Here is a 72,089-nt window from a genome sequence, read left to right on the forward strand (position 1 = left end):
CCCTCAAATTAATTTATATCACATATAAATTTATTAATTAATTAATCTCCATTAATTGATTTCACCTTTAATTTATATTATACATCCAACAACCTAGATTTGGTTTCAAGTCATGCTAGGGACTTTGCAATATTATTGCAAACCAAACTTAATTAATTAATTAATTAATTAAACTCTTTAATTAATCAATTAAATCATAGTTTACTTGCTGAATAACTTGTGAAGGTGTGTGACTTACTAGGCTCATTACTAATTGGTAATGAGAAATGATATTAACTCTTAATATCATTAGAGCTTTTTCTTACCGTAAATAATTTCTTTAAATCACTTTAGGAATCTCATAGACCATGGTTGACACTTAGCATAGCATGCTATGGCTACCCAATCAGTAATAAGGAATACTTTAAATGAACCTTTAATCATATGTTACCATGCACTAAGATCTCTCCATTACAAAATCCCAATTCTAGCTAGAGTCATGGTTAATGTCAAACTCCAATTGCTATGATTCTTATGTTCTCTTTTAATTTCAATTCTTGATTAATCAGACTTTCTTGTCAGAAACTCATTTCTAGCTACGTCATCTGTCCTGGCCAGAAACTTAAATCATCAAGAACAATTAAATGAACATAGAATTTTATCCCTATTTACTTAGAGTAACGGATCCCATCTTGATCAACACCTATCTCCATATATAACTAATAGGAGCCAACACATGCTCATATACCCATACACAGTATGAGCATGAAAGTAGTATCAAACTCAAACCACTTATATACAAGATAACTGTGTTATCTCAGGTCTAAAAATTATATGCACTGATATGATATATGACAATGCATTGACAAGAGTAAACTCCACATGCTTATCATAAGCGTCTCTGGTTCGGCCTACTTATCGTATATAAGTGCCTATCATGTTTGTCATGTGGAATGAGACTCACCACTCTAACTTATTAATATCTCATATTAATACTTTGGGAATAAACATGATTACAATCTTTCTAGATAAGTCATGTCCTTTGTGAAGTATCATCGATTGTGAACTAATTTATGATACTTTGTGCTAGAAATATTATCACTCATATTCTTAACAACTTAAGAATAGAATTTCTAACAAAATATCAATGGACCTTTTTCAATTACACATAAACAAATTATGCAAAAAGAAAAATGTAATTGCCTTTTATTAATAAAATTATATACAAGATACATACAAAATGATATGCTCTAGGGCATACTACTAACACCAACCACTAGAGGAATTATCCGCTTTGGCCCACCTCATTCTGAGCCTCACGGTTTTGTCCCATAGATGGAATGGAGAACTTCCCAGGAGGTCACTCATCCTAGCATTTCTCCCAAGCGAGCACGCTTAACTTCGGAGTTCTTCCAACTCTCTAGGCCATTCTACCAAAAGGCGCCTCTAGTGATTAGTTTCCCCCATTTCAATGTATGATTCAATTCATTCCTGTGCCCTGCATTCCACTACCCTAGGTAGCCTCACCATCTTAGAAGCTTGCTGGGAGTTCACTCTTTTATGCCACTCCTAGCGCTCATTAGACCACTTTTCCAAGTTAGGTCGTCACAGGCCCACCAACTTTTGCCTGGTTCATCCTCGAACCATACATCTATTAGAGGGGGTCTATCTCTGATACGATCTGTAATGCCCCTGCTCTAACCACTAGAGGAATTGTTTGCTTTGGCCCACCCCATCCTAAGCCTCACGGTTTTGTCCTATAGGTAGAATGGAGAACATCCCAGGAGGTCACCCATCTTAGCATTTTTCTTAAGCAAGCACGCTTAACCCCAGAGTTCTTCCAACTCTCCAAGCTATTTCACCAATAGGCGCCTCTAGTGATTAGTTTTCTCCATTTTAATGTATAATTCGATTCATTCCTGCGCCTCGCATTCTACTACCCTAGGTAGCCTTACCATCCTAGAAGCTTATCGAGAGTTTACTCTCTTATGCCACTCCCCATTAGACTGCTTTCCCAGGTTGAGTCTTCACAAGGTGCAAAATGACCTCATGAAAGAAATTATTGTGTATGCTGATGAGGGAGAATTGTTATCCTTGGATTCCATTATGCAAGATGATGAACATGAGGAATTAATATCTTTATCACTAACAATTCCTAATAAAGTTTTATTGTCTTTGTCAAATTGCAGGTTTGAAGAGGTACAAGTCAAGGTACGAGAAGTGTTTGACACTTTTGTTCCTCTGCCCCAAAGAGACCATGTTGTATCCAAATAAATGATGAACTGAGAAGTAAGAAGAGTGAACATTTCATATTTTATTCTTAATGTCCTTGGTGAGGATTTGAGGACAAATCCTTTTCAAGAAGGGGGTATGATGTGCCTACAATGAGATCAAGAATTTTCATTAATTTTAGAACCTAGATGCATGTTCATCACAAGCATGTAAAGTGAAAAGAGCAAAAACTCTTTCATTATAGTTGCATGGACTTAGTGGAAGCAAAAGAATTATGCCTTTTTGGAGTTAAGAAAATTAGGCTCAAATGGAGCATACTAATGGGGCATGTAGTGGGTTGCCTTATGGTGGGCTTTTATTCTTCAAAATTCGTGGGTCCATAATATGCTATTATTTATTCACTTTTGAAAGCTCATACGAAAGAGATTTTAGTATTTTTGATGTCTTTTATGTTCCTATATGGGTTGGGATTCAATTTGGTATATTTGATCATCAAATATTCTTCAAGATCTTCAAATATTATGCCTAGCCAAAAAATGGACGAATTTGACTTATCAACTCAGAATACAATCTTGAGAGATTTATTACTATTTTGGAAGATCTTGGCTAGCACTTTATTAATTAGGAATCTTTTACCTTTCTTTTCTTATTTTTATTAGGATTTATTCTAGTACTGTATTTCTTTATTACCGAATTAGTGTCTTATTTTTGCCTATAAATAGGCTTACCTATGTAATGCTTCAAAGACATTTAAGAGATTTTGGACACTTCAGAGAATGAAGAGAAAATTTTAGCATAAGTGCTATCAAATTTCAATTCTTATCAATTTTGTTTGATTGTGGTGAATTACTTGACTTATCATAAGGTTTATTGTGTGACGTTTATCTTTAAAGATTGGGTTCTTTGTGGCGTTCTAAACTTATCAAAGAATCTCTCTTCTACTTATTATTTTATCTTTCTTGTTTTGTTCTTAGTTTTAGTCTATAAATATCAAAACTACAAAAATATTTTCTTTTATCATTTCTTTTTTACTTTGCTGCAAGTTAAGCTAGAAAATACCAAAAGAGTTAAAATCTGACAGAATTCAATTATTGTGTTTTGAGTGTTCTTGCTTGATTTTTATTTATTTTCTATTTTTTTAATGTTATTTTTTTTGTTTCTTTCTCTTAATTCGAATTCCCTTTTTGTTAAATCTGATTGAGTTATTTCTTCCCTCACCAAGGTACATCAGTTATTTTGGTGAGTAAGTTTAGTTTGGTTTGCTTTTCAGTTAGTAATTATAACAATTTGTTGTTTTTGGTTACTGATTTGGTTATCTTTAATTTGATAACCAAATTAATTGAAATAACTAAATTTCTATTATTATAATTTTATTATTTATAATTATTATTTTATAATTTTATAATAATATTTAATTTATAATTACTTTATTATTAATATTAATTCGTATTTATTATTTTTTATAAATAAAAAAGATTATAAATATATTTTTATTAATAATTAATTAATTAATAATAATTAAAATATATATTTCTTTTTTTTTAATTCGGTTATAACTAATAATAGGTAGAATATTTTCGATTCCGATTAAATTAGGCTTTCCCTCAATTTCAACTGGGTTTGATTAATAATTTTATAATCAATTAATAATTTGGCTAATTAAAAATTTATTTTAATTTAGTTCAATTAAACAAATGCTCATCCCTAATTACCTTTTACATTTTGTAAATGAAATATCATTGTTATTTGAAAATATTATTTTAGTGGAGAGGTTAAAATATTTTAAAGGTAAACTATAATTTAGTCAAAGTTTAATAAAAACTATAACTTAATTTTTATATTTTCAAAACTAAACAATTTAGTCTATAAAATTTGTTAAAACTTAACCGAATTAATTGAAATAACTAAATTTCTATTATTATAATTTTATTAATATTTTATTATTTATAATTATTATTTTATAAATTTATAATAATATTTAATTTATAATTACTTTGTTATTTATATTAAATCATATTTATTATTTTTTATAAATAAAAAAGATTATAAATATATTTTTTATTAATAATTAATTAATTAATTAATAATAATTTAAAATACATATTTCTTTTTTTTTTTTAATTCGGTTATAACTAATAATTGGTAGAATATTTTCGATTTCGATTAAATTTGGCTTTCCCTCAATTTCAACAGGGTTTGGTTAATAATTTTATAATCAATTAATAATTTAGCTAATTAAAAATTTATTTTAATTTAGTTCAATTAATCAAATGATCATCCCTAATTACCTTTTACATTTTATAAATGAAATATCATTTTTATTTGAAAATATTATTTTAGTGGAGAGGTTAAAATATTTTCAAGGTAAACTATAATTTAGTACAAGTTTAATAAAAACTATAATTTAGTTTCTATATTTTCAAAACTAAATAATTTAGTTTATAAAATTTGTTAAAACTTATAATTTAGTCCATACTTTTAAAATTTTAATTCAATTACCATTAATTCTAATAAAAATGATCAAAATATCTTTAACTCTATTTTCAACTTGAAGACAAGTTAGTTTCTAAAGTTTTATTTTATTGATAATTTAGCTTCTAAGAAAATAAAATAAAATAAAGTTTCGGGAAGTAAATTATTTTCATATTGCAAATAGAGTTAATGAAATTTTGATTATTTTTTAGAATTAATAGTAACTTATGTTCTATTTGTTTCATGATAAATATTTTCCTGCATATTTTCTGGTATTTGGAATACTCAAAAAAATTGGTAAACTAGTCAAAGTAAAAACTAAATCATTTTTAAGGAAACTGACTTAATATTTTATCTTTTAAATTTTAATAATCATATTAAAATATGAACACACTTATATATACATGAAATAAATACATATAATTAATTTAACATTACAATCAAATAACGAAAAATATTTTTTACATTTTTCGTATATAATTTATTTTTTGTGAAACAAAAAGAACCTTAATTAAAATTTTAATGATATGGACTAAGTTATAAATTTTTGACAAATCTTAAAAACTAAATTACTAAATTTTGAAAGTATAGAAACTAAATCATAAATTTTATCAAACCTCACCCACTAAACTATTGTTTACCTTCTTTGAAAATAAAAAAAAATAAAGACCATTTATTTTTGAAAAATTGAGGACTCACTGACAAAGTATGTCAAGTGTTAGGAGCATTTTGTAAGTTACCCTTTTGAAACTACCTTTCCACTTCTGCTTGTCTGGCTTCACCAAACTGGAGAAGGTGCAAGAGTTCTCGTGGATTTCGTGGATTTTCTGTGCGCAAAAAATTTAAGACCGCAACCGAAATTTCTGGTACGCATCATGCTTCTTCGATCCTTACTTAGTAATTAGAAAAAACTAAGCACTAATTTCATTTTAGTTCCGTTTAATCATCCATTACTCTAAGACGTTTTGATTCACTCTTTTTCATGGTTTTATTTTTCTTTTTGTATTGCATTATTTTGGCATAAAATTCAGGTATAACCAGGATGGAATCCTGACATTGTACAGATTGCTGGGTAAAAGGCTTCTTTTTAATAAAATCTTTTAACGATATTATAATTTGGGATTAAAATTCAACGGGGTTAATGATATTGATGTATAATTGTGATTTTCAGCGCAGATCCACTCATTTCACTTCAAAAAGCTTTTTTTTTTTTAGTTCTTAATTTTTTTTTCCGCTGATTTCATTTTCTAGCAATTTGGTATAATTTTAGTGCATCACCAATTTGGCTTCTAATTTAGCCGTTACTGATAAATGGAATTTTCTGTGTTTATGCTTTGAAACTTCTACCAGTTCTCTTGGTTCTGGGCTAATTTGTTGCTCGTAAACCTTCCAGTTTCTGAAACATTGTCAAAGCAGTGAAGTTGAATGAGTTTTATTGTCTAATAGGTAATTATCAAAGACAAACAAGATATCACATTAGTGAGTGGGATTTGTCAGTGAGATATGAAGTTTGTTTTGGATGGGTTGTAATGCACTTTTTCCGTCGTTCACTCATAATTTTTTTTGTTTAAATTTATTATTCTTGTTATAGTTCATGTCAGAACTCCTAGAATATTATTTGTTGATTACCCTTTCTTGTATTTGGTTATGTTGTGTTCTTTAAACAAGGCTTTCATAACTAGTATGTCAGAGATGATTGATGTGTGGCTTGAGTAGTGTTGTAGATCTGCATTACTTGGAGACAAAGAAATTGCGGATATAATTTGCTTGTTGACAAGAATAAACCAAATTTTGTTTTAGTTAGACTTGTTCTTTCTTTCCTTTTTTTTTTTTTTTTTTTTTTTTGTGGACTTGAAATAAGTTAATCACTTCATCTGGAATGTGAAATTCCTGTTTACTTAGTTTGATCAATGCCATTTTCACTTCCTTTGTGGTTTCATCTATTAAAAAGTTGTCATCAACCAACTAGTTTTACCATGGACACCCACATCCTCTGTATACTGGCGCTGCATTCTTCTTCTTCTTTTTCTTCTTCTTCTTTTATTATTATTATTATTATTATTATTATTATTATTATTATTATTATTATTATTATTATTAATGCTTCTTTAAGTGAAATATTCAAATGAATAATGTAGCTAGACCTCTTACATTCTTAAATATTCTCTGATTTGTTTATGTTGGAGGAATCGGTCTGATTTGCATAATGCTCTCTTCCTTTCTACCTCAATGATTTGTTTCTGGTGTAATTATAGTCTCACCTTCATTTCAGTTGTTTCCATACATGAGGTGAAGCGAATTGGGTGATGGCAGATTTACCAGGTTATGTTCGTTCCTGTTTGCATACTGGGAAGCTTGCTTTCTTGGCTATCTTGGTATCTGGTGGAATTGTATTACAAATTTTGGTGTGTAGTGTTTATTACTACTACTTTCCATTAAATTATTTGCATGCAACAGTCTAATGGGTATCAGTTATAATTTCTTATGCACCATGATTTATATGGCAGGCATGTGCACTGTACAACAATTGGTGGCCTATGCTAAGTGGTAAGTGACTCAGGTTTCCAACACAAGATCGTTATAGTTTGTTTATTTATTTTATAATTTTTGTGGTTGAGGAGTATCTTCTTCTTCACTGTTTTTTATAAGTTTGATTCTTTAGAATTATGATATTTGTTGAATGACTTGCTGCATGATGGCCATGTAATGCAATTAACTAATTACTAATGCGAATATAAGGTTTGTGGTTATTTGGGATCCAAATGTCCTTTCCCCTTCCCTTGAACCATGATCTGGATCTTGCTGTCTGATTCATGGAGCTCTGATGCACTAACTCACCAAAGATGTTGATCCCAAGCATTTTTTTTTTGGGTTTAAAATGCTCCTAATCATGTAAAATGGGATATTTTAGAAAACTTCATCTTTGACTGACTGACTGCCTGTGGTTGTTACATGTTACGTATTATAGGAAGAAGTATAGGAAAGGGAAAAGAAGTATTGGTAGGAAGGTGAGTTAGGGAGTTGGGCTATTGTAACAGATTTTGTTTAAGGATTTGTGAGTGTAAGTGTGTAACTGATTCTGTTGTAAGTCAGTTGTTGACTTTAGAGAAGCAGTTGTCGGGATAGATCTATAAAAAGATCTCAGCTAGCTATCTTGTAATCCATTCCAAGAATTATCAAGAAATACAATCTCTCTTCTCTCAACTCTATTTCTCTTCTGCCTATTTTGTTTCTCTCTCTCTCTTATCTCTATTTCTTCCCTATTTCTTTGTTAGGGTTTCCAAAACCCTAACAATTGGTATCAGAGCTCTACGCATCTGGGCTTTGTTTCCATTTCACTCTAGGGGTGTCGCAACATGGTGAGAAGTGTGGTAGTGGGACAGGATGATGTTAGGATGGCAGTTCTTGAGGAGCAATTCAAGAATTTGCAAGAATTGACTCAGAGGAATGCTGAGGAACTGAAGGAAGTTGGGAAGAATTTTGAGAAGAACCAGGCTCAGTATGAGAAGAAAAATGCAATGTTAGAGCAATTGTTAATGTTGCACTAGAAGGGGAACAGAATTAAGGAAGCACCAGTTCTGAGATAGGGAAAAATAGAGACGAAAACAGCAGAGCTCAATCTACTTCAGTGATTTAGTCAATTCCTGCTCCTGGGGTTCAATCAATTTCTGTAGGAGCGCAACCTATATTATTCGTGGCCCAAACAATTGCTATTCCTGATATTCTTCCTAACACTAATCTTAGGCAATTCTTTGGGTATGATGGGAATGACTCAATTACTTCCTAAAATTGAGTTAGTAACTTGTGATGGGAAGGAGCCTAGGGCTTGGTTAAGGTAGTGTGTCAAGTATTTTGAAGTTTATAGGGTGCCAAATTGTAGAAAGAGATGATTCTCCTTAATTTCAATTAATCTGTACATGGGTGTATATATATACAATTGATTCCTATAATTGTGTTCTACTAATTAGGAAGAAATCCTAAATAAGAAATCCTAAATAGGAATACAGAATACAGAATATACAGAGAAATAATATAGTGATTGACTTTCCATAACATTTCCTCTCAAGTTGGAGCATAGATGTTAATCATGCCCAACTTATTACAAATGTAGTCAATCCTAGTTTCATTCAGAGTTTTTATGAAAATATCTCCTAATTGCTCTCCAGTTTTGATGTGTCCTGTTGAGATGATCTGTTGTTGAATCTTTTCACGAACAAAGTGACAATCAATCTCAATATGTTTGGTCCGCTTATGAAACACCGGATTATAAGCAATATGAAGAGTAGCTTGATTATCACACCACAATTTCGCAGGCAGAGAGGTCTTAAAACCTGTCTCATCTAGTAATTGAAGCATCCATATTACCTCACATACTGATTGTGCCATGGCTTTGTCTTCGGATTCAGCACTAGATCGAGAAACTACACTCTGCTTCTTGCTTCTCCAAGACACCAAATTTCCTCCAACAAAAATGCAATATCCAGTAGTTGACCTCCTGTCAACCTTAGATCCAGCTCAGTCAGCATCTGAAAAACATTCAACATTCAAATGCCCATGATTACCATATAACAAACCTCTTCCTGGAGTGCCCTTCAAATAATACAAGATTTGTCCCAAGGCTTCCCAATGAGCAACAGTTAGGGAAGACATAAATTGACTTACTACACTAACGGCATAAGCAATATCGGGACGAGTGACTGTAAGGTAGTTCAATTTTCCTACCAATCTCCTGTATCTCTCTGGATTTTCAAACAACTCACTATCCCCTGCTAACAGTTGTAAATTTGGAGTCATTGGTGCACTACAAGGCTTAGCACCTAATTTTTCCGTCTTTGTCAATAAATCGAGGACATATTTTCTTTGAGACAAGAAAATACCCTTCTTACTTCACATAACTTCAATACCCAAGAAATACTTTAACAATCCCAAGTCTTTGGTCTGAAACTGAGTTTGGAGGAAGGTTTTAAGAGATGAAATACCTATAGAGTCACTCCCAGTGATGACAATGTCATTCACATAGACTACCAGGAGAATTAGACCAGCCTCAGATTGCCTATAAAATACTGAGTGATCACACTTACTCTTTTGCATACCAAATTCTTGTACTGCTTTACTAAATCTCCGAAACCAGGCCCTAGGACTTTGTTTCAAGCCATAAAGAAACTTCCGAAGCCTACAAATTTTACCCAACTCCCCTTGAGCAACAAACCTAGGTGGTTGCTCCATATACACCTCCTTCTGAAGATCACCGTGAAGGAAAGCATTCTTGATATCCAATTGGTGCAGGGGCCAATCATATGTAGCTGCTAAAGAGATAAACAAGCGAACAGAAGTAAGTTTAGCTACAGGAGAAAAAGTGTCAGAGTAATCAACCCCATATGTCTGAGCATATCCTTTTGCTACAAGACGTGCTTTTAACTTAGCCATAGAACCATCAGGATTTACCTTTACTGTAAATATCCATTTGCAACTAATAGCTTTCTTACCAATGGGCAAAGGCAACAGTTCCCATGTACCATTAGCATCTAAAGCCTCCATTTCCTCTTTCATAGCAGCACACCAGTCAGGATGAGACAGTGCCTCACCAACAGTGTTAGAGATAGGAACAGAGTCTAAAGAAGTAACAAAACACCGAGAACAAGAAGACAATTGATTATAAGAAACAAAAGAAGAGATAGGGTAAGTACATGAACGTTTACCTTTACGAAGAGCAATGGGTAAGTCTATATCAGAATCATGATCAGTATAAGGTACAGGATCTCCCAACGAAGTAGCTGGTGGAGGATCTGAGTCAGAAATCTCCAATCTCCTAGAATAAATATGAACAACGGGAGGTCGAGTAGGTCTAAAGACAGAAGGAACAGGCTGTGGAGAGGACTAGACATTGGTTGGACAATATATATTAAGAGATCATCCTCCTCCCCCTGACTCTCATACATAGATGATTGAGGAAAAAATGGAGTGGACTAAAAAAATGTGACATCTGCAGAAACAAGATAACGATTAAGAGTAGAAGAGAAATAGCGGTACCCTTTTTGCAGCCGGGAGTACCCAAGGAAGACACATTTGAGAGACTTTGGATCCAATTTAGTAACCTGTAGACGAACATCACGCACAAAACAGGTACAACAAAAAATATGGGGTTCAACAGGGAACAAAGATTTTGTAGGAAACAAAGCAGTATAAGGAATATCCTCATTAAGAACAGAAGACGGCATACAATTGATAAAAAAATATGCCGTAGAAACTGCATCCGCCCAAAAGTGTTTAAGAACTTTTATCTAAAAAAGAAGAGCACGAGTTACCTCAAGAAGATGCCGATTTTTTCTTTTGGTCACGCCATTTTGGGATGGGGTATCCACACAGGATGACTGAAGAAGAATGCCATTTTGTGTCATATAAGACTGAAATTGTGCTGAAAAGTATTCTTTGGTATTGTCACTTCTTAATATGCGCACAGAAATATGAAATTGAGTTTTGATTTCATTACAAAAGGCACAAAAGATAGAAAACAACTCATAACGATTCTTCATTAAATATAACTAGGTAACACGAGAGTAATCATCAACAAAAGTAACAAAATAACGAAATCCAGTTTTAGAAGTAACAGAACAAGGACCCCAAGCATCATAATGAACTAACTCAAAAGGGGATGAAGCCTGTTTATTGACTCTAGACACAGAAGGCAAACGATGATGTTTTGCAAACTGACACGACTCACATTCTAAGACTGATAAAGACTGAAACTGAGGACATAGCTTCTTCATGGTAGACAAAGAAGGATGACCCAATCTACAATGAGTTTCAAGAGGTGTTAAGGTACTGGAGCAAATAAGCGACCGCGGTACATGATTTTCTAGAATGTAGAGACCACCTGACTCACGTCCTTTACCAATAATCTGCTTCGTTGTAAGATCCTGAAACAAACACTGGTCAGTAAAAAAGGAAATAGAACAATTTAAGGTACGAGTAAGTTTACTAACAGAAAGCAGATTAAAAGGGAATTTTGGTAGACACAAAACAGATGACAAAGAAATTGACAAAGTTAGGTTCGCAGTTCCAGAATCCATGACACAAGAAGTAGAACCATCAGCTAAAGTAACAGTAGAGAAGGAAGTGAGATTAGACTGAATAGCAGATAGAAGACTAGAATTACCTGTCATGTGATCTGTCGCACCAGAATCAATAACCCATTTGGATGAGGAAGACACAAGGCATGTAGTGGATTTACCTGACTCAGCGATCACAGTGATAGGGAAACTGGTAGGCTTTAGAGATGCCTGATACTGGGAAAACTGTGCAAAATCCTCTGCAGATACCAAAGTAGTTTTCTCAGAGGAAGATACTGTAGAATCCTCTGCTGCCATATTTGCCATCTGTGATTGTTGATTTTTCCCCTGAAGTTGCGGACAATTATATTTTGTATGGCCAAGCTCATGGCAATAATAACAAATGACTCCTCTTGAGTCCTGATTATAACTAGCCTCTCCATTACGCTGATTACTTCTGTTGCCTGTAATTCCTCCTTTACTTCCTCTTCTATTACCCTATTGTCCATTTGGATTATGGCTAATAAGAGCACTACTGGCAGGCTTTAAAGATTGGGTACTCTCTGTACGAAGGACCCGTGTGAACGTTTCATGCAAAGAGGAAATCTCAGAACTGGAGAGAATATGAGATTTAGCAGTCTCATACTCTGAAGGAAGGCCTGTAAGAAAACTCATAACAGCCAGTTGCTCCCGTTGGGTCTGCTGAACTTTCACATCAGGATTAAAAGGAAACAGTACATTAAGTTCCTCATATACCCGTTTAAAATCCATAAAATAAGCCGTGAGAGACTTATCTTCTTTCTCAGCACGGTAGAATGCCTTACAAACATCATAAATACGGGAGATATTCCCTTTACCAGAATACAGAAAATCTAAATAATCCATCAATTCCTTAAAAAATTCACAGTGATTAATTAAACTAATTACCTCACCGTGAATCGAGTTCCGAAATTGCAAAAACAACCGAGCATTCTCCTTTAGCCAAGTTTGTCGTGTATCATCCGTAGGTGGATCTTTAGTAAGGTGATCATCTTTATAAATGCTACGCAAATAGACCCTAACAGTCTTATTTCACTCCAGGTAATTCGAACCATTAAGTTTGTGTTCTGTGATCTTAGTCATCACCGAAATCACATCAGAAATAACATTCTTATTGTCTGCCATTTGTTGAGACAAAGAAAACTAACCGAAATGCTAATCCAAAGTGCTTACAGCAGCAAAATAACCCAAAGTCACAAATCAAGCAAATACTCAAATAGGATCTGAGAGCCAAACCTTAGAAGTCCTTTAATGGTATACTGGATCAGGCAACAGTACATAGTGGTGGAATGAGGGGGTTGATGCGACGCCAGCGATGTTGATTGGAGTCGAAACGGCCGGTCGGCGGCCAAGGTCTCTCCTGAGCTGGGTGGTGAGAACAAATAGTCACCCTAGATAGATGACCTGCTCTGATACCATGTAGAAAGAGATGATTCTCCTTAATTTCAATTAATCTGTACATGGGTATATATATACAATTGATTCCTATAATTGTGTTCTACTAATTAGGAAGAAATCCTAAATAAGAAATCCTAAATAGGAATACAAAATTCAGAATATACAGAGAAATAATATAGTGATTGACTTTCCATAACACAAATAAACAAAAAGTGCAAATTGTAAGTCTGTTTCTTTTGGATAGGGCAGATGCTTGGTTCCACAATTGGAGCCAAGGGGAAGCGAAGTCTTGGGAGGTGTTTGACAAAGGGTTATGCAGTAGATTTGGGTATGAGGGGTTGGAAGATGTAGTAGAGAAGTTTATGAAACTTAGACAAGAAGGAATTGTGGAGGAATATCAAGATGCGTTTGAGGATTTAACGATTAGAATGAAAAGAATTATGCCAGATCTTGGAGAAGCATATTTCCTTTCAGGGTTTGTGGGAGGATTAAAGGATGAAATTAGGTTAATGGTGAGGATGATGAAGCCTGCATCCCTTTCTCAGGCTGTAGAAGTAGCTAGATTGCAAGACAGGTTATTGGACGCTACCAAGAACCAAGAACCTTTACCAATTCTTTCAAACCCTATAAGAACCAAACTAATACCTTTTCTTCAAGCACTACTAATTCTTCAAACTCTTCATTTCAGTCTTCCAAACCTTACTAGTCATATCAGTACCCGCCTAGACCTCCTAATTCTGACCAGCCATCTAAAACCATCTTTACTATTTCCAAATCACAAGCTGTAGGCAGTAGTGGTTCTATTAATCAAACTCCTAGCAACACCAACATTCCTCAGCACCTAATCTAGTTCCAGTGTATCTCAATCAATCAGAAATTTGCCCAAATCCTATTTTAGATGTGGAGATAAATATTTCCTTGGCCACCAATGCAAGCCTAAGACAGTAAATGCAATGTATATGGAGGGCAAGGAATATGATGGCAGTGAGGAAGAATGGCATGAAGCGAGAAATGAGATGGTGGATTTGGGAGCATTGGAGGATACTGCTTTGTCCATTCATGCTCTAGAAGGTTGTCATGGGGCTGATACTGTTTGGATGTTGGGAATCCATAAGAATAGGCAATTGGTAGTATTAATTGATAGTGGTAGTGCCACTAGTTTCTTGGATAAGAAAGTGGCTCAAGAGTTAAAATTGGAGTTGATGCAGGCACCTTATATTGCTATTGCAGTAGCTGATGGAAGAAAATTGGGGTGTGATGTCAACAGTTTAAGTGGAAAATGCAGTCACATGAATTTAATTTTGACTTAAAGATTCTAGAGCTGGTTGGATTTGATATGATTTTAGGAGTGGGTTGGTTGAAAAATCACAATCCTGTGTTGTTTGATTTTGAGGCATCATCTATTACCATTACATTGGAAGGGAATCCAGTTGTTTTGAAGGGCATTGGGGAAGGAGAATTACAGTCAGGTCTATGGCATTCCAATAATCTTCGAGGTAGGAAAGGGAAGGATTTTCAAATTCCATCATTCTGTATTATGGAATCTGAATTACTGGAGCATTCTGTTATGGCTGCTACTGGAACTTCTGTTGTGGATGAAAGATTGGAGTAGTTTCTGCAAAAGTATCACAACATTTTTGAGGAACCTTAGGGATTGCCTCCTTTTAGAAGCCACAATCATGCTATTCCATTGCGGGCTGATGCTTAACTTGTTAACATCAGACCTTATAGGTATCCTCATTATCAGAAAGTTGAGATTCAGAAATTGGTGGCTAATATGCTTTTTTCTTCCATTATACAACCTAGCACTAGTCCTTATTCTTCATGTGTTCTTTTAGTCAAGAAAAAAGATGGTACATGGAGGTTTTGCATTGATTATAGGAGGTTAAATGATTTGACAGTGAAGGATAAATTTCCTATTTTTGTTATAGAGGATTTATTGGATGAGTTAAATGGGGCTGTCATATTTTCTAAAATAGACCAAAGGGCTGTGAGCAAATGGAGACACTATTTGGAGCAAGGTCAGTTCTTCATTAAAATTGACCATGAGAGTATCAAGTGTCTCCTGGAGCAGAGGTTGCATGCAAACCTTCAAAAGAGGGGAATTTCTAAGCTAATTGGTATGGATTATAAGATTTTATATAGTAAGGGCAGTGAAAATAAAGTGGTAGATGCCTTATCGAGGAGACCTGATGAATCTTATTCTCCTGTTTTATAGTTAGTGGTGGTGCCTACTTGGATGCAACAATTAATTGCTAGCTATGAAGGAGATGATAAAGCAAAGAAATTAGTTCAGCAACTTTACTTGGATGGTAATGCTTCTGTTACATATAAGCTACATAATTGGGTGTTATTTTATAAAGATAAGATGTATTTGGGGACTGCAACTTCCTAATGGGAAACATTGTTACAATCTTATCACAATTATGTTGTAGGGGGTTATTCAGGAGCATAGTTGCCAGATTCTCCTAGCCCTCCTAGGTTCTGCCACCCAGATCGCGCGTTAAAAAATGTGAGACATTTGCATTCCAAATCGCTTGAGAATGTGTTCTGGGTCTCTATCAAGTGATCCCATTTCACTATACACAAAATCAAAGAGAAGAAGAAGAAGAAGAAGATCCTATTCATTTCTTCTTATTTTTTCTTATCTTTCTTTTTAATAAAATAAAGGTACGATGTTAGTACACAAAGAAGAAAAAAACGAGGAAGAGAAGAAGTAAGAACAAAGAACGATGAGCAGCAACAGTTGCGAAGCCTTGAGAAAAGGAAGAAAGAGAAACTTTTTAGACGAAGCCTCATATCTCTCATTCGCTCTTTGCATTACTGTTTTAATCTTTGTTGACTTAGGTGATAGTGAATATGGGTTGCTGGTTTCACATACTATTAAGTCTAATATGACCCATTAAGTAATTAAAATGTGTTATACATACCATTGAGTGCTAAATTATAAGGCCCATTAAATGTCAATTAAAAGCTCATTCTATTTAAAATACTATTATTTTTTAGAATTTAATTGATAAAAAAATTTAATAGTATATCATAAAAAAATTAGATTTTTGAAAATTTCTTTTACTAATATTAATCTTGTAAAATATATACATCATAAAAAATTTACAAATTATGAAAAAAAGAAATTATTTTATTGGTTGTTTGTAGAATAGCGACTATATTAATTAATTGTAATTTCTGTATTGCGAATTGAATTGATATAATCCATGTATCGCGTTCTAAATTAACGTACCAACTAAGTTTACCCCCTGCGTACCATATATTTAGCTAAGCGGTGAATCGCGTACCCGTATTACGATCCAAGACGTTCCGCGTTCAAAGTAACTATGTTCAGGAGTCAATGCTACTTATTTAAGATTAAAGCAGTATTTTTTTTTCTTGGCCAAGAATGCTCAAAGACGTTATGATATGGGTGAAGGGCTGTGATACTTGTGCGAGGTGTAACCGTGTAAGGGAGAGACTTGTGCATATCTAGGATTATTGCAGCCTCTTCCAATTCCAACACAGGCATGGCAAGAGATGTCCATGGATTTTATTGAAGGACTTCCTAAGTCCAAGGGGAAGGATACAATCTTGGTGGTTGTGTGTAGATTGACTAAAGTGGGTAATTTTCTTCCTCTGTCTCATCCTTATTCAGCTGCTGCAGTAGATACTGTCCTTAAGCTTCATGGTATTCCTCAAGTAATAGTTTTTATTAGCCTATTTTGGTAGGACCTGTTCAAGTGTGTTGGAATTAAATTGGCTTTCAGTTCTGCATACCTTTCACAGTCAAATGGGCAGACTGAGAGAGTCAATCAATGCATTGAAGCTTATTTGAGGTGTATGGTGCATTTGAAGCCTTCCACATGGACTACTTGGTTGCCTCTAGCTGAATGGTGGTATAATTCTTCTTTTCACAGTGCTATTAAAATGTCTCCTTTTGAGGCACTTTATGGATATGCTCCACAATTTTTACCCATGGGATCTTTAGGAGATTTGAAGGTGGGGGCAGTAGTAGAATTTCTGCAGGATAGAAAGCAATTTACTACTTTGTTGAAAGAAAATCTGCTTCAAGCTCAGAATAGAATGAAGCAACAGGCTGACAAGGGAAGGTCTGAAAGAGAATTTTCTGTTGGAGTTTGGGTTACTCGAGTCTGCAACCCTACAGACAAGCATCTGTGGCTTTGAGGCAGAATTTAACACTATCTGCCAAATATTATGGTCTCTTCGAGATTGTTGCTAGAATTGGTTATGTTGCTTACAAGCTGGACTTACCCTCTTTTTCTGCCATTCACCTGTTTTTCATGTTTCTCTCTTAAAGAAGAAACTTGGAGCAGCAATAACTCCAATTACAGACTCTCCTACTTGTATAGACGATCAGCTCGAAGTTTATCCTGAGAAACTCTTGCATACAAGAGTCATCTTCCGGGGTGACCAGCAAGTGGGACAAGGCCTTATCAAGTGGATGCATTTACCTGAAGAGGATGCCACTTGGGAAGATAGAAGTTTTATCAATCCTCAGTTTCCAGATTATTCACTTTCTTGGGGACAAGAAAGTGCTCATGGAGGGGGTATTGTTACGTATTATAGGAAGAAGTATAGGAAAGGGAAAGGAAGTATTGGCAGGAAGGTGAGTTAGGGAGTTGGGCTGTTGTAACAGATTCTGTTTAGGGAGTTGTGAGTGTAACTGATTCTGTTGTAAGTCAGTTGTTGACTTCAGAGAAGTAGTTGCTGGGATAGATCTATAAAAAGATCTCATCTAGCTATCTTGTAATCCATTCCAAGAATTATCAAGAAATACAATCTCTCTTCTCTCAACTCTATTTTTCTTCTCCGTAATCTGTTTCTCTCTCTTACCTCTATTTCTTCCCTATTTCTCTGTTAGGGTTTCCAAAACCTTAACAGTACAATAGGAAAAATGGATTGAAATGAATTTGTTACTTTCAGCCTAAAAAAAAAAAAAGAGAGGAAAAGAATAATGTCAATTATGCAAGGATTTGTGATCATTGGTTTTATATATGATTCAGAATTTAGGAGAAATAGATAAGAGCCCCTGTATGATTATGATAATGCATGGATGTGAATAAGAGAACTTGTCCATCTGAGTACGATAGATTTAGGAATGCAGAATATTGGAATGTTACTAGGAGTTAACAGAGTTGCTGGACGTGATTGGTAGGAGGAAGTTACTGTGCTTCAATTTATTAGACAAAATAGATGCAAGGGAAATTGAAGGAAATTGGGATTGCACGCTATAAACTTTGGTACCTGAGGGTTGGTAAGAGCAAAAAATAGAGTGGAATAGATAAGAGTTCAAAAGATGCAATAGTTCGGTGAATATAATTAAGAGAAAATAATCTTGGTCTAGCTAGTTCTTGGAGGAGAGATGAATGATGTTAGTAGTGCATATGCCCTGCTAGTCAAATTGGAGGAGGTAAATTAGCAATATTATTTGGAGAACATGTACCACATCATTCAAGGCATATCTAGTAACAAGATCTTCTTTGTTGGAGGAGATCTCAGTAGGATACCAGCAAGTATAATGAAGAAATAGGATGATCCTAGAAGCTATGATTTTAGAAGATGAATGAAAAGCTATTTTGGATCTTACCTAGTATATGATCTATTTTAAATAAACAACTGATGTCAAAAGAGGGAAGCTCATTTTATTACTATGAAAAACAAATGTCAATCAAATAAAATTCTTTCTCATAGAAGTTGCCCTAGTGATTTTGCTTATGAACAAGGAAATCAAGAATTGTATCTTTTACCATTACTAATTTAGGCTATTGTATATTTTTTGCAATTTTAAAAATATTTATTCTAACAATAACACATTGGGCTATCAAGGAGTTTATTTTCTTCCTACACAGTAATTAGGATCATTTATGGTGCGCTCGGTAAGTTTGTTATCTTCTGGTTTTTGGTTTCACTAAAACGAAAAAATGATTTTCAAATTTTCTTTTTACTATTTTAGAACTCACTTTTCTCTTAACGTTACTACTTTTTTTCCCCCTCTCTCCTTACTTGGTCTATTCCCTCACGTGGAAACATGGTTGTTCTTCCTCCCTACCACCAACAGCAGTCAGAATTTCTTTTAATACACCTCCATCTTAGCACAGCACAACACATGTATGCGTGTCCAAAAACCACCAAAGACTAGCAGTTAGGAAGGGAGGAGAGTGGGGGTGAGCAAACAGTCAGTTTAGTTCAAAACCGAACCGAACCGAACCGAAAAACATCGAAAACTGAATTTTTAAGAAAAATGAAAACTAAACTGAACCGATTATATCATATACACTGAATCGAAATAAACAGAAATAATTCGGTTCGGAAAATTGGTTTTCTCAGTATACAATTTCATATTCACCATCACAAACACAAATACAATAATTTATTGATTTCTTCTCAAATTTACAATTTCACAATGCAATCAACAAACAAATTAAATCTAAACAACTGTACACATTTTTAATTTCACAAATTTCAACAAATGACACAACTGTACAGATTTAGATTTACACTTTCACAATTCAATCAACAAGCAAATTGAATCTAAACAATAAAGTACAAATCAAATATCAAATTCAAGTCAACAAACCTTAACAAGCATCACTGCTATGGAGGACTGCCTGCTATTAGGGCTTGGATTTGACACCTATGGGGCAAGGTCACGATGGAGGCATGCAGGCTGTTAAGGGCGGCATGGCTGCATGTGAGGGGCAAGCGAAGTAGACATGGGCAAGATAGGCAGATGAGGTCAACGGTCGCGTGGAAGAAGAAGAAGAGGAAGAAGAAGAAAGAGAAGAAAACGGTGAAGAAAGAAGAACCAGAAGAGATGAAGAGAAGAAGATGAAGAAGAAAGGGCAAACAGTAAGCAGAGGACAAGAAAACTGAAGTGAAGAAACAGAGGAAGAGGAATGGCTGAGGGAGAAAAATAACATTTATATAATGGTAAGGTGTAGTAACCTGTAACCCTATAGCAAAACAGTGAGTTTTATAGAAGTTTGGTTCAGTTCAGTTTTTTCGATTTTTTAAATATAAAAATGAACCAAAAAAACCAAAAATTATATTTTTTGAAACCAAAACGAAATGAATTTTATACAAAACCGAACCGAATTTCTGAATTAAATCATTTCAGTCAGTTTATTTAGTTCAAACCGAATTATGCTCACCCCTTGAGGAGAGGGGGGATTTAAATTGCTTGCAACGGCCATTGTAATTACTGAGGCAAGCTAGGATTTAACCTAGAAATGGAAAAATTTGAAAGAAAAGAACAGAGTGAAGTTGCAAAGAAAAGATGAGAGAAATTGAAATTGTAGGAAGCTAGGAAAAATAGAAGGCAGAAGTTGAAGATGGCAATTGAAAGAGATTAAAGCAACAGCACGTCTGCAATTATATTTGGGAGATAGGAGAACTCTTATCTTTTACAACTGATTGATTAGGCTTCATTCCTCTATCAAGAAATGATTAAGAAGAGAAAATTAAAAGTAATAGGAAAAGGGAAAGATAAGAGATATGGGAAGAAAATTTCCAAAAGTGCTGTTAATTAAAATTGGTAAATTGTTGGTTAAGTGAGAGAAGAGGGAGAGAAGGCATGTTAGAAGACAATAGAAACTCTGAATGACTGGAAAAAATAAAAAAAAAGATTTGGTTTCGTTATTTTCATTGCATGTTTTAGAAGTATTTATTGAAAAAGTATATAGAAAAAAAAAAAACAACTTCTAGATGAATGTGTTTTTATTTATTTTTATTTTTTTTAGAGCAAAAAAAACAAAAAAAAATTAATGATACTGAATGATACCTTAGTAATTGTAAATTTTAATTTCTTTATGTAAATGATGTGGGGTTATGGCATATTTGGGCTTTAGTTGGTTATGAAGGTAAAGTTTGCTTTAGATGTGAGAAAACAAAGCTTCAGTGTTGGTGTGAAAAGCAGCATTAGTCACTGTTATCGGGATGTTGTTTCCACAAATTTGTAGCTTGATAACCTTGATTAACTGTCATACACATTTGAAAAACCTTGTGACTACCGAGCCCCTCCACACCAGGATGAAATGGAAACCTCTAAGTTAGGTGCTGCTAGATTATATAACAGCAACCCCAAAAACCTAATATCACTTCAAGGAGCCACCCTTTTGCAACGTGATCTTTGTGTAATTGAGATTGATTCCTTGACCAGGGCTTAGTCAAGATTGTGGTAGTCTTTCTTTTCACTTGCTATTTTCCCAATTAAAACATCTACTTTCTTTTCCTTTTCATGAGTGTCGTTTATGGAAAAGGAAAAGTAGAAAACTAATTCCAACATAGAATTAAATCCTCGAATTTGGACATTTGGTAGATGCAGGACAGTGCTAAACAGAATCTTCTACAACTGCCCAACTCCCTAACTCACCTTCCTACATATACTTCCTTTCCTATTGTTGTAACATACAGGCTGCAGGTCTTAGAATTATTGTTGAAATTTGATGCTTTGTGAAGACTAAAATGAGCAGGAATTTAGTTGGGAAATTAGGGTTTATTATGGTTTATGTTTAGGAAGTAAAATTAAACTTGAAGTAGGGGTTTGTGGGCTGTTTGCATGGGTGAAGCGGGCACAATGAAAAAAAAAAAAAAAATAGTCTAGGCTTCACACAAGCAGTCTGAGGCATCACAGTTAAGAGTAGAGTTGCATCACACAACTCAAAGGTAGAAATTACAGGAATTCTCATTAATAAAAAATGGAGGATAAACATTACAAATATGGGTATTTATAGACTCAAAAAGTAATTCTTATCCTTCAATGATTTGGATTCAAAAAAAGTAAACCTTTAGTAATCCAAAAAGTAATCGCAAAAAAGTAATCCGTAAGGAACAAGAACCCAAGTAAAGACTCCCATAGAAAAATCTAGATCTGTCTAGAAAATCTGAAATTACAAAAATTCCGTGTCTTCTACAAAGTGAAAATTCTAAAAATTTTATAGGCAATCAAAACAATACTAGTTAAGCTTGTATTTAAGTTCCCAACAATGCTTTTCGCCATCAAAGTGCCAAATAAGTTTTGAATTAGCTTGGGCATGTCTTTTCTACATATGTTTCCATCATACTCCATCATTTGTTTACGAACCATAAGTGAATAAAAAATATATAAGAAAAAGGAAAAACCACAATCATGGATTTCCAATCCCAAATTTACAAGGGGATGGAAAATGGAGTAACTATGGTAAATAAATGGATGTGGAGGTGGTTGCACAATTAACAAAGTCCTGCAAGAGCTGAAGGTAGTAGCCCATCTTTGAGTGAAGTTTAATGGTGGAATGAAGGAGTGCAATGAGCTAGATGTTGTAGAATTCGACCTAAATGCTAAAGAGGAGATATTGTTGATTAGTGTATGCTATTCAAAAAAGAGGTTGGGATATGATTAGTGACACTAGAATCAAATTTCTGAAAAAGCTTTGGACAGTAGAAGAGGGGAAGAATGACTACAGATTAGTGTGGATAAAGGGAAGGAAATGTTGAGATTTTAATCAACTCAATGTTAAAAAAATAAAGATCTTAAAATTGTGATTGTGGGGGAAGAAATTAAGGAAAGGTGAAGTTATTTTGATAAGCTCTTTTATGGAAGCCACAAGGATAATCTTGTTGAATTTAAATGTCAAATCTATTTGGGGTATTAATGAGTTTGGAAACTTTAAGAAAAATGAAGATAGGAAAACACATGGCCTTCATGGGATTATTACAAATGTGACCTCTAATATATAGTTAGTTTTTGTTATTTTCCCAATGTTTAAAATCAATTTGAGGCCTCAGCAATTTAAGAATTTCAATCAATGCTAATGGTCCCAAATTAACTGAAAATGATGTATACAAATTGTGAGCAACGAAGTGATTTGTTCATCTAAGAAGTAAACAGATACAAGGATGCTAAAACTTATGTGTGAAAGTACAAGAAATGTCCAGATAAATAGTACAATTGTATGATTATGGAAACAGGATCCATTTGAGGAATAGTGAGGGATGGATGATTGAGATGTTTAGATCAGCTCTTGTGATGTATCATTAGATGTGCTAGTACAGAAGATTTGACACATACAAATTACAAGGTTGACGAAAACAAAAGGTGATACAATGTCAAGTTAACCATAAGGATTTAGCATCACTAGAATTTTTAGAATGTGCTGAATGGGGAAAAAGAGATCTATACAGTACTTCAACCAGATTGAGATTGAGGTGCTGAGTTGATTGCTATTATTGTCATGCAGTCTGTGTGTGTTTTCTTAAAACTATTTTCTGAATCCTTATAATATCTTCTCTTCTTCTAATCTTCTTTCCTTCTCAAACCAAACACCCCCTCCCCTTGCTTTTTACTACATTGTGTTGACAAATTAAGTATATGTTTGTCAAACCATGTACAAATAGGGCACGGTTCCACATTCCTTGTTTGACGCATTCAAATACCTTTGCCATAGAAGCATATTGCATTTTAAGCAACCTATCGTGGTGGTATCATCTTGTGGTTCTATATTAGTTTTAATTTTTGGAACTAAAATTGATGTGTTTTTCCGTTAGGGTTCTTGTGGTTCTGTTTACATTTTGTCATATTGGACGAAAGCATTACATTTAATTATCTTGTATCCTTTGGAATGTATATTTTCTCTTTTCAGAATAGTTGTCTTCTTCTATTCATCTTTATCTTGCATATGACAAGTCTTACCATAGTTTATAAATTTTATATGCATTGAAATGGAGAAGGAAGTTGCTGTTAGGGTTTGAGAACTCTAACAGAAAAGAATTGAAGAGTAGAGAGGAGAGAGAGAGAGAGAAGAGAATAGAGAGTAGTTATTGTATTTCTTGTAAATTCAGGAATGAATACAAGAAAGATATAGCTGAGTTATTCATACAACAACTATCTCATAACTGCCATAGCTATCTCATCTTGCCAACTGTAGAACAGCTCACTTGCCAACTACAGAACAACTGGCTCCCTAACAACTCATTCACATTTTTCGCTAATTCCTTACTTCCCCAACTTCTAGAATATCTAATCATATTCTCTTATATTTCTTTCTATAATACGTAACAATACCCCCTCCTTTAGCACTTTCTTGTCCCCAAGAAAGGGAGACTTCAGGAAATTGCCCTTCAGTAAAGCTTCTATCTTCCCAAGTGGCATCCTCTGTTGACAGATTAAGCCATTTAATAAGTCCCTGTTCCACTCTCTGGTCTCCTCTTTCAATTATCTTGGTCTGCAAAACCTGGTCAAGAACAACTTTAATCTGGTCATCTTGCATAACAGGTAAATCAGTAGCAACCACCACACCATCCCCAATCTTCTTCTTAAGCATGGATACATGGAAATCAGGGTGAATGGTAGCTATTGGAGGTAAGTCTAATTGATAAGCAACTTTCCCAATCTTAGCAAGAATTCTGAATGGCCCATAAAACTTAGCAGAAAGTTTAAGGGTTTGTCTGACAGATACTGAAGTCTGCCTATAAGGCTAAAGTTTCAGATACACCCAATCCCCAACAACAAATTCCCTCTCAGTTCTCATCTTGTCAGCTTGCTGCTTTATCCTATGCTGGGCCACTTGTAAATTCTCCTTTAAGACATTATTAAGATGCTATCTCTCTTGTAACAATCTCCCTACAGCCCCAACTGATGAATCAAGAGTAAAATTTTCATGAAACAGAGGTGGAGCATACCCATACAGTGCTTCAAATGGAGTTATCTGAATAGCACTTTGATAAGAGAAATTGTACCACCATTTTGCCACAGGTAACCAAGAGCTCCAATTAGTAGGCCTCAAATGAACCATGCGCCTCAAATGAACCATGCACCTCAAATAATTCTCCACACATTGATTAACGCTTTCAGTCTGCCCATCAGACTGAGGGTGATAGGCAGAACTAAAATTAAGTTTAATTCCCATACTTCGAAACAATTCTTGCCAAATTAAGCTAGTAAACACCTTAAAATGGATAAATGAAAAGTTTGGCTACAGAAACAGCAGAAAATGGATGTGCTAGTGAAATAAAATGGCCAAATTTAGTAAATCTGCAAACAACTACCAAAATAGTGTCTTTCCCCTTTGACTTGGGCAATCTTTCAATAAAATCCATAGACACCTGCTGCCAAGCTTGAGTAGGAATTGGTAGAGGTTGTAATAATCCTGGAGAAGCACAGTGCTCTCCCTTACATCTAGCACAAGTATCACAGGTACGAACCCACTGCATGACATCATTAAGCATTGCAGGCCAAAAAAAAATTTTCTTTAATTTCAAGTAAGTAGCATGAACACCTGAATGGCCTCCCACTGCTGAACTATGATAAGATTTCAACATCTGTCTCAAATTGGTAGTAGTCTCCACATACATTCTATCTTTATAATACAAAATACCATTCTTCAATTGATACCCAAAAACTGCATCCTTATCCAACTAACAACTGCTGGATTAAGTTAGAGGCTTTCCCATCATTTTCATAACTAGCAATTAGCTTTTGCATCCAAAACCATTGAATGCATAGCATAAGAATGAGAATCCACATCAACACACCTTCTGGATAAAGCATCTGCCAGCTTATTTTCAATGCTCTTTCTATACAAAATTTTGTAATCCAGACTTACTCAACTCAACTCAACTAAGCCTTTATCCCAAAAATTTGGGGTCGGCTATATGGATTCGCTTTTTCCACTCTGAACGATTTTGGGTTAAATCCTCAGAAATATGTAATGCTTCTAAGTCATGTTGTACTACTCTTCTCCAAGTCAATTTAGGTCTACCCCTTTTTTTCTTTATATCCTCTAATCTAATGTGCTCTACTTGTCTAACTGGAGCCTCGTAATCCAGACTTAGCAACTTTGAAATACCCTTCTGCTGCAAATTGTTATGTAACCTTTGCTCCAAAAGATACTTGATGCTTTCATGATTAGTCTTAATAAAGAACTGCCCTTGCTCCAAATAATGTCTCCATTTGCTGACTGCAAAAGTAATAGCCAATAATTATTTTTCATATACTGACATAGCCCGACTCCTAGGACCAAAAGCCTTAGAAATATAGGCAATTGGATGCCCTTGCTGCTATAAAACTGCACCCATTCCCTAATTGCTTGCATCAGTTTCCACAATAAATGGCTTAGAAAAATTAGGAAGAGCAAGGACTGGTGCTTCAGACATCTATCTTCTCAAAGCATCAAATGTTGTTTGGGCTGCCTTGTTCCAATGAAAAGAATCCTTCTTTAATAATTCAGTAAGAGGCCTATAGATAATGCCATAGTGCTTAACAAATTTCCTATAATACCCTGTGAGGCCTAAAAAACTTCTGAGTTCTTTAACAGACGAATGCACAGGCCAATCAACCATTGCAGCCACCTTCTTAGGATCTGTAGGTACCCCTGCCCTTGAAATTATATGCCCCAAGTATTAGTAGCTGTAGCAGTACTGCCTACTGATTGTTGTTAGGTTTTGAGGCTGCTGTGGAAGTATTAGTAGCTGTAGCAGTACTGCCTACTGATTGTTGCTTGGTTACAATGGGGTTGAGTTTATTTTGGGAATCAAAATTTGGTGGTTTAGGAGGGTATTGATAGGTTTGATAAGGTCTGGAATACTGGAAAGAAGAAATGGAATGAGTTGTTGGACTATTAGTTATGGCTTTGAATTTGGAAGAATTAGTTGCAGATCCAAGTTTCTTGGTGTTTTCTAACAACTGTTCTTGCAATCTAGCTATTTCCACAACTTGGGAAAGAGTGATAGGTTTCATCATCTTTACCATTAATCTGATTTCATCTTTTGAACCTTCTATAAATCCTGACAAAAAGTAAGATTCCCCCAAATTAGGTAATAGCCTCTCCATCCTTATTCTTAAATCCTCAAACTCATCTTGATACTACTCCCCACTGTCCCTTGCTGTCTCAGTTTCATAAATTCCTCCACTATATCTTCTAATCCATCCTCCCCAAACCTACTACAAATTTCCTTCTCAAATTCCTCCCAAGAATGTCTCTTTTTTCCCAATTGTGAAACCAAGCATCATCCCTATCAAGCAAGAAAAGACTTGCTGATTGCACTCTTTGATCATGAGGGACTCTATATACCTCAAAATGCTTAACACATTTTCTCAACCAAGCCCTAGGTTCTTTACCTTCAAAAGTAACTAATTCAATTTTAGGCAATAATGGAGACATACCACCCATGTCAGGAATAGGTAATAATCCCCTATTATCTGCAGGAATTGACTGGATTACAGGAACTGAATGTACCACAGGAACTGGCTGCACTACAGCGTTAGATTGCATTCCCCTGTTTTGGACTCTGCTTCCACCCTCATTTGAATTGATGCTGCCTTCATTCCTTTCCACCACATGATGATCATCATTTGTCGCAAGTCCTCTAGAATGGCATTATTTGTTAAAGAAGTCTTGTTTAATTCCTCTTTCATCTCCTTCTTGAAATCATTCAGTTCCTCAGCATTCCTCTGAGTTACTTCCTGCAAATTTCTCATTTGCTCCTCCAATTCTGCAATCCGTACCATCTCTGGGCCAACCACAACAGACCTAGTCATGGCTGCGACCCTTCAGAAAGAATTCCCCACTAGTTTCTTGGATGCAAAGCTCTGATACCAATGTTAGGGTTTGAGAACTCTAACAGAAAAGAATAGAAGAGAGAGAGAGAGAGAGAAGAGAAAGAGAGTAGTTATTGTATTTCTCGTAAATTCTGGAATGAATACGAGAAAGATATAGCTGAGTTATTTATACAACAACTATCTCATAACTGCCTCAGCTGTCTCATCTTGCCAACTGTAGAACAGCTCACTTGCCAACTACAGAACAGCTGGCTCCCTAACAACTCATCCACATTTTTCCTCAATTCCTTACTTCCCCAACTTCTAGAATATCTAATCATATTCTCTTATATTTCTTTCTGTAGTACGTAACAGTTGCCTACCTTGCTTGTGTGATTGTTGCTGCCCTTTGGATTAAAATGTTTTTAGCCAAATTCATTGGTCCCTAAACATATGGGCTAAAGTTATCTTATTTTATATATGTTCCCATAAAATCTGGTTATTTTATTCTCATTTTATTCTATTTTTTCATTCTTTTCCAAATGGTGGGTGGAGATTTATTATGTGGTTTAGAGTCAACTGATTTGCGGCATGGAAACAGTTTCGATATAAACTTTTCCTACTGAATCCTGTAATGCATTTTCGGTTGTTGCTACAGCCGGCCAATAGTTCCTGTTATGCTGGTGGGGAGGCTTCACGTTTCTTTCTGGTGTCTTGAGTAATTGGACTAATGGAATGGAAAAGAAAATATATGAATCCTTTTTATATATGTGATGGATTACAGGCTTGAAATTATGCATGTTGACAGCAATATTTTCCTTTTTCTCTTGCAGTGATAATGTATGTGCTTCTTCCTATGCCTTTGCTGTTCTTTGCTGGCTCTGATAGTTCTTCCCTTTTTTCAGAATCTGATAACAGGTTAGACTCTATTGCTCAAGTGATTCCAGATTAAGATTTGACTTTTTCTTTGTAAAAAAGTGAAAAAAAAAGAGTGCTTTAGAAAAAAACAATGCATGAATGACTATTTTCAATAATTATTCGCACTTATCAATGATTGATGAAACAGCTGGGTCAATGCGACTAAGTTCTTGACTGGTGCCTCAGTAGTTGGAAGCATTGCAATACCAGCGATTTTAAAGCATGCTGGTGTCATTGGCTGGGGAGCACTAGCAATGGAGCTTTCTTCGTTTTTTGTCTTTGTGATAGCCATAATGTGCTACATAGGCATGAATGATGATGGTTACAGCATGCTCTAAAAATGTCTCTTTGTTTGTAAACAGGTGCTACTTTTTTAGTGCCATTTCATGATTTCATATGTTGTTTTTACATGGTAAGCAAATTCGATGCTCTTATTCTAGTTGGATGACATTCTTTGTGCATAATTGTTGCCTTTGAGTTAAAGGTTTTCAAAATTGTTTGTCTTGTAGAAAAACTTGTCAGAAATGAACAGGCAAACCATATTCTGTGATCTCTGTAAGAAATGATACTGCTCGAGATTGAATGAGTGAATCTAAATTGATAAAAGCTTACTGTTACGCTGAATTCACAGGATTTGGAATGTGTTTTAGGATCATTCAAACATGTTGTAGGGTTAATTTTAACTTTTTTTTTTCCTGGTTTTTTTTTTTGAAATAAATCACACGCAATAAAAGAATTGAATTAAATTTTTACAATCGTGCAGTTTTTTGCTTTTTTTTTTTTTAAATAAATTAATTTTTTAAATTAAAATAATTAAATCCTTTCACTTATTATGTAACCAAACATGAAATGTAACATAAAAAAATAAATTAATTAAACTGGATGCTTGCAAATTTTAAATTTTCAAATAGGTTGTTACATGGATTTTAAAGTTAGTTTTTTTTAATCACTGTTTAACAAATGTACTTATATAAGCCAATTGGATAAAAAATGTCACATCTTTGTGTCAATTTATGCTTATATCTATACCTTTTAATTTTGTGTTAAAAATTCGCGTCTACGACATTTGCTACAATTCTAATTAATTTTGTCAAAAAGTGAAATCTGCCACATAAGCTAATATGCGACATTTTTCTCTGTTTTTTATAATTAAAAATGCCACATAAGTTAAATCAAATCATTGGTTCATTTGACCCAAACTCAACCTAACCCAAATCAATTACTTTGAATCCCTGAACACATAATCAATTTCTTTAAACCCATTGGAACGTGAGATTCAAATTCCCTAAGTCAGAGTTAACTTCTCTAAAGCCATTCAATCAACATTTGAAATGGCATCAAATTATACTTATTCATCAATCGAAAGTGCTGTTAGTCGAGTTTGCTGCCTTGTTCATCATCTGCATGCATAACTATTAATTGCATATACAAGGAAAAATCCAGGAAGAATGTTTTATTCTTGTCCTTTGATGAAGGTAATAGATTTAAATTTGCTGGGTTTGAGCGGATGATTGATGCTTGAAGTTATGGTGTTATCCAATTTTTATGAGAAATTAATCAATATTTTGCATTCTTTGTAATTCGGGTTGAGCTCAAGTTACCTAGATTGAATTCGTGTTATATTATGATGCGGGTGAATAATTGCAATTTGTTTATGTGGTTTGATGATGAGATTAGGTAAGGGTTGCAGATAGAGGATTGTGTTTGATGTCCTGTTTGACAAGATAGAGGCTTTAGAAGCAGTTGTTGTATATGAAGATGATAATGATACTGTTGCATAAGAGAATGTTATGAAGAGAGAGAAAAAAAAAAAATGAGCTCAAGGATGAAAAAACATTACTCCCTCAGAGAAGTCAAAAAACTTCAATATGGAAAGTGTGATAGGGAAGCATTTAATGGGAAAGTTACATTGATATGTGCAATCATAATGTGTGTTGTGTGTGTGTGGTGTTTTGTTTAGGGAAGGAAAAGAACAATAGGCCTATGTATTTGAACTAATATCTGCGAAGTGAATAAATCATGAACATGTTGTATTGGTGGATATGATACGTGTAAATTATTTGGGAGAATCACATGTTGCAGCAAAAGGATTTATGTTATTGAGTGGCTTAATCTGTCATGAAGTGTTTATCATTGCAAGAGTAATAGTACATAGAATTTTGAGTTTTGATATAAATTATGCAGTTTGAACCCTAGTTGACTTGCATTGCAAATAAAATATGGTGATTCTGCATATTATAAGGTATGAGGGAAAAACTTGGATTGGGCAGAGTGCTAACTTGAATTATGATATAATGACAATATTAACATCAAAAAGCCTTTTTTTTTTTAATACAAGAACAAGATGATAAAATAGAAACATCTTTGACAAAATACTAAAATAGTGGCTACTATAACAAATCTGAACATAATTTTGAGTTAATATAAAATTATAATTTCAATCATTTTGACAGCCATAAAATCCTAGTTTTACACAACAACTAGTTCATAAATAAAAAGAAAATGGCCTATACCACATTTACAACCACATCTTCAGCAAAAAGAGCTAGCCTATATATTGGACATCTAATCATCACTTGTCAAAATGAACTGGACTGTATCACATCTACACTCAACCAAACAATGTGGAATACATAAGGTTTCCTGTATGGCCTATACCACTTGTACACCCAACCAATATTTTAAGACCAAAACAAATCTATGCCTTAATTGGTAACTTTTTCCTTGAAGTTGATGCATTATAAACTTCTTCATTTTCATTAGTAAGTGGTGGTGCCTGGGAATTAATTGGTGTGAAGATTGGCATTCCTTTTGGACTACTTGAGTTGTTGTTGCAATAGAGGCAGAACCATATACAAACTCAGCAGACTATTCTCCTGGCATCCATAATTTCAAACATAAAATGAAATAATTTTTGGACTTAAACAAATTAATAACATTATAATCAAATTTAATCCATTCACACATATCTTAAAATATGTATATCCATTGTCAACAGAAACTAGACAACCAAAACTTTAGTTTACCTAAAATGATTCCAATAATAAATTGTGAAAATTAATTAGTGTACTGCATAAAATTATTAACAACTAAATATACTCAAAGATACCATTCTCCTATTTTTGGCAACTTGCTTTCTTAAATATTGCTCTTGTTAATTACTGGTATCTTGAACAGGAGGTGCAACTTCCTTCTTGTTTTTCCTTGTAGATTTGGAAGTTGATGTTGAAGTTGATAAATCCTTCTTTAGTCTTCCTCTCTTACCCTCTCTTACCCTGTAAAGAAGGATTAATAAGTTACAAATCTAACATTAGTACATTATAATCAAATAATCAATAACCATTTAGACTTTGACCTTAGAGGGCTTTTTTGCTTGTGTTTTATTTGCATTAGGACATGCTCTCTTATTGTGTCCTAGTTGGAAGCAGTGACTGCAATGAATCTCCATTCTCCTATTGCTCAATTTGCCTGATACCTCACTTTTGGCTTTTCAGTAACATCTCGTTTCCTATTCCTTTTAGGTCTTCCTAGCAATTTTTTAAACTCAAGAGGCAATATACTTGGACCATCTACATTTGGCCAAAGCATTCTCATACACTGCTATTTACTGAGTCTTACTGTAATATGGATTCACATACTCCAATAAGTCATGTTTCAAGAAGTTATTACTTGCAATCCCATGTGTACAAGGGATACCACACAAATCCCATGCTCTACATGAACAAGACTTTTGAATTATACTTATAACAAATACTTGCTCACCATTAGACACTTGAAACTTATTCCCCACAGCAGGTGTCACAGACCAATTCTTGGTATCCAACTTAGATTCTTCAATTATTTTTCTTATCCTTGGTCATATAGAAACTTAACAACTTCTCATACCATTTAGTTTTGTGTAGATCCTCTCCATTAGGCTTGTTCTGATATTCTCCAGCATGGAAATGATTGGTATTGTTCTTGCCTTGCATATGTAGGACTTAAAAGTCTTCACTAAGTTGTATGTCACTGCATCACACTTAAGCCAAGTGTTGATGAAAGCCTTAACAAAAATAGTTGGATCCTGCTTTATGAAATCATCATAAGCCATTGAATTTATGTCCTTGATTGCATTACTATGCTTTTTCCATTGAGCCTCATTTGTAGCATATGCACCTTCCTAAAATAGTTTCCTGTATTCTTCCCCTTTGTGCATTTTCTTCCAATTAGCATACATATATGTCACAAGGGTTTTGCAGTCGCCGGACGGTTCTCACTGAAGTGAAAAAGTGAGTAGTTGCTATTTTAATTTTAAGGAAAATTAAAGAAAACCACTTATTGTTTTTTAAAAAAATTTAGAATGCCACTTCTAAAACTAAGATTCTAGGTTTGGGGGGTTTGGGGTCCGTATATATATGGGGAAGGTGTTAGGCACCCCACATCATCCCTCAATAAGGGCAAGTAGACTTAAGAGTGTGCTCTTTATAACTTAAGACCAATAATATTATTATGGTTTAAGTTACTATGTTGGTTTCCATATTCATTATAGGAACGCTTGATACTGGGGATTGTCCCAAGAACATAAGTGAATGAGACAATCCTAAAGTGAATTAGTATTGTGTTTATTGAATTCATTATACATAAATTTATTTTATTAAATTCTTCCCTTCCCGAAATTAGGACTCTAATCCCAAAGAGGTATTATTTGGCCCTTAGAGATTCACAATGAGTGAGGAGGACTCTCGGCTTGCTCATCATTAGCATCCAAATAACTGAGGGTGTGGTGTGTGTAGTGAATATACATGAACCAATACGAGCATAGATTTTCATTCCTCTTAATTAGGACTCTAATTCAAAAGGGATGTGTTAATTAAAACCTAGAGAGTTCCCTTCATTAATAAGGACTCTCAGTTAATGAAGAAAAGTTCCATCATCGGCATAATTACCCATAAAACCTTTACCCATATCATTTCGTCTTAAACTATTTAATATTTTTGCGACTATGGTATTTTATTTGATTAAGCCGAACTGAAGGAAGAACTCTCTCTTAATAATATGAGCATGAGGACTCTAAGAAGGACTCTCCATTGGGTCCCAATATAAAATTCGGGGTTCTTGGGAGGACTCTCCCGTGAATCGAACATTGAAATGTGTTTTGATAAATTTTGTTAAAAAATAAAAGTTTGTAGAATTTCTGTGAAAATAAATAAACACCAGGGATTTCAAGGAAAAGACTCTCTCTCGATCTCCCATATTTTGTAAAGAATGAGCCTCCTTTTTAAAAAAAAAAAAATAAACTGCACAAAATTATGGGAGTTCAAGGAAAGAACTCTTTCCCGAACTCTCGTATTTATAAAGAATGAGCTTTATAATAAAAACGTAAAATTGAGAGGGTTCAAGGAAAGGACTCTCTCCCGAACTCCTGTATTTATAAAGAATGAGCTTTATAATAAAAACGTAAAATTGAGAGGGTTCAAGGAAAGGACTCTCTCCCGAACTCCTGTATTTATAAAGAATGAGCTTTATAATAAAAACGTAAAACTGAGGGGGTTTAAGGAAAGGACTCTATTCTGAACTCCTGTATTTATAAAGAGATTGACTTGTTCTCCATACGTTTTAAGAAAACTATGTCACTCCCAAACTCTCATTATTTTCTGAACTACGAAATGACAACGCTACAAATGATAAAAGACATTATTCCCTAATTTCTTGTTACACCTAAACACATGCATATGAATGACAACTGTATGTGTGTTATTTTCGATCTCCCAGATTTACTAAATGCACTATATTCGATCTTATCCTATCATTTCGCCCTTGTCATTTCTGATCTCTTGCAATCATATCCGAACTCTCTTCACTTTTTATTATATTTGGACTCTGACTATAACCACTAATTTTCATCCAAACTCAAACTATGATTATTAAACTACAAAATGAGAAAATTGCCTTTAATATGACCTATTTTCTTATCCAAACCCCCAAAATAATTCCTACATTACTTTAAGGCAAAGAAAAGGCTTTCAATATAAAGTAAAAGGACAAAAATGACGGTATCACAACATAATGATATGCATAGAAAAGATAAATCAAACTTAACCTTATTTCCCTAAGAGTTCGATATGGCTGAGTATTTATGGAGCTTGGATTCTATCTAATGTAACATTACGGATATGACGAACTACTCCCTTTAAAAGAAACACATAGATGTCAGGGGTTTTACTTGGAAAGGGGCTCTGACAATGACGAGGTAAGTGAACCTTGGTGTGTGGAGTTCAGAAATGGGGCCGAAGCACTATCAGGTTGATTCTTGGAGGTGACGAGTTAGAGTATTTTTGGAGGAAGCAAGCTATTTGATGTTGACACCACTATAAGGATTCTTTAGAAAACTAACGTTTCTAAAGCCTCCTACCCATATTCTTTCAATTCTTTCTGTTAGAAAAAGGACCCCCCCCCCCCCCACAGTGGAAATTTTGGGTATTTATAGAGAATGGGGGCCTTAAAATGGAGGGTCAGGATTCAAGAGGGAAAAGATGAAGGGTTTGGATTTAGAAGGACAAAATCCAAAGGTCGAGAATTAAAGGAGATCAAAATTGAGGGCTGAGATTTAGCACAGGATTCTTTTTTCCTTTCCTCTCTAATCCAACGGCTGGAAATTTTCCTTACAGAACAGATCATAGGGCTGGGAATGAAAGGTTCTGAATCTATTTGTTACTTTTAATCGAACAGCCCGAAACTAATCCTTACAAATGAGGTCAAAGGTGCGAATTGGGGCATACCAAAATGCTTTAACTACCTCAGATCCAGCGGTTCAGATCCTTCTTTATAAATGGGGCAGATGGTGGAGATTAAATCATACCTCAAATGCTTTAACAAACTCAAATATGACAGTTGGGAAGTTGATCTCACGAATCAAAGGGTCATGATTCGAAGTAATTTTCCCAACCTTCCGATCTTTTCTCTATCTATCCGATCTCTTAATCTTGTTCCCCTATCCGCTCTCTCATTATGGTTAGCAACTTGAAACTTTCTCGCTCTATCTCTCTTATACCAACCCTTTCTATATCTGACCTCTTCTTACCTTCCCAATCTCTTTTTTATCCATTCTCTATATTTGGTCTATGTCAGTGTGTATCGAATGTTGGGAAAGCATTAAATTCTCCGCTAACCGATGAGCTGCTTCGAGTTCTGCGAGCATTAAATGCCTAGGCATATATATACTAGGGGGGTAGGCCGTCATTCTCACATTTCCACTTTTCTTCTTCGGTCAATCTTTGATGTGTTCTTTCTCCATTCCTTATATTTCTGGCGCTGATTTTCATCATGACAACCATTTTGATCTTTTTTCAACGACTTCCTTTGCCTATCACCTAAAAATGGATGGCATCAATGGTCAGAGAGTTACAAAAGCGTCATTCAATAAAGGCGAGGAAACTAGACTAAATAGCCAATCTGGGACTGAAATAACCATAATTCTGATCTTTAGTCGGCCTGTTGGCCTGAGTTAAAGATCGATCTCAAGTAAGAGGACTGCAAATTTCAATCTTAATATCAGTGACTACCTCTTGAAGTTCATTTGGCTCCTAACCATCTCAGGGGTTCCGATTAGAGCTCGATTCTAGTCGATGACATCGATGATGACAATAAGCTTTCCATAGTCTTTACCATAGTTAATAAGAGCTACCTTCCCGATCTCCAAGTATCTCTTAAATGGCATCTTGAGATCGGGAGGAGTTTGAACTGTGGGAGCCAGATGGGTAGAATGTAGAGTAGAATGTAGGTACTCCTGTAATTAATGATCGGGTTGGGGACAACCGCCCAATGATGTAATCTGATCTTTTGGAAATGAAATGGACTTTTATTTGAGCTCAATTATTTTATTTATTTATTCATTTTGTTTTTATTTATTTATTATATTCTTTATTATTTGCATTGCTCTGATCATCCTTTCGATCTTTCTATCTAATACCTTCTTCAGTCGATCTCTTTCATCTGGACCTTTTCCTATCCGACCTCTAGTCATAACCTTTTCAACCGATCTCGTCCATCCAGCACATCGAAAATTGGGATGTAATTAAATTTTTTGCTAACCAAAGTGCCGCTTAGGGTCTTGTGAGCATTTAATGCCCGGACCTATATAAATAGGGGAGGGGCTCAGTCATTTTTTCACTCTTGCATTCTCCATTCCTCTTAAGCCTCTTGAAAGCTCTCTCAATTTCCTAGCTTTTTAGGTGCCAATTTGAGATTAGGTAATAGTTTTGATCTTTTTCTAACCACTTTTACCTTCACAGTCTAAAAATGAGAGGCATTGACGGTCAGAGAGTTGTAAGCCCACCTTCCATTCACATTTCTTGGAGCTCTAATGAAGGTGATGAGGCCGGACCAAGTGGGCAACCTACAACTATTACAGCTATTGTCTTGACCACTAGTTAGCCCACCGAGTCGAGCCGACAGTAGGCTCTGGTCATAAGGAAAGAGCCTCTATTTGTGGATAAGTTCCCTTCAATCCTTGGGATGTCTGATCTCAAACTAATAAGCTAGGAGTTCAATTTTCCAACCGACTCCTTCGAGCTCATTCGGTGTCACGAGGATTTTCAAGTCGATCACTTCTTTGAGGAAGTAGATCTGATTATAGTGTACGAAGAACAATTGAAGGCCAGGCTATGATTTCCTCTAGAGCAATTTTACAAGGACGTCTTGAGGTACCGCCAAGTTTGCATCGCCCAAGTGCACCCGAATTCCTAGTGAACTCTAGTGTCCTTCAGAGGATTATGCCGAGCTAAAAGACTCGAGCCCACAGTGAAGGTTTTTATCGAACTACATAGGCTTGCTAAGCGAAAAGACGATGAATTTTGGTTCTTCCAAGCGGAGCCGAATTGTGAGCTCTTTACCAACCTCCCTTCCTCGTTAAAAATTGGAAAGATCGATTCTTCATCTTGTGGAGTAAAGATCCTCATGGCTTCAAGGGGATCCTACAAAGTTGGAATTATTTGGTCGAAAGGCCCGAGGAGAAGATCATCCTAAACGATGTCGAGGGTGCCATGGTGAAGGAGCTTAAGAGCTAGGCGATCTCTTGCAGATATTTGTGCTTAGACGTGATCATGGTCGAACTAAAGTGATGGATGATGAATGTGATCGCCCATGAGAACATCCAGCTGCAACTTTCGGATCTCGGTCCTGGGATGAGTAAAACCTGGATCTTTGGTCTTTTAATCATAGCGATCCCACTAACTTGTTTTTCTGTACAGGTATTGTAGAAGGTGAAACTGTGAAAGAAACTTGAAAACAAAAGAAGGAGCTCGCTAGGAAGGTATTGGAAATGAAGGAAGCTACCACCGCTGCTGAGGCCCAAAGACAGGCTCAGGTAGAAATGCCGAGCTCCCCAGTCCAAACTCAAGAGCAACCGATCCTGGAAGTGCAGATCCTCACTGCGAAGCCTCCCACTCAACCTGCCGAGCCTCCTCCCCAACCTCCAGTATCTTCGGCTGCAGAGATCAGATCCGTAACTCAGGGAGTCTCGGTCGGGCGACCACTCTCCCGAGGTGCCCAAGTCTTGCTTCAATCACTAGAGAGGAATCACCCAGTATGAGGGAACACCGATTTAGCTAAAGTCTTGGGTGCTTCAATCTACTTCCCTGAAGATCAAACTAAGATGGGCCCAGAGAGCATGGAGGATCTCCTCACTTAAACGATGAGCTTGGGTTTAGAGGCTGTTGTAAACCAACATATGTTCAGAGAAAAGGCCCTCCTCTTAAGGAGGGAGATCTCTAAGGCGGTCCAGGATGTAGTGGCTGTGAAGACCCAACTCTCTATTATGAATGAATGAATCATCAAACTAGAGGCATAAGTGAGGTCTCACGAAAAGAGGATCGTGACATCTTCACTTTAGATAGTCCGTACATTCTACTGTACCGGTAACTAGTAGCTGTCTGAAAAGCCAGAATGTCTGAAATTATATTTAAATTAGAGTGAGGAGTCATAAATAATTCAAATAATGGTAAGAAAAATTAAGAAAAAATTTTAGCAATGAAATACAATGAAGTTAAATTACAGCTGATACTTTGCCGGATTTTTTATAAAAATTTGCGGAGATTCAAATTAATCTAAAATTTTAAATAAAGACTAAAAATGATATGAATTTCACATAAAAACCTTTTTAATCAATCAAATGAGTATTTAGAAAATAAAATAAGATAAGATAAGGTACTCCGGCACTCAGTGTGACATGCCTTGCTCGGTTACACTATATACGGGTGAGGGGTGTCACAAGGATAGCTCGACTGGACAAGGAACTTGAAGATGCCTAGGCCTATCAAGCTTCTAATATGGCCAAGTTGTAACACCTCTCACTTGTCTATAGTGTAGCCAAGCAAGGCGTGCCACACGGTGTGCCAGAGCACCTGATCTTATCTTATTTCATTTCAGTTCTTGATTTATTTATTCAAAAACTTTATCTAAGGTTTATGTTATTTTTACTGTTTATCAAAATCTGACTAATTTAGAAATTTCAAAAATTTTAACGACAATCCAGCAGAGTGCCGGCTGTAATTTAGACTAACAGTTCTTCTGAACCTGCCAAAAATAGTTCACAACATATTCAAATTCACTGCTCAATTTATCTCAATAATATCTCATCAGTTTCTCAAACTCAGAATCAATCTCAAAATTTCTCAAACTTAATTTAGATCAGAATCATCAAGATCAAATAATCATCTCATCAACTCATATATAAGAATTTCTCAATTTGATAAATTTATAAGACTTATAAATTAGTTACAAAAGTTTCTTTTGTACAGGATATACATATAATTTACAATATGCTAAGAATGAACAATATACATAACATGTGTAATATGAGCCCTATCTACATGCATTGCTAAGGAGGTAACAACCTTGTACTCTTTTGACACTTCTGCAGATCTAGACTCCAAAAATCTCAGTCGATAGTCTACTGGTTTTACCTTCAGTACCTGCGCGAGGAAGCAATTCCATCACGCTAAGCATTTCTGCTTAGTGGTGCAATAGTATAACAAGAAATAATATATACAAATAAAGAAAGGATAGAGCATAATTTAAATATTGAATAATCAATTTGATTTACTGGAATGTTTCTAATATCAACCATCTTATATACTAGTTTGTTCCTCTTTGGAAGTGCTAAATTTATAACCTTTCAGTAATACTACCCAGTATATAAATTATTCTAACTGTATTATATTTTAAGTCTCTACGGTTCTGCAAATTATATTTTTTTTTTATGTTTCTATTGCTAATCTCTTTTACTCATTTCATTCAATACTTAATTTTATTATACTGAAATTTCATTATACTTAACTTAACTTAACTGCCTGAATTGAATAATGTTTTAATTGACTGCCCATGTAGCCTATACACTGACCAGACTGGATAAACGGATATACTAGCACTGGGTACCTAGTACCTCGGGCCGTCACACCATCGGTCATAAAGTATCTCTCGGTGTGCAAACAGTGTGGCTAAAAATCCATATAATCAATCAGGCATTAAGCCGAGTATAATAACACAATCCGTGTAGCCATAGGCTATTAAAATCATAGTATGGCACAATAAGCCAGAAAACACAATATGGCATAAAGCCATTTACAGAACAGCTGTCAGAACCTATTGGCATGCCAACCTATCCAAACTAGTCAACTAGGCAATACTAGGGCATTTACAAGCTTAAATATTTAATTCTTTATTCTTAGGGTTTATAAGTCATTATGCCTTTCACTGGTCGACAAAAATGTTGACCCTTTTTATACATCATGGATAGCTTGATTCTAGTATCAACATGTCACAATTATTCAGTAGATCATCAGATAGATCATATTTCATATCAATTGTTCTGAAGTACCATTGTGCTCAAAGCATTTTTCCTGTCTCTGATAATAAGGACTAATGTTCCATTCATACACTCATGTGATTTATTAAGTCATTGTGTTTCTTATTCACATTACTAGTCAAACATAAATGTTGACTTTTCCACACTAAACAGATATGTTGGTTCTAGTTGCACTAGGATTCCTCATTTTGAGTTTATACTCGTTGGCATTAATTTCCAAACTTATTTCAAGGCTAATTATATGTGATTCCAAATTTTTAGATTTCATGGCCAATGGTTACTATTCCATTGGGTTAGGCTATAGGGTGAAATTAGTAAAATTTTCTTCATCAAATTGTTTCTTATTGTGTCTTCTTTAATTCCCTTTTTGAATTACTCCATTTTGAGCTGTATAACTCAAGTTATGGTTATTTAACCATAACTGGGTCAAATCTAAATTTCGACTTTCTTATTAGGCATTTTCAGTTCTGACTTTACTAATTTATTTAGACTATTTGTAATAATATTGAGGTCTAGTATTCTTCATAAGTATTGTTGCCCTATGTCTTAGGGTCAATCAGAAATTTTACTTGTGATTTATCAAGTCAAAGGTCCTATATTGGCATGGTCCTCAATTAGGTCAATGGCTTTGACCTTAAATTCTGGCCTTATACATTTATAATTTGAGCAAGTTGCCTAAAACAAAGTTTTAGGTCTCTTTCTTAGCTTTTATGGCTCGTCACATTTGGAGACTTCTTGTGGGAGATATTCCTATTTGAATTTTCTGGACTTAATGGGCAATTGTACCAACTCTAGATTTAGTGTGTCAACTTAATCAACTTAATTGGCCTAGTTCCCTTGATTTCTGGGTTCTGGTCAAAATTTTAATATTGTAGGTTTATGTCTTATTGAACTTTTGGCACTGATTTTAGGTCATTCTGAGTTGTATAGTCCAAGATATGGTCAATTTATAAAAGCTGGACATATTGCATTTTCAATGCAACTTTAGGTCATTGTTTTGGTCAATTCCAATTTTGGCAGATTTGGTACCTTATCTTAGGCAAGCAAATTGACTTGGTTCTGGTCATTTCTGGGCTTTGGTGTCTTCATAAGAGTTATAGCTCTATGTCTAATCTTTCTATTGATATAAATTTCAGGTCATTTTGGATATGTTTTGAGTGAGTTATGGTCAAATGAGTGACTACTGTTCATATGGTCAAATTCTGGGTTGCAATGGTTCTGGACAGTTTTGATAGCTCAACTTGTGCAAACAGTTTGACTTAGTAAATGGCATTTCTGGGTTCTGTGATCTTCATCAAAGTTATAGCCCTATGTCTAAGCTTTCTATTGATATAAATTTCAGGTCATTTGGAGTTGTGTAGACCAAGATATGGTCATTTTACTATGGCTGGTCAAGTTGCACTTATATTGCACAATTAGGTCATTTGTAAGTCAAAGTCAATTCGGCCAGTTTTTGTAACCCAATTTAGGCGATCAATTTGACTTGCTTAATGGCATTTCTGAGCTTGGTGGTCTCTACTAAAGTTGTAGCCCTATATCTAAGCTTTCCAATGATATAAATTTTAGGTCATTTGGACCTGTTTTGAGTGAGTTATGGCCAAAATACTGGCTACTGTTCATATGGTCAAAAATTACGGGTTTCAAGTTACCAATTCCGGATTAGGTCACTTTTTGAGTCACTTTCTGGACGGAATTTTGACAAGCTTTCTACATGAAAGTTGGTCCCTATTGAGTCTAGTTTTACCTTCAATTGGCCTCATACCAATTGGGGTCACACAAATCAGATTATAAGCTCAATTGTATACTGCCCTTATACACTTCATCAAATGCACAACCATTACACATCCTACTTGCTTCACCTTAACTTTCCTTACCAAATTTCTGGATTTATAAGGCACAAACATCATTTATCACATCTCAACATGGTCATTTTGGACAGTTTATATAATTTCTCAATACACTAATTACAACCTTAATTATATCAACACAATATACACAAAATACCTAACAATTACACATAGTTTCCAAAGCATAATTTACATACACTTTCATTAATCCCTTAGTAACAGAATTCATCAAGCAATTTCATGAAATCCAACACTTTTCTTGGTTCATCAAGGCTGCCAAAAATTCACTAAGTGCTCAAAATTTTACCACTTCCTCCAATTCCCCAATTCAATACCCAAACACATCAAAAACATGAAATTTACTCACTAATACATCAATTTACTTCAATTAACCTTAATTCCCATCAAATTCACATAAAAATAAATCAAGCACCTTACACTTCCATGGATGCCAAAAATTGTACACATCAATAACTCATCAAAACCTTCAAATTTCTTCACCATTCAACTCATCTCCACCTTAATACAAACTTTAATGAAGTGAGGTAATGAAAACTAGCACTAACCTTTTTTGAGCTTGACCAAAACTTCATCAAATCCTCTTCTTTTTGCTTCCAATATATTGCCCATGATGCATAGACTAAGTTTAATGAAGGACTTATGAAAATCAAGGCTTGAAGATGGGTAGATGAAGGCTTGTATATGGGGTGGCCATGGATGAAGCTTGGAAGATTTTCAATTCTGCAAAGAAGAAGAATGAAGAAGAAGATGAATCTTTTAGTAGAAAAATCTGTCCTAGTGGTCCTTATATACTCCACTAATGCCCCACTAATCATAATTAAAAATTGGATTAATTCAAGATTTCCTTTAATTGCAATTATGCCCTCCAATTCCCTTAAATTACATGTTATCTTGAATTTCATTTTTCATTAAATTTTCAAAATATAATACCACTTATTCTTCATGGACATTTAGGTCAAAAGTCAACTCTAGGTGTCAAATGACCAAAATGCCCCTCTTCGATTCAAATTCAGACTTTTTCGGTAACACTGATTTAATCCTTGTCCCGCCGATTTTCTTAAATTTTCGTTTTTATTTGTACGAACTTAAAAATTTTTCTTTGACATTTTCAATGTCAATTACACCTCAGTAGACCTTTAATTACGTCCCAAAAATATTTCCCTGAGTTCCCCTGTCACACCCCTTACCCGTCTATAGTGTAGCTGAGCAACATATGCCACACAATGTGCCGGAGCACCATAACTTATTTCATTACAATTTACTCTTTCTTAATTTATTTATTTATTCATTTATTAGTCACAAAGTGAAATTTATGCCATTTAATTTATTTATTGAAATTATGAATTAATTTAAGGTTCCGAAAATTTTTCAAAAAATCCGGCAGAGTGCCGGTTAAAAATGAAGAAAATAGTTCTTCGGAACCTGTGAAAAACACTTCCAATAATTTCCAATCGTTCTCAAACTCCATTTGTATCACATCAATTTACAACAATTTCTTAACAATTCCTCCATTTGTCATTCATTCATTCCACATCATGTGACACCCCTTACCCGTCTACAGTGTAGCCGAGTAAGATATGTCACATAGTGTACCGGAATTCCCTATTTTATTTCAATCATTTTTATCCTTCCTAATTTATTTCTTTCATAGTTATGAAGTATAATTCATGAAATATCATTCATCAAAGCCATTTATTGAAATCATAATTTTATTTGAGGTTCTGCAAATTTTATAGAAAATCCGGCAGAGTGCCGGCTAATAAATGGATAAAACAGTTCTTTGGAACCTATGAAAAACACTTCCAAAATTCTCAATCAATCCCAAACTCCATTTCTTCAATAAAATCTCAATATTTATCAAATATACTTCTAATTTTCATTCATTCATTTCATAGGATATTCAAGTACAAATCATAAATAAATATTCACTTTTTCATTCATAAACATAATTTTCACTATTTACATTGATAACAAAATACGTTACATGAGTCTCAATTTCATATGAGAAAATAAAAGTTAATTATAAAATACCCAAAATGAAACCTAGTGTCCTACCAATGTACTGATATCGTTGAGGTGACACGGACACTGCAGATTTGCAGAAGGTCTCACCCAGTCTGTGGTCTACTGAGCTCTCGGTCGGTCTCTCCAGAACCTACGCGTGGCAAAAAGCAATGCGCTAAGCAATAATGCTTAGTGGTGCCAATAATAAAATAAAAAGAAATAATAGAAAGTAAATATGCAGTACATATTTTGATGTCTTATGCAGACAAATTTTTTATCATTATTGGTAATCTTATTTATTATGTACTTGTTCTATTCATTATTTCATTAAATTTGTTCACTTTCATTTTTGGTTACCCAAATAACCTATACTGGATGACTGGACTGAATAAACGAGCAAACTGGCACTGGGTATCAAGTACCTCCGGCCATCACACCATCGGTCACATATGTATCTCCCGGTGTGCAACAGAACAACTAATGAGCTGTAATAACATTAGGCACAAGGCTAAGTCTCAACACAATGTTAGAATGGCTAAAGGCCATAAAATCACAGAATGGCATAATGCCATGTGCAGTACTGCTAACTAAACCCTATTGGCATGCCAACCTATCCAAACCAATCTTGCTAGGTGTACTAGGGCATATTACACTTTTAAATTGTACAATTCTTGAAATTTAAGTTTATGTATTACTATTCATTTCATTAGTCAATTAAAATGTTAAATTTTGCATAGACAATAGGTACATTGGTTCTAATACTCCCAACATACCACATTTTGCATTCTAAATTGTTGGTATTAGTTGCCAATACCATTTCTAAGATTAGTGTTAGTTATTCAAAATTTTTAGATTTCGAGCCTCATATTTACTGTTCCATTGGTCATTTGTATAGTAGGAATTTGGCAAAACTGTCTTCATGAAAGTTGTTCCTTATTTTGTCTAGTTACATTTCCTTTTTTGAATCACTCAATTTGGAGTTTTGTAGCTCAAGTTATGGCCTAAATACCATAATTGGCCGGATTGGACAGAATCCAAAATTCTGGGCAAAACTGGTTCTGCCAGATTTGGTAACCTAAGTTTGGTTGGCAATTTGACTAGGTTATGGTCAGAATTTGGATTTGTGTTCTTCATGAAAGTTGTAGGTCTATGTCTCAGCTTTTTGATGGTAAAATTTCAGGTCAATTAGATCTTTCTACACTAAGTTATGACTAAATGAATAAATACTATTCATTTGGTCATTTTGCCCAGGCAGAATGCAAGTCACCCGGATTAGGGCAATTTTTAAGCCAACTTGGTTTGATTTTCTGGGCAGGGTTTCTTCACCAAAGTTGTGCCATTATGTGTCTAGTTTCATGTACAATTAGCGTTGCACCAATTGAACCTCCACAACTCCATTTATAGCTGCCCAAATAGGCTGGACTCATTTCCAGACCTGCAGGTCCCCCAAGGCAGCTTGCCCAAACTCAAATCCCAAGCTACAACTCACTTCAATTCCTCATCATACACAGCGAAATGATCACTAATTGATCATTTAAACTTTCATTCACCAACACACAAACAAAGTCCAAGTTTTGTGCCCCACACCCTAACTCCAACATTTCTCACATCATGTAAACATATGCCAATCAATTTGTTCATCACAATTACTCATCAATATCACTAATAAACATAACTAATTCCATCAAAACCATTAATTTTCCTCTTATTCCTATAGCTGCCGAAAATTTAACTTCTCCCATACTTCATATTTTCTTCAATTTTCATGTCATACTAGCTTGTTTCAACATGCATATAACACTTAAAGAAGAGAAATGAGGTAATTATGGCACTAACCTTGACTTGGCTCTTTCTTCTTCTTGCAAACTTCAAGTTTTATTCAATCTTTCACTTTTAATCTTCTTACCATAAGCAAATATGAAGTTTTTGTTTTGGGGACTAACTAATTTATGGAGATTTTGCAAGGATTTAAAGCTTGGGAAGGAAAAGAAAAATGGAGGAAAGGATGAAGAGTGGTTCGGCCAAAGAGAAAGTGGAAAAGAATCTGATTGTTTTCTTTCATTTTTTGCCCCATTTATTCATTTTAAATGGGTTATAGCCATGTGTCACCATGTGATTGGGTGGAGGCACACTAATGACATCATGTGATGTCATAAATTCCCATTTAATTCATTTTTTTTCTTTTCTTTTCTACTCATTTTCAATTCAATTTTTAGTAATATTTATTCATATTTTATGTCATAATAATTATTTACTTAACTGGACAAGTTGGCAAAAAATCACCTCTGAAGGCGAAATGACCAAAATGCCCTCCATTTGGCTTAATAGACCAAAATTGTCTGTACCGATTGAAAAATTTTTCTAAGCATTTTCTTGGCATTCTAATGCCATAGGAACCTCAATAACCCTTCACTGGAGTCCCAAAAATTATTTTATAAATTTTTCCCTGGGTCTATGGCTCCTAGTTGCGAGAACCGCAACTTCCCACTAGGTTACCCATCGCTAGGGTACCGGCTCATTTAACTTGGTTGTATTTTATTTCTAAAATTTTTCCTAAATTTTTCTTGTTAATATTTGAGTTAATTATAGTTCCTCACTTTAGTTTAAATATTTTTTCGGGCGTTCTAACTGTCCGGACTGACACTGGTCAACGGAACAGTAGAATGTACGGAGTTGCTACAGGGAGGGTGTTACAACTCTTCCCCTCTAATTTAGATTTCATCCTCGAAATTTACCTGATGCAAACTGTTGAGGGAACTGTTGCCTCATCGTCTCTTCACTTTCCCAAGTTGCCTCCTCAGTGTTGTGGTGCCTCCAAAGCACTTTCACCAGTAGAATATGCTTATTCCTCAACTCTTCCACTTCCCGAGCCAAGATCCGTATGTGTTCTTCTTCATATGTTAAATCCGATTGTACTTCAATTTCTTCCATGGAGATGACATGTGAAGGATCTGAGCGGTATCTTCTTAGCATAGATACGTGGAACACATTGTGGATCTTGTCCAGCTCTAGTGGTAAAGCTAGCCTGTAGGCCACTGGACCCATACGTTCAATGACTTCATATGGGCCAATGAACCTAGGGCTTAACTTACCTTTTCTTCCAAACCTCAGTACCTTCTTCCACGGTGGCACCTTGAGAAACACTTTGTCGCCAACCATATATTCTATTTCTTTTCTCTTCAAGTCAGCATAGGATTTTTTTCTGTCTGAGGCAACCTTTAGATTGGCTTTGATTAGTTTTACTTTCTCCTCAATCTGTTTCACCAGGTCTGGCCCAACCAGTTTATCTTCACTCAATTCAGTCCAACGCACTGGAGTTCTACATTTCCTCCCATACAGTGCTTCATACGGGGCCATTTGGATGCTAGCTTTGTAACACCCCTATGTTCGATACTGCGTTCTTCTGTTCCTGTGACCAGTGTTGTCCGGATAGCTAGGATGCCTCGAACTACACTTAAATATTGGTGAGGAGACATAAAATAATGAAATACAGGAAAAGAAAATACAAGAAAAACAAAGGAAAAATAATAGCAATAAAATGTAACCAAGTTAAACGAGCCGAGAACCTTAGCGATGGGTGACCACACCGGGAAGTTGCGGCGTGGACCGTTGACTAGCCTTGGACTGCGAAGAACCCTGGAAAATATTTTTAAGACATAATTAAAGACTTATTGAAGTATAAATATTATTAGAAATATCAAAGAAAAATTAAATAATTAGTACAAAGAAAAATGAGAAATTGAGAAAACGACAAAACTCGGTGTTACTGAAAAATCAGGAATGCAATCCGAACAGGGGCATTGCGGCCATTTGACACCCCGAGTTGCCTTTTGACCTAAATTTCCATTAAAAATAAATGATATTACACTCGGAAAATGTCATGAAAAATTAAAATAGTGGTACATATTCTAAATAGCAAAAGATAAGAGAAAAATGTGGAAAATTGGAAAGTTTAACATTAAAATATCCTTTTATTCAATTAGTGCTCCACTAACACCACTTAAGTGGACCACTAATCAACCCTTGGACAGAAAAATTCTATCATCTTCAACCTTGGGAAAAACAAGCCGAAACAAGGGAGAGAAACCTCCATGGCCAAATTGCATGCAAGCTCCCATTTCACCACCTTCAAGCCATAAATTCTTGTAAGTCCCTTCCTTAAAAGTGATCCTCACACCATGGGCAGTAGATAGGCAGCAAGAAAGTTAAGTTTTGGTGAGGTTTTGAAGAACTTCAAAAGTGGTAAGTGAGTGTTTTCAATTCTTGTTTCATTAAAAGTATAACCAAGGTTGTGGGTAATTGATTTATGGAAGAATTTTTGAAGTTTGATGAATTAATGGAGATGTACATTTTGGCAGCCATGAAACCTCAATATGAACAGCTTGTTCTTGCATGTAAATAGTAGTTTGAATGATAATTTAAATGTTTGATTGTATTGTAGTTGAATTCCATGTGTAAGGTTTGATTTGGAAGCTTGAAAAGTGAAAATGGAAATTGATGAGTATGTGTAAACTTGTGGTAGCCTCATGAAGAAGATTGAAGTGTTTGAGTTCATGAAATGTTGTTGAATTATGTTGTCATTGATGGCAGCATGTGTATATAAATAATTGTTTGAATTTGGACATAAAAATGAGGTATGTTCATGTGGTTGAATTGTTGTAAATGGGACTTTAATTATTGTAAATGGGACTTTGAAAAATTTTGTATTATAGTGTGCTTGTTGACAGTGGTTATAAGTTTCCAAAATGACAAAAAATGTGAAGTAAAGTGTGTTAGTGTTATGGTACAAACCAGAATTGGCATGGAAGAGTTAATTTGGTAAGTGTTGGATGTGTAATTGGTAAGGATGAACAATGTGTAATAGGGCAGTGTATGTTTTGGCTTAGAACTTTAAGTGTGTGGCTCCAATTGGTATGAGACCAATTGGAGGTGAAACTACGCACAAAATGTGCCAACTTTTATGAAGGAAGCTTACCAAAATTCTGCCTAGAAGGTAACTTGAAAAATGACAAAATCCGAATTAGTGAATTGAAAGCCTGAAAATTGACTATTTGGGCAGCAGTTGGTGTTTTGGCCATAACTCACTCAAAACAGGTCCAATTGACCTCAAATTTTTACCATGAATAGTTTAAACATATATCTACAATTCTTATGAAGACACCAACACCCAGAAATGACTATAAGCAAGTCAAATAGCTTGCACAAGTTCGGGTATAAAAACTGGACGAACCAAAAGTGACCTAAAAATGACCTAAAGTTACCATTTTGGTACATTATGTCCAGCATTGGTAAATTGACCATAACTTGGTCTACACAACTCAGAATGACCTGAAATTTTGCCCCGTGTGCAATAAGACATAGACCTACAAGTTTTTAGTTTGGACCGAAACTCGAAAACCAAGGAAACTAGGTCATCCGGTTAGGTCAAATTAGCATACCGAAATCCGACAAATTGTTTTAAAATGCAATATACTTGGAAATGAAATTAGTAACATATACCAACACTAAAGGGCTATAAAATGTGATATATTGGTAGCATTAAACATAATCCACTTAGAGTGCATCAAGGATCAACATTTTAGGTTGACTAAGGAAAATAATAGAATTCAATAAATTAATTATTAAGCCTTATTGTCATAGACAATTTAAATGAGTACTGAAACACTTCAAATTGTGTGTTTCAGTTAGCAAAGACTCAGGGAAGGGGAAGGAAACATTGAGTCAGAGCCAAGAGACATTTATCAGAGGTTTGTGCACAACAGTTATTTCTTTTGAATTTTTCAATTGAAATAAATTATGACTATTTGTATATTATTGTTTTAAATTGTGAAAAATTGTTTGAATGATATTTGATGGATACTTATTGATTGAAAAGCATTTTAAATGGTTTGAAACCACAGCTATCATGTATACTGATTGAATTCCTCGCTAGTTTGTCTAGTGGGATGAATTGACTTTGAATTCCCTCTCTGGCTGAAGTATTGAGGTGTGTGCCTGTTGAGGACGAATAGAAAGAGTACTCATATTATTGCTAGCTAGCTATGTTATTCCTCATTAGCCATCGGCTCTTGGGATGAATTGGACTTTGGAACATGATTAAGCCGCGTGTGTTATTTATTGATATTTATTGTGATATTGTGAAATGGAGTTTAAATTCTTTATGACATTCACTGTTTTTGAATTTAACAATGGTTTTAAGTATCCACTATTTATATGACTTATGATTTATGATTTTAAGTTGCATTTTGTTAATGTTGTGCACCACTGAGACATTGGCTCAGCGATAGCTTTTCATTGCTGTTGCAGGTAGACAGATTGACAGGGCAGCAGACTAGGCTGCTAGTGCTACATTGAGAGTTCATCGGGTATATTGAGTATACCATATTTTGCATTTTGTATTGTAATGTATGTTCACTATATGTATATATTGTTCTTGGTTTTGAGCAGTTGTAAATTAAAATTGTATATTAAAATTATACATTAAAGTTGTAAACTAAATTTGTAAATTATTTTGGCTTGTAAAATTTGTAATATATTTCTTTTATCTCAGCTTTTGAAAACACTGGAAAAATTATTATGGATTTGAGTTGGCAAATGTTGAGAAACATATTGTGTTGATTGAACATTGGAGTTTGGGGATTGAATAAAATATAGGAAGTGCTTTTTTATAGGTTTTTGAAGAACTGTTTTATTCAAAATACAGATGGCACTCTGCCAAAATTTTTACAAAAATTATTAATTCTTCAAATGTATTATCTGGTTTCACTTCAGTTAAAAAAATTTTAACACCTGTAAATAGTGCTCACCACTGTAAAAAGAAGTAAAAAAAGGTTTAAAATCCCTTGTAGTGTATTTAATGGGTTATCAGTAGGCGAAGTTTGGTAATTCATTAGGTATACTATGGGATCATGTTATGCCTTACAGAGGGGTAGGGTGTGACAAGCTTGGTAGCTATTGTTGTATGCAAATTCTGCCAGTGGGAGGTATCTATCCAAACTTCCCTCAAACTCAATGACATAATTCCTCAGTATATCCTCAAGGACCTGACACATATTTCATGTTATTATTATCATTTCAGTTCAATATTTGTATTAATTCAATTGCTTTCAATTGTTTACCTGGATTACTCTTTCTGATTGCCCATCCGTCTGAGGATAGAAAGCTGTGCTGAAGTAGAGTTGTGTACCCAAGGATTCATGTAACTTCTTCGAAAATCTCGATGTAAACCTTGGATCTTGATCAGATATGATGGAAAGTGGAATTCCATGCAGTCTAACTATCTTACTAATATACAATTCTGCTAACTTCTCCAGTGAGTAGTCAGTTCTAACTGGCAGAAGTGTGCTGACTTCGTCAATCTATCTACTATTACCCATACTGCATCATGCTTCTTCTGGGTAAGAGGTAGACCACTTACAAAATCCATGGTGACCCGATCTCATTTCCATTCAGGTATGCGTATAGGCTGTAGCAAACCCGATGGAACTTGATGTTCTCCCTTGACTTGCTGACATGTTAAGCATTTAATCACATAGTCAGCTATGTCCTTCTTCATACCAGGCCACCAATACTGAAGCTTCAGATCATGATACATTTTTGTACTCCCTGGGTGCATAGCATAAACACTGGTGTGTGCCTCTTTCAGGATATTGGCTTTCAATTCCCCATCATCTGGTACACATACTCTTCCTTTATAGTACAGAAACCCATCTGCTTTCACCTCATAGTCGGTTACCTTCCCTTCTGAGATTTTACTCACAGTAGTCATTAATTTCTCATCTACCTTCTGCCCATCTAAAATCTGCTGTAGCAGGTTTGGCCTCATTTGCAACTCAGCCAAAATAGCTCCATCTCGAGCCAAGGATAGACGGGCATTCAATTATCTCAAAGCTGTGATGGATTTTTTGCTCAAAGCATCTGCAACTACATTTGCCTTCCTAGGATAGTAGTCAATCACACAATCATAGTCCTTCAGGAACTCAATCCATCGCCTCTGTCTAAGGTTGAGCTCCTTCTCGGTTGGCAAGTATTTCAGACTTTTGTGGTCTGTGTAAATATAACACTTTTCACCATTCAAGTAGTGCTTCCATATCTTCAGTGCGAAGATAATTACTGCAATTTCTAGATCATGGGTAGGGTAATTCTGTTCATGTGGCCTTAGTTACCTGGAAGCATAAGCAACCACCTTCCCCTCTTGCATCAATACACACCCTAATCCATTATGAGGGGTATCACTGTAGACCACAAAGTCCTTTCCCGACACTGGCTGTGTTAACACTGGTGCCTCTATCAACATAGCCTTCAACTTCTCAAAACTGGTCTAACACTTGTCATTCCAGTCAAACCTGTCATTCTTGTGTAACAACTTGGTCATTGGAGCAGCTATTAAGGAAAACCCCTTCACAAATCTTCTGTAATACCCAGCTAGCCCCAAGAAACTTCTAACCTCAGTTGTATTCCTGGGAGGCTTCCATTCCATCACTGCTTCTATTTCTTGGGATCCACTCTAATCCCATCAGCTCACACTATGTGTCCAAGGAATGCAATCTCATTCAACCAGAAGTCACACTTGGACAACTTAGCATATAGCTTCTTTTCTCTCAGGGTTTGCAGAACAATCCTCAAATGCTCATCATGTTCTTCCCTGGTCTTGGAATACACCAAAATATCATCAATAAAGAACACTACGAACCGATCTAGGTATGGATGGAAGATATGGTTCATAAGGTCCATGAATGCTGCTGGTGCATTTGATAGGCCAAAGGGCATCACCAGGAACTCATAATGCCCATACCGGGTCCTGAATGCAGTCTTTGGCACATCTGCATCCTTCACCCTCAATTGATGATACCTTGATCTGAGATCAATTTTGGAAAATACTCCTGCTCCCTTCAACAGATCAAACAGATCGTCAATTCTAGGTAACGGATATTTGTTCTTCACAGTCACTTTATTCAACTGCCGGTAATCGATGCATAACCTCAAAGTCCCATCCTTCTTCTCCACAAACAGCACTGGAGCTCCCCATGGTGACACACTGGGGCGTATGAACCCCTTATCCAAAGAACTCAGAATCGATTTTCGGTTCCTTCAATTACAGGTGCCATCCTATAAAGAGCAATAGAGATTGGTGCTGTACCCGGCAATATCTTAATAGCAAATTCGACTTCCCTTTCTAGTGGCAAGCCAGGAAATTCTTCAGGGAGCACATCTGGAAAGTCTCTTACTGTGGGTATGTCACACAGATCTGGCTTAGCCTGCCTAGTATCCACCATATGTGCTAGGTAGGCTTCACAACCTTTTCTCATCAGTTTTCTTGCAACTGTGGCTGAGATGACATTTGACAAGAAATCTGTCCTTTCCCCCACAACTGTAATCTCATTACCCTCAGGAGTTTTCAATGAGATCCTCTTTAACTTATAATCAACCATTGCCTGATGACGTGACAACCAGTCTATTTCCAAAATCACGTCAAACTCATGGAAAGGCAACTCAATCAGGTCTGCCAAGAATTCATACCCCTGAATCCTTAATGGGCAACCCTTATACACTTTGTTCACCACTACACTGTGGCCCAATGGATTAGTGACCAGGATGTCTTGATCTGTAACATCCCCACTGTACGTATTCTGTACGTTCTATTGCTCCAATGGCCAAATAACAGTCCAGGCAAGTTAGGATGTCTGGAACTACACTTCGGTGATAGTGAATAGACATATAATAATGAAATAAATAAAAATAAAATACAAAAAAAATCAAAGAAAAATGAAAGAGAGAAAATGAAGCTAAGTTAAACGAGCCGGCACCGTAGCGATGGGTGACCGCACTAGGAAGGCCGTTGCCAACCCCAGGAGTGTGGGGAACCCTCGGATTTTAATTTTGAGGCATAAATAAAGGTTTATTGAAATGTAATTGACACTAGAAATATCAAAGAAAAATTAATAAATTAGTACAAAGAAAAACGAAAAAATCGAGAAACAGACAAAAATCAGTGTTACCGAAAAATCGGGAATATAACCCGAAGTGGGGTATTTTGGTCATTTGACATCTAGAATTGCCTTTTGACCTCAATATCCATTAAAAATAAATGATATTGCACTTAGAAAATGTCATGAAAAATTAAATTGTGACACATTATGTAAATAGTGAAAGAAATGGGGGATAAAATCCAATTTATGAAACTTTGAATAATTAACATTAAAATCCAAGTTAGTGCTCCACTAACTCCTAATTTGGGACACCAAAATATGCCTTTGGGACAACAGAACCATTATCTTCAACCTTGAGAAATAACCAGCCGAGAGAAACTCCATTGAAGTCCACCATGGCCAAATGAGTTCCATCACCATGCACCATTGATTTAGCCATTATTTCCACTTGGTTCCTTCATTAAAGCTTGCCTACTTACCTTGGGGAAGATATTGGCAAAAGAAAAACAAGATTTGGTAAAGTTTTGATAAGCTTCAAAAGTGGTAAGTGTCCAAAACCTCTCCCTTGCTTTAGTAAACCTTGTGTTTAGGTTGAGGTGAGTATTTTGGTGAAGAGAAATGAAGAAAACCTTGTTGTAGTTGAATTTTTCTTACCTCTAATGGATGGAAACTAAGGTTGAATAACTTAAATGGAGGAAGTAGTAAGTTAAAATCTAAGTATGTGCATGTAGTGCTTGAATTAAGGGTGTGTAATGGAACCTCAATGCTTTGGGCAAACTGCCATGTTTGGCAGCCTATTAAACCATGAATTTGTGTGTGAACATGTAGTTATTAATGAAATATGCTAATGTTAAATTGTGGGCAGCAGGTGTAAGTGATATTGAAGTATGATTATGTTGAAGTGTATGTGTAATATTGACATTGAGATATGTTAAATTTTGGTGGAAGTGAATGTTGAACTTAATGGTGAATTGTGTGCATTGAGCACTTGAATATTCTACCCAAAATTGTTTCTGGAATTGTATACAATATATATATAGAAGTGTTATTGATTGAATATTGAAGTAATGAGGAGGAGAAAGAATATCAAATTAGAAGTGTATGTACTTTGTGCAGGTTGTGTATTGAAGGCAGTACATAAATTAGGCCATAAGTGCCAAACTATGAACCCAATTGGTATGAGGCCAATGGGGGGTGAAACTAGACACCAAATAGGCCAACTTTCATGTAGAAATGTTGCCAAAATTCTGCCTAGAAACTGACCTTAAAAATGACCAAATCCGGAATAGCAACCTTGCAACCCAGATTTTTGACTATATGAACAGTAGTCCTTGGGATGACCATAACTCACTCAAAATAGGTCCAATTGACCTGAAATTTTTACCATGGTTAGTTTAGACATAGATCTACAATTCTTATGAAGACATCAAAGCCCAAAAATGGCCAGAACCAAGTCAAATGGCTTGCAAATGTTCGGGTACAAAAACTGCTGAACCAAAAGTGACCTAAAATTGACCAAATTTTGCACTAAAGGTGCAATCTGTGGAGCTTTAGTAAATTGACCATATCTTGGTCTATACAACTCAGAATGACCTGAAATTTTGCCCCGCGTGCAATAAGACATAGAGCTACAATTTTGCTTCTTTGACCAGAAGCTAAAAACTAAGAGAAATAGGACTTTAAGCTAGACCAATCTAGCACACAAAAATTAAGAATTTGACATTTTACATACAATGATGCTTGAAGCATCTTGGCAATGAATGCCAACTTGTAAAAATGGTAAATTGCACTATATTGGCAACATATTGAGATATAAATTGTGACATATTGATGCTAGAAATAACTTATCCATATTATCTAAAAAGGTCAACATATGCATTGACTTGTGAATTATATAATAGTTAGTAAACTCCAAAAATTGAAGAATTAAACAATTAATTTATAATATGCCCTAGTTTGCCTAGTTGACTAGTATGGATAGGTTGGCATGCCAATAGGATTCTGACAGCTGTTCTGTAAATGGCTTCATGCCATACTGTGTTTTTACGGCACTTATTCTAACTTTTTCAACTTTTATTACAGCTTCCACTAACTTGGTGAAGTCTATGATTCCCAAGGCAGTGATCATGATCTTTATATTATCATTTAATCCCTCTTCAAATCTCTTACACCTTTCAACCTCATTAGGGACTATCTCCCTTCCGTAGCTGCTCAGTCTGACAAATTCCTTTTCATACTCTGCCACTGTCAGCTGTCTCTGCCTCAAATTAATGAACTCTCTTCTTCTCTCTTCTAGGTATACACTACCCACATATTTCTTCTTGAATTCTGAGATGAAGAAGTCCCAAGTTATTAATTATGGCTGCACTTCACTAGACACTGTATCCCACCATTGGTAGGCATCATCTTGCAACAGAGATACAAAAGCTTCTAGATTTTACTCTGGAGTGCAGTGGAGTTGTTTTAAAACCCTTCTTGTTCTGTTTAACCAGTTTTTGGCTACAACAGAATCATCTTCTCTCTTGCCAAAGAAATCCACTGCTCCAAATTTTCTCAATCTTTCAAGGTGTGATTTCTGCTGTGGAGGTGGTGGTGGTGGTGGCATTACCCCAGCCATTTGTCTGAAGAATTCGGCCATTTGCTGAAACAGGGCCTGTGGAGTCTGAACAGGCTTTGCTGGAGCTAGTGGAGTAGGTTCTCCGCTACCCCCAGTCTCAGCTGCTGCAGGTGGAGCATGACTCTCCACTTCCTCCTCAACTGCCCTCTGAGATGTAGGGTCCATATCCTAATCAAAATAACAAAGACAAACAGATCTGCAATAGTGTTACCTCGACTCTTACAAATGCAATGCATGGTATGGACTCAATCTAGGCCCAGAAACGCCTAAATCGTTCTCTGATACCCCTAAATGTGATACCCTTTACCCGTTTACAATATAGCCGAGTAAGATATGTCACACAGTGTACCAGAACACCCTATTTTATTTCAATCATTTTTATCCTTCCTAATTTAGTTCTTTCATAGTTATGAAGTATAATTCGTGAAATATCATTCATTAAAGTCATTTATTGAAATCATAATTTTATTTGAGGTTTCGCAAATTTTATAGAAAATCCGGCAAAGTGCCAGCTAAAAAATGGATAAAACAGTTCTTCAGAACCTATGAAAAACACTTCCAAAATTCTCAATCAATCCCAAACTCCATTTCATCAACAAAATCTCAATATTTCTCAAATATACTTCCAATTTTCATTCATTCATTTCATAGGATATTCAAGTACAAATCATAAATAAATATTCACTTTTTCATTCATAAACATAATTTCCACTATTTACATTGATAACAAACTACATTACATGAGTCTCAATTTCAAATGAGAAAATAAAAGTTAATTACAAAATACCCAAAATGAAACCTAGTGTCCTACCAATGCACTGATGTCGGTGAGGCGACACGGACACTATGCAAATCTGCAGAAGGTCTCACCCAGTCTATGGTTTACTAGGCTCTCGGTCGATCTCTCCAGAAACTACGCGTAGCAAAAAGCAAAGCGCTAAGCAATAATGCTTAGTGGTGCCAATAATAAAATAAAAAGAAATAACAGAAAGTAAATATGCAGTGCATGTTTTGATGTCTTATGCAGACAATTTTTCGATCATTATTGGTAATCTTATTTATTATGTACCTGTTCTATTCATTATTTCATTAAATTTGTTCACTTTCATTTTTGGTTGCCCAAGTAACTTATACTAGATGACTGGACTGGATAAACGGGTAAACTGACACTGGGTATCAAGTACCTCGGGCCGTCACACCATCGGTCACATATGTATCTCCCGGTGTGCATCAGAACAGCTAATGAGCTGTAATAACATTAGGCACAAGGCCAAGTCTCAACACAATGTCAGAATGGCTAAAGGCCATAAAATCACAGAATGGCATAATGACATGTGCAATATTACTAACTGAACCCTATTGGCATGCCAACCTATCCAAATCAATCTTGCTAGGTGTACTAGGGCATGTTACACTTTTAAATTGTACAATTCTTGAAATTTAAGTTTAGGTGTTACTATTCATTTCATTAGTCAACTAAAATGTTGACTTTTGCATAGACAATAGGTACATTGGTTCTAATACTCCAAACATACCATATTTTGCATTCTAAAATTGTTGGTATTGGTTGCTAATACCATTTCTAAGCTTAGTGTTAGTTATTCAAAATTTTCAGATTTCAAGCCTCATATTTACTGTTCCATTAGCCATTTGTACAGTAGGAATTTGGCAAAATTGTCTTCACGAAAGTTATTTCTTATTTTATCTAGTTACATTTCCTTTTCTGAATCACTCCATTTGGAGCTTTGTAGCTCAATTATGGCCTAAGCACCATAACTGGCCGGATTGGACAGAATCCAAAATTCTGGGCAAAACTGGTTCTGCCAGATTTGGTAACTTAAGTTTGGTTGGCAATTTGACTAGGTTATGGTTAGAATTTGGATTTGTGTTCTTCATGAAAGTTGTAGGTCTATATCTAAGTTTCTAATGCTAAAATTTCAGGTCAATTGGACCTTTCTACACTGAGTTATGACCAAATGAATAAATACTGTTCATTTGGTCATTTTGCCCAGGCAGAATGCAAGTCACCCGGATTAGGGCAATTTTTAAGCCAACTTGGTTTGGTTTTTTGGGCAGGGTTTCTTCACCAAAGTTGTGCCATTATGTATCTAGTTTCATGTCCAATTAGCCTTGCACCAATTGAACCTCAACAACTCCATTTATAGCTGCCCAAACAGGCTGGACTCATTTCCAGACCTGCAGGTCACCCAAGGCAGCTCACCCAAACTCAAATCCCAAGCTACAACTCACTTTAATTCCTCATCATACACAGCCAAATGGTCACTAATTGATCATTTAAACTTTCATTCACCAACACACAAACAAAGTCCAAGTTTTGTGCCCCAAACCCTAACTTCAACATTTCTCAAATCATGTAAACATATGCCAATCAATTTGTTCAGCACAATTACTCATCAATATCACTAATAAACATAACTAATTCAATAAAAAACATTAATTTTCCTCTTATTCCTATGGCTGCCGAAAATTTAACTTCTCCCATGCTTCATATTTTCTTCAATTTTCATGTCATACTAGCTTGTTTCAACATGCATATAACACTTAAAGAAGAGAAATGAGGTAATTATGGCACTAACCTTGACTTGGCTCTTTCTTCTTCTCGCAAACTTCAAGTTTTCTTCAATCTTTCAATTTTAATCTTCTTACCATAAGCAAATATGAAGTTTTTGTTTTGGGGACTAACTAATTTATGGAGATTTTGCAAGGATTTAAAGCTTGGGAAGGAAAAGAAAAATGGAGGAAAGGATGAAGAGTGGTTCGGCCAAAGAGAAAGTGGAAAAGAATCTGATTGTTTTCTTTCATTTTCTACCCCATTTATTCATTTTAAATGGGTCATAGCCATGTGTCACCATGTGATTGGGTAGAGGCACACTAATGACATAATGTGATGTCATAAATTCCTATTTAATTCATTTTTTTTCTTTTCTTTTCTACTCATTTTCAATTCAATTTTTAGTAATATTTATTTACATTTTATGTCATAATAATTATTTAATTAACTGGACAAGTCGGCCAAAAATAACCTCTGAAGGCGAAATGACCAAAATGCCCTCCATTTGGCTTAACTGACCAAAATTGTCAGTACCGATTGAAAAACTTTTTTAAGCATTTTCTTGGCATTCTAATGCCATAGAAACCTCAATGACCCTTCTCTGGAGTCCTAAAAATTATTTTATAAATTTTTCCCCAGGTCTATGGCTCCTAGTTGTGAGAACCGCAACTTCCCCCTAGGTTACCCATCGCTAGGGCATCGGCTCATTTAACTTGGTTGTATTTTATTTCTAAAATTTTTCCTAAATTTTTCTTGTTAATATTTGAGTTAATTATGGTTCCTCACTTTAGTTTAAATATTTTTCCAGGCGTTTTAACTGTCCGGACTGACACTGGTCACTGGAACTGTAGAATGTACGGAGTTGCTACAGGGAGGGTGTTACACATCATCATCATGCTCAAATCATAAATAAATTCTCATATATTATTTATAATCACAAGTTACAAATACTTACATTAATACAAAATTATATTATATTTGATTCAAATATACATGATAAGATAAGAGTTTAATTTCAAAACTTAGAAAAATTACAAAATACAAAATGAGACCTAGTGTCCTACCAATGCACTGTAGCCTGTGAGGTGACACGGACACTAAGTAGAACTGTGAACGGCCTTACCCAGTCTGTCGTCTATTAGGCTCTCTGTCCAAATCTTCAGTACCTACACATTGCAAAAGCGACGCGCTAAGCATAAAGCTTAGTGGTGCCAATAATATAAGAAAATAAAATATGCAAATAAATTTAAAAATTTCCTAGTTATTGTGTTCATAAGAAATGAATATTTACTAACTTATTGTTTAGTCGAAGGTTAATTATATTTTAGGATATTAACTTCTTCATGTATTTTGTTAATTATTTTCTTGATGATTTTGAGCTTCTTTATATTTTATTGTAATCACTCTTGATCTTTATCTTGATATTTCATTTTCTTATTTTCTTTAATAATCAGTTCAATTACAGTTATACTTTTCAATGCCCAAGTAACCTAAACAAATTGACCGGACTAGATAAACGAGTAAACTAGCACAGGGTACCAGGTGCCTCGGGCCGTCACACCATCGGTCACAATGTGTCTCCCGGTGTGCAAACAGAATGGCTAATAAGCCATAAAAGCAATAAGGCATAAAGCCAAGTATAACTTCATAATCAGTATAGCCATAGGCTATCATCACAGAATGGCATGGAACCATATATCATATGTAGTACTGCTATCAGAACCCTATTGGCATGCCAACCTATCCAAACCAATCACATTAGGCCTATTAGGGCATATTACAAAGTCATTTCTTGAATATTTGTACTTTATATGTAAGGTTACTATTCATTTCATTAGTCAACTAAAATGTTGACTTTTTCATAGATAATAGGTATATTGGTTCAAATATCACCAACATACCACATTTTGCATTCCAAAGTTGTTGGCATTGGTTGCCAATTCCATTTCAAAGCTTAGTGTTAGTTATTCACAATTTTCAGATTTCAAGCACTAAGTTTACTGTTTCATTGGTTATTTGTATAGTAGGAATTTGTCAAAATTGTCTCCATGAAAGTTGTTCCTTATTGTGTCTAGTTACATTACTTTTTTTGAATCACTCTATTTGGAGTTTTGTAACTCAAGTTATGGCCTAAACACCATAACTGGCCGGATTGCAATTTTCCAGAATTTTCTGGGCAGAATCAATTCTGTAGGTTTTGTACACTGACTACAGGTCAGTTTTTTAACAAGTTATGATCAAAATTTGAGTTTGGGTTCTTCAAGAAAGTTGTAGGTCTATGTCTCAGCCATCTACTGGTAAAATGTCTGGTCAATTGGACCTTTCTACACTTAGTTATGACCAAATGAATAAATACTATTCATTTGGTCATTTTGCCCAGGCATAATGCAAGTCACCCAGATTTGGGCAATTTTTAGGTCAACTTGGTTTGGTTTTCTGGGTAGGGTTTCTTCACCAAAGTTGTGCCATTAGGGATACAGTGAGGGTGTTACAACTCTTTCCCTCTAATTTAAATTTCATCCTCGAAATTTACCTGACTTAAGTAATCGTGGAGTTGCTACCTCCCTGTTTCTTCACTTCCTTGTATTGCCTCATCAATGTCAGGGTTTGGCTTCTCCTGAGCTTCCATAGCATATACCTGTGATACCACCCTGACTTCGGGCCTTTCAACTGTCTCAGAAACAATCTTTTGTGAGATGTTAGCCGTTTCTGCTCTACTTGATCTTTTACCCCTTTGAACTGTATAGGCAGGTCTATCAACTTGTGCTGGAGTTATTAAACCACTCCTCTGAGGGCAATCTCTTATGAAAAGATCCGTAGCCCCACGTTTGAAATACTCTCCAGTCAACAGTTGACACTCCCCTCTGTGTCTCCTACCACAGTGCATACATTCAGGCACTGAGGCTGATCCCCTTGTTATTGCGCCTAGGGAGCTAGCTATAGATATTCCAATCTGGCCTCTCTGTCCCTGTGTTTGATCTTGTGAACCAGAACCTTTAAACTGCTTACTATCAGTCGGTATACTTGACTGCCCTGGTCCAAATTCCCTCTTACGCTGCCTATCTTTCCTATTCTGTTCACTTACTCTAACCCTTTCCACTTTCAGTGCGGCTTCAACTAATTTTGTGAAGTTTGTAATCCCCAAGGTAGTGATCATTATTTTAATGTTGCCAGTTTGCCCCTCTTCAAACCTTCTGCACCTCTCTACTTCTGTGGGGACTATCTCTCTTCCGTAGCGGCTTATTCTGACAAACTCCTTCTCATACACCGCTACTGATAACTGCCTTTGCCTCAGACTAATAAACTCTCTTCTCTTGTCTTCCAGGTACACACTTCCCACATACTTCTTCTTAAATTCAGCGAGGAAGAAATCCCAAGTTATCAACTCTGGCCGGACCTCACTAGATATGGTGGCCCACTACTGATAGACATCATCTTGAAGTAGGGACACAGCACCCTCCAAATTTTGCTCTGGGGTGCAATGCAGTTGCTTTAATACCCTTTTGGTGCGATCTAGCCAATTCGCAGCCGCCACCGAGTCATCTTCTTTCTTACCAATGAAGTCCACAGCCCCAAATTTTCTCAATTTTTTCAGATGAGATTTCTGTTGTGGAGGTGGTGGTGGTGGCATAACCCCAGCCATCTGTCTAAAGAATTCAGCCATTTGCTGAAACATAGCCGTGGAGGTCTTGCACTTCTTGGTGCTAGTGGAGCAGTTCTCCACGGCCCCCGCCTCACCGCAGTGGAGCACGACTCTCCACTTCCTCATCTAGTGCTCTCTGTGACGTAGGGTCCATATCCTAATCAAAATAAGAAAGATAAACAAATCTGCATTAGTGTCACCTCGACTCTTACAAATGCAATGAATGGTATGGACTCTATCTAGACCCAGAAACGCCTAAACTGTGCTCTGATATCACTAAATGTGACACCCTTTACCCGTTTACTGTGTAGCTGAGCAACATATGCCACACAGTGTGCCGGAGCACCATATCTTATTTCATCACAATTTACTCTTTCTTAATTTATTTATTTATTCATTTATTAGTCACAAAGTGAAATTTATGCCAATTAATTTATTTATTGAAATTATGAATTAATTTAAGGTTCTAAAAATTTTTCAAAAAATCCGGCAGAGTGCCGGTTAAAAATCGACAAAACAGTTCTTCGGAACCTGTCAAAAACATTTCCAATAATTTTAAATCATTCTCAAACTCCATTTGTATCACATTAATTTACAATAATTTCTTAACAATTCCTCCATTTTTCATTCATTCATTCCGCATCATCATCATGCTGAAATCATAAATAAATTCCCTTTCTTTTTCCTCTTCAAATTGATGTACAAGGCTTGCTCTAGTGGTAGGGACAATTTTTCATGAAGAGAAGTTAAGGTTTAGAGGTGATTTGGTGGGTTGTCTCAAGCTTGCCTTAAGCTTCCATGGAGGAATGGGTTAGGGAGAGGGAAGATGAGAGAGTCATGGCTGGAAATGGAAAAGGGAAGAAACAGATTAGTTTCTTCAATTTTTCTGCCCATTTTATGCTTTTTAAGTGGTTTATGGACATGTGTCACAATGTGAATGGGTGGGAGTGCTTCAGCGACATCATGTGATGTCATAATTGACATTTTCTTTCATTTTCTTTTCTTTTCTTCTGTACTTATTTTTAATTTAATTTTTAACAATATTTATTCACATTTTATGTCATAAAAATTACTTACTTAACTGGACAAGTCGGCCAAAAATCATATCTGAAGACGAAACGACCAAAATGCCCTTCGTTTGGCTTAACAGACTAAAATTGTCTGTACCGATTGAAAAATTTTTCTAAGCATTTTCTTGGCATTCTAATACCATAGAAACCTCAATGACTCTTCTTTGGAGTCTCAAAAATTATTTTATGAATTTTCTTTCGAGTCTAATGTTAGTAGTATGCCCTAGAGCATATCATTTAGTATGTATCTTGTACATATTTTTATTAATAAAAGGCATTTCCACTTTTCCGTTTACATAATATATTTATGTGTAATAGAAAAGGTCCATTGATATTTTGTTAGAAATATTATTCTTAAGTTGTTAAGAATATGAGTGACAATATTTCTAGCACGAAGTATCATAAATAGGTTCACAATCGAGGATACTTCATAATTAGGACATGACTTATCCAGAAAGATTGTATTCATGTTTGTTCCCAAGTTATTTATATGAGATATAAATAAGATGGAATGGTGAGTCTCATGCCATATAACAAACATGATAGGCACTTATAAATGATAAGTAGGCCGAACCAGTGACACTTATGACAAGCACATGGAGTTTACTCTTGTCAATGTTTTGTCATAAATCATGTCAGTGCATATAATCTTTAGACCTGAGATAGCACAGTTATCTTGTATATAGGTAGTTTGAGTTTGATCGCTTTCATACTTGTGTATGGGTATATGGGCATCTGTTGGCTCCAAATAGTTATATATCGAGTTAGGTGTAGATCAAGATGGAATCTGTAACACTAAATAAATAGAGATAAAAACCTATCATCATTAAATTGTTATTGATGTTACAAGTTCCTGGCCAGGACAGATAGATTTATTCAGAAAAGAGTTTCTGATGAGAAAATCTTTTTAATCAAGAACTGGAATTAAAAGAGAACATAATATTCATAGCAAATTGAGTTTGACATAAACCATGACTCCAGCTTGAGTTGGGATTTTGTAACAGAGAGATTCTAGTGCATGGTAACATATGATTATAGGTTCATTTAAGGTAAACCTTATTACTAATTGGGTGGCCATGGCATGCTATGCTAGGTGTTAACCATGGTCTATAAGGTTCATAAAATGATTTAGAGAAATCATTTATGGTAAGAAAGAGTTCTGATGATATTAAGAGTTGATATCATGTCTCATTGCCAATTAGTGATGAGCCTAGTAAGTCACACACATACACAAATAATCACCTATTTAAATATGATTTAATTAATTAATTAAAGAGTTTAATTGATTAATTAAATAGGTTTGGTTTGCAATTAAATTGCAAAGTCCCTAGCATGACTTGAAACCAAATCTAAATTATTGGATGTATAATATAAGTTAAATTTATATTTAAAGTGTTTAAATATGAATTTAATTAATGAGAAATTAATTAATAGAGATTAATTAATTAATTTATATTTGATATAAATTAATTAGAAGAAGAAAAATAATTATTTTGGGTTGAGAACTCAAAATTAAGACACAGGGGCATTTTGGTCATTTTGCAGTGTGACACGTGGCACCATGAGATGGTGACACATGGGATTACACATAAGCTTGCCAAATGTTTTTTAATCATGTAAGATGATTAAAATCAAGATTAAATATAGGTTTGACACTTGGCACAATGTGATTGGGTCACTTAAACCTAGAGCTAATCAAAGGGTGACATGTGGCAAGGGTTTAATGTGTTAACCTAGCTATTTAAGTGTTGTTATGAGAAAATAAAATACAACCAGCAGCCACACTCCTTTGTCATTCCATTTTGCAGCCCTCCCTCTATTCTTCTTCATCTCTTATCAATTCAAAGAGATTAGCCATCAATCTCTTGAATTAAGAACACTAGAAATTATTTCTAGTGTCCTGTTTACATCTCTAATATCTTAAAAGGCAGAACTTGAATTTCTAATTAATAAAAAAGGCTTTAGAAGCTGTTCAAGGGTTGCCATAGGTATTCTTGGCGTGGACAAGCTAGAGGGACAACATCTGGTATCCTGAAGACGAATCTCAAAGGCGCAGACACGCTGCAGTGCATCAAGAGGTTAGTGTAATCGTTCTTGATTTAATCTAGGGTTCTAAAATTACTCTGATTAATTTTAAAATTTTAAATGGCAAATACAGATCCAAAAACATATTAAAAGAGTTTTAATATGTTGTTTATCATTGAAATCAAATAGATAAAAATAAATCTTGCATGATGCATGTGACCCTAGGTGAAAATTTTTGAATTCAATGGTATAAACTTGGGTTTTTTCACGCTTCCGTTCCTTCATCTAAGGCTCCTAGTTGCGAGGACCGCAACTTCCAACTGGGTTACCCATCGCTAGGGCACCGGCTCACTTAACTTGGTTGTATTTTATTTCTACAATTTTTTCTAAATTTTTCTTGTTAATATTTGAGTTAATTATGGTTCCTTACTCTAGTTTAAATTTTTTTCCGGGCGTTTTAACTGTCCGGACTGACACTTGTCACTGGAACTGTAGAATGTACGGAGTTGCTACAGGGAGGGTGTTACACATCATCTTCATGCTCAAATCATAAATAAATTCTCATATGTTATTTATAATCACAAGTTACAAATACTTACATTAATAGAAAATTATATTATATTTGATTCAAATATACACGATAAGAAAAGAGTTTAATTACAAAACTTACAAAAATTACAAAATACAAAATAGGACCTAGTGTCCTACCAATGCACTGTAGCCTGTGAGGTGACACGGACACTAAGCAGAACTGTGAACGGCCTTACCCAGTCTGTCGTCTACTGGGCTCTCTGTCCAAATCTTTAGTACCTACGCGTTGTAAAAGCGACGCGCTAAGCATAAAGCTTAGTGGTGCCAATAATACAAGAAAATATAATATGCAAATAAATTTAAAAATTTCATAGTTATTGTGTTCATAAGAAATGAATATTTACTAACTTATTGTTTAGTCGAAGGCTAATTATATTTTAGGATATTAACTTCTTCATGTATTTTGTTAATTGTTTTCTTGATGATTTTGAGCTTCTTTATATTTTATTGTAATCACTCTTGATCTTTATCTTGATATTTCATTTCCTTATTTTCTTTAATAATCAGTTCAATTACAGTTATACTTTTCCATGCCCAAGTAACCTATACAAATTGATCGGACTAGATAAACGAGTAAACTAGCACAGGGTACCAGGTGCCTTGGGCCGTCACACCATCGGTCACAATGTGTCTCTCGGTGTGCAAACAGAATGGCTAATAAGCCATAAAAGCAATAAGGCATAACGCCAAGTATAACTCCATAATCAGTATAGCCATAGGCTATCATCACAGAATGGCATGGAACCATACATCATATGCAGTACTGCTATCAAAACCCTATTGGCATGCCAACCTATCCAAACCAATCACAATAGGCCTATTAGGGCATATTACAAAGTCATTTTTTGAATATTTGTACTTTCTATGTAAGGTTACTATTCATTTCATTAGTCAACTAAAATGTTGACTTTTTCATAGATAATAGGTATATTGGTTCAAATATCACCAACATACCACATTTTGCATTCCAAAGTTGTTGGCATTGGTTGCCAATTCCATTTCAAAGCTTAGTGTTAGTTATTCACAATTTTTAGATTTCAAGCACTAAGTTTACTGTTTCATTGGTTATTTGTACAGTAGGAAATTGTCAAAATTGTCTCCATGAAAGTTGTTCCTTATTGTGTCTAGTTACATTACTTTTTTTGAATCACACCATTTGGAGTTTTGTAACTCAAGTTATGGCCTAAACACCATAACTGGCCGGATTGCAATTTTCTAGATTTTTCTGGGCAGAACCAATTCTGCAGGTTTTGTACATTGAATGCAGGTCAGTTTTTGAACAAGTTGTGATCAAAATTTGGGTTTAGTTTCTTCATGAAAGTTGTAGGTCTATGTCTCAGCTATCTACTGGTAACATTTCAGGTCAATTGGACCATTCTACATTGAGTTATGACCAAATAAATAAACACTGTTCATTTGGTCATTTTGCCCAGGCAGAATGCATGTCACCCTGATTTGGGCAATTTTTAGGTCAATTTAGTTTGGTTTTCTAGGCAGGGTTTCTTCACCAAAGTTGTGCCATTATGTGTCTAGTTTCATGTCCAATTGGCCTTCCACCAATTGAACCTATACAACTCCATTTATAGCTGCCCAAACCTGCTGGACTCACAACCAATCCTGCAGGTCACCAAGGGCAGCATGCCTAAGTTCAACTCCAACATCCTTACTCACTTCAATTCCTCCTCACACACATTCAAATGGTCACTAATTGACCATTACAATGTTAACATACCATTACATGAGCAAACCCTAATGTTGTTCAAGTGTCCACCTTTTCAAGGTTCATTCATGCATCACACTTGCATTTCACTTACTCTTACATGTTCAAGCACTCATCTCATGCTATGGGCAGCTCATAAACACTTTACTTCAAGTAAATTCATCAAATCCTAACCACCCCTAAGCTGCCAAAATTGTAGGGGTGAATATACATAAGTTTTATTTTGTTTTTCTTACAATTTCCATTTATCTCATGTTAATAAACATGAATTAAACAAGAATGGAAGGAGATTGGTCATTAACCTTGTTGGAGCTACTCCCAAGCTTGCCAAAACCTTTCTTTTTCCTCTTCAAATTGCTTTCCACGGTTTGCTCTAGTGGTAGGGATAATTTTTCATGAAGAGAAGTTAGGGTTTAGAGGTGATTTGGTGGGTTGTCTCAAGCTTGCCTTAAGCTTTCATGGAGGAATGGGTTAGGGAGAGGGAAGATGAGAGAGTCATGGCTGGAAATGGGAAAGGGAAGAAACAGATTAGTTTCTTCAATTTTTCTGCCCATTTTATGCTTTTTAAGTGGTTTATGGACATGTGTCACAATGTGATTGGGTGGGAGTGCTTCAGCGATATCATGTGATGTCATAATTGACATTTTCTTTCATTTTCTTTTCTTTTCTTCTCTACTCATTTTCAATTTAATTTTTAGCAATATTTATTCACATTTTATGTTATAAAAGTTATTTACTTAACTGCACAAGTCGGCCGAAAATCATCTTTGAAGACGAAATGACCAAAATACCCTCCGTTTGGCTTAACAGACTAAAATTGTCTGCACTAATTGAAAAATTTTTCTAAGCATTTTCTTGGCATTCTAATACCATAGAAACCTCAATGACTCTTCTTTGGAGTCCCAAAAATTATTTTATGAATTTTCTCCCGAGTCTAAGGCTCCTAGTTGCGAGGACCGCAACTTCCAACTTGGTTACCCATCGCTAAGGCACCGGCTCACTTAACTTGGTTGTATTTTATTTATAAAATTTTTTCTACATTTTTCTTATTAATATTTGAGTTAATTATGGTTCCTCACTTTAGTTTAAAATTTTTTCCAGACATTCTAGCTATTCGGACCTACACCGGTCACCGGAACAGTAGAATGTACGGAATGGATACAGTGAGGGTGTTACAACTCTTTCCCTCTAATTTAAATTTCATCCTCGAAATTTACCTGACTTAAGTAATCATGGAGTTGCTACCTCCATGTTTCTTCACTTCCTTGTATTGCCTCATCAATGTCAGGGTTTGGCTCCTCCTGAGCTTCCATAGCATATACCTGTGATGCCACCCTGACTTCGGGCCTTTCAACTGTCTCAGAAACAATCTTCTATGAGATGTCATCCGTTTCTGCTCTACCCGATCTTTTACCCCTTTGAACTGTATGGGCTGGTCTATCAACTTGTGCTGGAGTTATTGAACCACTCCTCTAAGGGCAATCTCTTATGAAAAGATCTGTAGCCCCACGTTTGAAATACTCTCCAGTTAACAGTCGACACTGCCCTCTGTGTCTCCTACCACAGTGCATACATTCAAGCACTGGGGCTGATCCCCTTGTTATTACTCCCAGGAAGCTAGCTATAGATATTCCAATCTGGCCTCTCTGGCCCTGTGTCTGATGTTGTGAACCAAAACCTTTAAACTGCTTACTATCAGTTGGTATACTTGACTGCCCTGGTCCAAATTCCCTCTTACGCTGCCTATCTTTCCTATTCTGTTCACTTACTCTAACCCTTTCCACTTTCAGTGCAGCTTCAACTAATTTTGTGAAGTTTGTAATCCCCAAGGCAGTGATCATTATTTTAATGTTGTTAGTTAGCCCCTCTTCAAACCTTCTACACTCTCTACTTCTGTGGGGACTATCTCTCTTCCGTAGCGGCTTAGTCTGACAAACTCCTTCTCATACACCACTACTGATAACTGCCTTTGCCTCAGACTAATAAACTCTCTTCTCTTGTCTTCCAGGTACACACTTCCCACATACTTCTTCTTAAATTCAGTGAGGAAGAAATCCCAAGTTATCAACTCTGGCCGGATCTCACTAGATATGGTGTCCCACCACTGATAGGCATCATCTTGAAGTAGGGACACAGCACCCTACAAATTCTGCTCTGGGGTGCAATGCAGTTGCTTCAATACCCTTATGGTGCGATCTAGCCAATTCGCAGCCGCCACCAAGTCATCTTCTTTCTTACCAATGAAGTCCACAGCCCCAAAATTTCTCAGTTTTTTCAGATGGGATTTCTGCTGTGGAGGTGGTGGTGGTGGCATAACCCGAGCCATCTGTCTGAAGAATTCAGCCATTTGCTGAAACATAGTCGGCGGAGGTGCGAGCCTTCTTTGGTGCTTTGGTGGAGCAGTTCTCCTGGCCCCCCTCTCTCAGTGTGTGGAGCACGACTCTCCACTTCCTCATCTAGTGCTCTCTGTGACGTGGGGTCCATATCCTAATCAAAATAAGAAAGACAAACAGATCTGCATTAGTGTCACCTCGACTCTTACAAATGCAATGCATGGTATGGACTCTATCTAGACCAAGAAACGCCTAAACCGTGCTCTGATATCACTAAATGTGACACCTTTTACTCGTTTACCGTGTAGCCGAGCAACATATGCCACACAGTGTGCCGGAGCACCATATCTTATTTCATTACAATTTACTCTTTCTTAATTTATTTATTTATTCATTTATTAGTCATAAAGTGAAATTTATGCCATTTAATTTATTTATTGAAATTATGAATTAATTTAAGGTTCTAAAAATTTTTCAAAAAATTCGGCAGAGTGCCGGTTAAAATTGGAGAAAATAGTTCTTCGGAACCTGTCAAAAACATTTCCAATAATTTTCAATCATTCTCAAACTCCATTTGTATCACATCAATTTACAATAATTTCTTAACAATTCGTCCATTTGTCATTCATTCATTCCACATCATCATCATGCTCAAATCATAAATAAATTCTCATATGTTATTTATAATCACAAGTTACAAATACTTACATTAATACAAAATTATATACATTTATTTCAAATATACACGATAAGATAAGAGTTTAATTACAAAACTTACAAAAATTATAAAATACAAAATGGGACCTAGTGTCCTACCAATGCACTGTAGCCTGTGAGGTGACACGGACACTAAGCAGAACTGTGAACGGCCTTACCCAGTCTGTCATCTACTGGGCTCTCTGTCCAAATCTTTAGTACCTACGCGTTGCAAAAGCGACGCGCTAAGCATAAAGCTTAGTGGTGCCAATAATACAAGAAAATATAATATGCAAATAAAAGTAAAAATTTCCTAGTTATTGTGTTCATAAGAAATGAATATTTACTAAATTATTGTTTAGTCGAAGGCTAATTACATTTTATGATATTAACTTCTTCATACATTTTGTTAATTGTTTTCTTGACGATTTTGAGCTTCTTTATATTTTATTGTAATCACTTTTGATCTTTATCTTGATATTTCATTTCCTTATTTTCTTTAATAATCAGTTCAATTACAGTTATATTTCTCCATGCTCAAGTAACCTATACAAATTGACCAGAC

The 72,089-nt window shown here is 35.4% G+C and overlaps 1 protein-coding gene across 2 annotated transcripts; it reads left to right on the forward strand.

The window, feature by feature from the left end:
• The first annotated feature begins 5,381 nt into the window (after positions 1 to 5,381).
• LOC110670551 (vacuolar protein sorting-associated protein 55 homolog) lies at positions 5,382 to 29,238 on the forward strand. Of its 2 annotated transcripts, XM_021832645.2 has the most exons (6): positions 5,385 to 5,549; positions 6,034 to 6,129; positions 6,956 to 7,088; positions 7,191 to 7,230; positions 28,530 to 28,614; positions 28,763 to 29,238. In XM_021832645.2, the coding sequence occupies exons 3-6, from the start codon at positions 6,990 to 6,992 to the stop codon at positions 28,950 to 28,952; spliced, it is 414 nt and encodes a 137-aa protein (XP_021688337.2). In that variant the 5' UTR covers positions 5,385 to 5,549; positions 6,034 to 6,129; positions 6,956 to 6,989; the 3' UTR covers positions 28,953 to 29,238. The 2 variants fall into 2 exon arrangements, with proteins under 2 accessions (XP_021688328.2, XP_021688337.2); XM_021832636.2 differs by lacking the exon at positions 6,034 to 6,129 and having other exon boundaries at positions 5,382 to 5,549.
• The last annotated feature ends 42,851 nt before the right edge of the window (positions 29,239 to 72,089 follow it).

This window comes from Hevea brasiliensis, chromosome 18 (assembly GCF_030052815.1).
Source record: "Hevea brasiliensis isolate MT/VB/25A 57/8 chromosome 18, ASM3005281v1, whole genome shotgun sequence".
Taxonomy (NCBI): Eukaryota; Viridiplantae; Streptophyta; class Magnoliopsida; order Malpighiales; family Euphorbiaceae; genus Hevea; species Hevea brasiliensis.

Coding starts and splice junctions, on each gene's coding strand:
- LOC110670551 (XM_021832636.2), top strand. CDS start 6,990: ATGGCAGATTTACCAGGTTATGTTCGTTCCTGTTTGCATACTGGGAAG. Junction 7,231..28,529: donor TTGGTGGCCTATGCTAAGTG/GTAAGTGACTCA, acceptor TTTCTCTTGCAG/TGATAATGTATGTGCTTCTT. Junction 28,615..28,762: donor TTTTCAGAATCTGATAACAG/GTTAGACTCTAT, acceptor TTGATGAAACAG/CTGGGTCAATGCGACTAAGT.